General features: G+C 40.3%; 1 protein-coding gene across 1 annotated transcript; it reads right to left on the reverse strand.

Annotated features, from left to right (window-relative positions):
• Positions 1 to 33658: 33658 nt before the first annotated feature.
• Positions 33659 to 40105, reverse strand: ARF6 (ADP ribosylation factor 6). The gene is made up of 2 exons (XM_027570261.2): positions 37553 to 40105; positions 33659 to 37452 (listed from the first exon to the last, which is right to left on the reverse strand). Exon 2 carries the CDS (start codon positions 36964 to 36966, stop codon positions 36439 to 36441), a length of 528 nt encoding a protein of 175 aa, XP_027426062.1. The 5' UTR covers positions 36967 to 37452; positions 37553 to 40105; the 3' UTR covers positions 33659 to 36438.
• Between the last annotated feature and the right edge of the window lie 30850 nt (positions 40106 to 70955).

Consider the following 70955-nt stretch of genomic DNA (forward strand, 5'->3'; position numbering starts at 1 on the left):
CTACTTCCTAACTCGCAGTCTCACTCACGTCCAGCCTTCCAGCTGCAGGAATGCGGGCTTCCCCTCCAAGCCCGACCATCGTCGTCCTGATACTGTCCCCACCATCCTGAAACCTCAAGCCATCAACAGGCCCCATTCTCTCCGCTCCTCAGTTTCTCCCTTGCCACAAGTTCCCCCATTCCTCTCCTCCCAAAGGAGAGGATCACCACTCTCCATCCTGAAGAACCGCTCCGTTCCTTCCTCACCTTCTCACTGCCAGGCTCCTTGAAGACACTGGCCTCTCTCTCTTCGCCATTCACACCTCCCCTGAGTGCCCTTAACACCGGCCTTTTTTCCCTTTGGATGTTTACATCTATTCTCATGGTTTCCCATTTTACTTATAAACCGATTATTCCAAAGATCTATCTTTAGCCCTGAACTCTCTTCTGAATTCCAAACCGTGTCTAAGTGCATAATGGCTCTATCTGGCCGGGTGTACTGGAAGCACCTAAATAAACATGTCTAAATCCAAACTCATCAACTCAAACTTACATCCCCAGCCCCACCCCCAGCAAATGGCTGTATCTCATCAAGCTAAGAGTTATTTTCAATTATCAGAAATCTATAAACAAGAAAAGACTATAGTTATCATAAATAACCACAAAAATGCAGAGTAATATGGGGGGAATCTTTGACACCCATAAAACAAACAAGCAAACACAATCGAGAATAACCTAAAGGATTATTGAATAGAGAAACCCCAAAGGAGTAGAAAAATATATTAAAATAGTGAATTGAAGTGATATCTTGGAGACAACTGGTGAAGACCAGACATGTCTAACATTGAAGAAGTCATTAGCTGATCGTACTTGCTTGGATTTAATTTGCTTAGGCCTACCATTTGCATTTGAAGAGATCAAAAGACATCGTTACCTGAATGGTGGTATTACTGCTGGCAAAGTGGATTTGCCTGTTGGGTCTGCCCAACACAGCAGGAAAGTTTGCTTCTAGAGGAAGAGTACATATGATTTACAGCTTTCCATTCTCACTTCTGGTAAGAGCAGACATCACAATAAGCAAGGCCTTGAAGTACCGGGGGGAAAAGCCAGGAGAAGACACATGTCAAAAATCTGCATTGATTCCATGTGCTGAACAGTTACATATATCACGAATTACGCAGTCACTTGCCACAAGTGACTCTGAGATATAAGAGAACTGGATTCCAATCAATATTCATCAGTTCCCAGCTCTAATCTGTATATTATTCAGTGACCTTTGGCAAATGACTTACATTTTCTGAGATGATTTCCAGATCTAAAAAAAGAATGTCTCATGGTTAAAAATCACTTGACAAAAATCAAGCTCAAGCTCAAGAGTGATAGTTAAGTGCTCGAAATTCCCAGCCCTGCCAACTGACTTGTAGAATGTTCAAATAGAACTTTGCAGTTGCCAAAAAATGGAATAATGTTAGCTTATATTTCTAGGAAATGTCAGATGAGGCAATTTGGAAAATCCACCTGCTGTGCCTAAGCCTGAATCTAAAACAATAAACGGTCCATTTTTCTCTGGAAGTTGAGTCCTACTGAATTAATCTTGTTACAAGACGAACGCCTGAAAGTAAATATGATGAATCACTCCTCCTACCATGTTTTCCTCTCGTGGTTCTAACAGCGGTTCCCTGCTCTCTCTCCAACAGCACTCTAGTAAGGAGCCAAACGCCTGAAAGCAAAGTGTGATCAACAGATGCTCATTTCCATAATTGGCACTCTTCCAATAGCCAACCCCAAATTTAATTAGCCACTTATCTGAAGCAGAAAAGGCTTTCTAAAGCATTCTAGTAATCTGTGCTTGTTCTTGCCACTGGTGCGTGCCCTAGCCCCATGTGCCTCCTCACCCAGAAGTCTTCTAAGCATCCACTGCAAGCACAGGATGGGTGCTGATTCCTACTGGAAATAAACAATTCTCTAAAAGTGTGCATGAGATTTCTCTACTAGGGAGAAAGAATAATATTCTGTTGAACTGAAGACCACATATGGCACATGGGAAGGACACTGGAAATGAAGCTGTACAAGTAACTCAATATAGCAGGTCAGCATGTTAGCTGGGATAAGTCACAGCTCTTCCACTGTGACCTCCCCAGCATTAGACTCCATCCAACCTACAGCCAGATCCCAAATGTCCTGGTGGCTGCATTCATTTAATACTGCCTGAGAAATACCGTCACTCCACTCTTCACTCCGCTGACCTTGGACTCAATGAATTCTGTCATAGCGCCAAATCCCTTGGAACAAAGGAACTGTCTACATTCAGTCCTCTTGACAACTGACTGCTGTAAGATGGGGTTTCCAGGAACTCATGTGATCACATGACTCCACAATCACCTCAGGGGATCCTGTTGGCTCAGGGGGCTGGTGTCAAGCTGAAACAGAAGGTATGGATGCCCATGAGGCGATGGCAGATGGTGTGGGAGGTGAGGCCCGGCGCTACCCACTGTGGCTGGCTGTGTTCCTGTTGCCTACCCCGCATCATTTGCCCTGTCTGCTGGGAGCAAAACTCCTCTTGGTGGTGGTGAACCCATCCATGTGGTTCAGTCAGCTGACTTCCCCAGTGTACCCCAATTGCTCCGGGACCACAGCGCCTGGGAGAGAATTGGATCAGTGACCCACGTCAAGCCAGAGACCTCTTTGAAATCTGGGTTCTCAGAAAAGGCTTTCTCCTGAGTCACTGAGCTTAAATAATGTGAATCCTGCTCACCACTTGGAGAGAATCTGTCTACCAGGTAGCAGTAGGGGCCCTCCCATTCCACACCATTTGAGCCCTGGATCCAGCCCTGCCTGGAGCCAAGCAAGATTAGCCTGGATTTCACTTCCGTGAGCTAATCTAACCAACCCCTACTTTTGCTTAAGCTACACAGGATGTGGTTCTTTCCCTGAAAGCTTCCCTGCTAATGAACACCTAACTTCATCCCCTTCTGCCTAACTTATTTAGATGATTATCTTCCTTCTTTTTGTAGTCTTTGTCTAAAATTTTCCATATTCTCCCCTCCAGCCCAGTCAAAAACCTAACTCTTAAAGGGACCCTTCCTATATTAACCCATACCTTCCAAAGACCTAGAGTCTTCGATGTATGCACATGTGGATAACTTTCATCCCATAATCACATCCTACCTGCTATTCCATAAGACCTATTCTTGCTGTAACACTGCTCTTTAACCAAGAAGTTTTAATTATTGGAAAAGAAAAAAAAAAAGAGGATCCTCATTTTAAAAGTCCTACCTATTAAAAATGGGCTCCCCGGGGGAAATGCAGGGAGGCTCCAAGGTGTATGTATGTGTTCTTAAATAAATGCTAAAATTTGAAAACTTATTATATGCCAGGCAGTATGCTAAGCACCTTACATGCATTTTTCATTGATTCTTACAACAACCTTACATGCCTGGTACTTTTATCTCCCATTTTGAAGAAGTGGTATTAAGACTTCAAGAGGTTAAATCATCTGCTCAAGGGCACACAGCTGGTAAGCCGAAGCAGCTGCCTGGACTGAGTGCAAAGGCCCTTCTTACCATCTCTTTCCCTCACCCACACCCTCAGGACCAGGCATGTGCCCTCTTGGAAATGCCCCCAGTGAGGCTCCCTTTGCCGTTCCTCTGCACAAGTAACTCAGAACTAGCAGCTCAGAGTTTGTCCTGGGTTAGCTCACAGCTCTGCTACTCTGACCTACCCAGCCCTGGACTCCCTCCAACCCTACAGCCGGATCCTGGGTGGTCCCAGGGACTGCCTTCATTTAAGACTGCCTGGGCAGCCTTAAGTGTTCCATTGTATTAATAGTACTAATACCCATTTTTAGACTTAAATCAAATACCACTTGGTTCTTTTGCTTCCTGGTCCACAGCAATTCTAAAAGAATAAAAACTTAGAAGTGACTGTGAGGTGGAAGCTGATCCTAGGAAGTGGTGATCGATAACTGGTAGACTTAGAAGGAGTCCTCAGAGTAAGGAGCTCTCCTTCTGGGGACTCTGCAGGGTGGTATCTTCCCAGGAAGTAGGTCCTCCAGGGCACTGGAGGCAGCACAGGGACCCATAGAGTTGGCAAGTGTCAATCTACTAAAAAGTTTATATGGGGACTAAGTAGGTATACTTTTAATGAATATGCAGTCATCAAACTGTCTTTACAGACATCTAAATTCCTCTTGGCTCTTCCGTAGGTGGTGGCCTTGAGGCCAGGAATCACATCTAATAAATCTAACTTCATAATGTGTCACCTGAGTGCTTGACACTCAATTGTCATTATCACATAGATAATGAATTCTATTTCTTTCTGTGATGAACGAGTTGTACATCTTTATTTTAAGCATGAGTCCAAGTTGTGCATGTTTTGGGTTAAATATCATTCCACAGAAATCATTCCCTGAAATTTAAATGTTTTATTCAGAGAAGGGCACCTCAGTCCCTTCATCAGCACCCCATACTTTTATTTTTCTTTAAGATTTTATTTATTTATTTGAGAGAGAGACAATGAGAGAGAGAGAGAGTGCACATGAGAGGGGAGAGGGTCAGAGGAAGAAGCTCTCCAATGAGCAGGGAGCCCGATGTGGGACTCGATCCTGCGATCCTGTGACTCCAGGATCATGACCTGAGCCTAAGGCAGTTGCTTAACCAACTGAGCCACCCAGGCGCCCCAGCCTGCAAATCCCAGTAGACTAGAATGTGAATGAGAAGAGTAGAGAGAGCATCTTAGAAATAAGTACACAGAGTGGGGCAGGTGGTGAAAAAAGTGAAGAGAGAACATCTCTATCAAAAATAAGCATACCAGGGGCACCTGGGTGGCTCAGTCGTTAGGCGACTGCCTTCGGGGTCCTGGGATCGAGCCCCACATCGGGTTCTCTGCTCAGCAGGGAGCCTGCTTCTCCCTCTCCCACTCCCTCTGCTTGTGTTCCCTCTCTCACTGTGTCTCTCTCTGTCAAATAAATAAATAAAATATTTAAAAAAATTAAGCATACCAAAAAAATCAGCTAAAAACTACAAATTATTATCTCAGGGGCACCTGGATGGCTCTGTTGGTTGAGCATCTGACTCTTGTTTTTGGCTCAGGTCATGATCTTAGGGTCATGGGAATGAGCCCCAAATCAGGCTCTGAGCCCTGTGTGGAGTCAGCCTGGGTTTCTCTCCTTCTCCCTCTGCCCCTCCCCCTGCTTGCTTGCACTCTCTCTATCTCTCTAAAATAAGTAAAAATAAAAAAAAAAGTATTATCTCAGGAGAGAAAGAAATCTCCCCCCACCCAATGCCCCCTCCATCAGCCCCACCTCTACTCCACAGGTATGAGAGATTTGTAAACGCATGTATCAAACTTTGCAGAACTCTGGGAGCCAGTCTCCAAGGTGACCCTCGGATCACCTTGAATTCTGAATATTCTTGTCTGGTGTTGTCCCCTTCCACAGTGAATAGGTCTGACTTGTGTAATCAACAGACCATCGTGTGAAATGTGACTTCTGGGGCTAGATCATAAAAGACTTTGCATCTTCCACCCTGCTCAGTTCATCTGAGGGAGGCCAGTTGTCATGTGTGAAGATACGCAAGCAGCCCTATGGAGAAGTCCACATGGGGAGGAACTGAGCCTTCCTGCCAACATCCAGCACCAGCTCGCCAGCCATGAGAATGAGCCACTTTGGAAGTAGGTCCTCCAGCCCCAGACAAGCCTTCAGATGTCTGCAGCCATGGCCAACACCTTGACTACAACCTCGTGAAAGGCCCTGAGAGACCCCAGAACCACCAGAACTGAGCTTGTCCCAAATTCCTGGCCCACAGATAATGAGATAATAACAGTTTATCATTGTCTTAAGCCATTGAATTTTTAGGGTCATTTGTTACGCAGCAATAGATAACTGGCACAAAAGATGACTTAACTTTATACTATGTGCTCACATAACTTTGATTTTAAAAATCCTAATCTACTGTATGATAATATTTTCCGGAATCCTCGATCGACATCAAAATTTAAGATTATGGACAAAATGAGGGTTTCTAAGCTCAGCTTGTATACAGAAGAACCAAACTGCTTTAGACATGGCACATCAGTACTTAAATCTCAAGAGAACAATAAGGCAAGAACACTTTCATTCAGTCCTTAGTTCTATACTTAATGTTTGATTCAGCTTTAGCATAGCCAAGAATGCAGCTGTAAAAGGGGGTATATGTATTGGGGTGGGGACGTAGGGACATATCCATGAGCTTATGTCCATGACTGGGGGGGAAAAATCAGGGTTTAAAATTGTAAAAGTAATATATTTGCTAAATCAAAACTTACTTGAAGTCCAGGAGCTAATAGAACCACAGCTCATATTGTTTACTTCCTTCCCATCTCTTTGCCTATCCAGCTTTGCTGGTTTTGTACAGTACCAGGAGTTCTTGACAATGAGAAAGGATGAATCAGTGTTCAAGCCCAGCCTTAGCCATCCGTGGAAAATCTTTGCTTGACTATTTTTTTCTCATAAGATTCCTTCTCACAGGTACAGAAAGGAGTTATAAAAATGTATGTGTGCATAAATATGTATAAAGTGAACTTTGATAAAATACTTAAGCATTTTTCAGCACTTCCTGTGTACCCCACACCAGAGCAGCTGTTTCCGGGAACCCTGAAGAAGATAGTTTCCGCCCACAAGAGTCTAAATCTTACTTTATGCCACTACTCGGCTAACATCAAAATTCATTTGTTTCATTGTGAGCAAGTGGCCATATTGCTAATCATTTGTTATAATGGATAATTTTCTCAAAATGTAGAACTTCCATTATTCTATAATGCATAGAGATCGTGAATAGAATCTCTATGTATATTTAAAAAAACAAACAAACAAACATATTTCTAGTTTTCACCTCACTGCTGGATGCAGGAAATCCGAAGCTGGCTTAAATACAATCAGGTCAGATGCTTCTGTCTTCAGTTAATGAGGAAAGCTACCATTGGTTGAGGGCCTACTTTGTACCTATCATTTTACAGAGATTATCTTTCATCCTTACCATAGCCTCAGAGGATAATATTAACCCCATTTTACAGATGGGGAAAATGTGATTCAAAAGGGTTAAGTAACTTGAGGGGCACCTGGCTGGATCAGTCGGTAGAGCACACGATTCTTGATCTCAGGGTGGTGAGTTCAAGCTCCACATTGGGTGTAGAGCTTGCTTAAGAATACATAAATGAATAAAATCTTTTTTTTTTTTTTTAAGGGTTAAATAACTTGCCTGAAATCACCAGCTTGTAAATCCTGGAGCCTGGATTGGAAGCTCAGTCTGTAACTCCAAAACCTTTGTTCTTCTCACAGCATCACCCGACATATTAAACAGGGCTCTTATTTTCCATCTGATCCCCAGGCTTCCTATTACCTGCACCAACATAGCTTTGCAGGTCTTTGTCCTCCCACAAGAAAACTGAAGTATCTCCTGAGGAGCCATGAGGTGCGGTCTGTGGGAGGGGCTGGGGATATAGACGAGATGGATAGTCATGACCACCACACCTCAGCCTTCTCCGCACAGATGGAAGCAGAAGCCAAACACCTTGTTCGCAACTCTAATTGTTAAAAATTCATAAGTTCTTGAAACTAAAAGGGAAAGGTTTTACTCACAAGAGTTAAAATATTCACAGAACAGAGCAGATAGAGTAACTTAATCTTACTACTTAATCTCTTTCATCTTATCTGGTTGCTTATTTCCTGGGCTAGCAATTTTTCTATGCTTTCAGAGTCAGGAGTTGATTTCTTTCCATTAGAAACTATTCGTTCCTTGGTGTTCAGGACCTCACCCTTCTTTCTCTGGGGTTGGAATGAGGGCCTTAAACATTTCCACTCTGAAACAGGGTCATTAACTCCTCAGATTCCCCTGACAGCTATAAGGTACAGCTGTCATGGCACCCATATACCAGACATTGTTCTTGGAGATTTGAGGTGCTTTACCTCTTGAATGCAACTTCCTGTCTGGCAGATACTGAGCTGAGGGCTCAAGCTTGGTGTCTCTCCTTCACACACAACTCCTCCAGTCAGTGACTTGTTTCAACAGTGGTTTCTGAACACCTAGTAATCACTAGGCTAGTGATTGTCAGTGTAGTTAGTCAGTAGCCACTACTCTCCTGGTCCAGCTGTGGGTCCAGGGAGTAAATGAAGACAATAACTAATGCTTATCTCGATAGCTAGCATTCATACAGTGCTCAAGGTGGGCCAGGCACAGTTCAAAGCGCTTTACTTATGTTAACCCCTGTAATCCAACACCAACCTTCATTTTACAGGTGAAGAAACGGAGGCACAGAAAGGTTAAGAAACTTTCCCAAGTTCACACAGCTTTTAGAGCCAAGATCTGAACCCTGGCAGTGGGGCTCCAAGTCTACATCCTTAAACACTGTGCTACATTGGTTCTCATGTGATTGGGTTAATGGCAGGCCAGGAGTGTTGTTATTCAAAAAGCAAACTTTTTCCCCACCTGCCAACTCTGGTAAAAATCACTTGTGTAACTACATGATACCTCTCCTAGTCCGGAGCAGACAAATGGTTAAAATGAGCTACTTTGTGTTCTATAATTCTGAGCAGTTCTGTATGTCGAGTGCCTCCATTACTTAGCAGAATGTAACTGCTGACTCTGCCATTCAGAAGAATCACACGAAGCTGAAGTGGTAATAATTCAAAATTGACAAGTTTGGAGAGACTCGAAAAGTCAGGCCTGTTATTAGCATTTAATGGAATCAAGTATTTAGTAGACTTAGTAGAAACTATTACAAGAATAAATCTCAATAAATCAGATTCCAGGAATATTTTGGAGCTAAGAATCTTTAAAGTATTCTATATATAAGAAGTGAATGGCTATTCCTGGAAATGAATCCCTTAAGTTGACAGAACTGTTTTAGACTTCTTAAAATGTTTATTTTTAGAAAGGTTCAACTGGAGTAAAAATAACTTAAACCGTAAAAAAAAACTTTCAACACTATATAGTTCTAAAGATACAGTACTGACTTTTTACCCACTAAGAAAAATAAATATTAGCTTTCTAATTAGCTATCATATAATTAAGGAAGTGTAACACTGTTATATAAAAGTAAAAAATAATTACAATTGCATATCAGCTCAATATGATACTTATGAAATATTTTTAAGTCTTGACATAAGTAAATATTGTTAATTCTTATCTATGAGGCAACGGTAGAATTGGCATGCTAGACTGAGACTAAAAGGCTATTTTGATGAAATGAGTACTAAAAATAGTGTACATTCCTTTTTTGTTCAATTCAATGTGTCACTGACCCCTAAAGAATGAGGGCCACCCAAGGCATTTCCAGTTTGAAGACGTCACATAAAATTGGCATTTCTGTCATCGCTCAGAAACCACCCAACAAAAAACAAAGGAAAGGAATAAAAATCCCATCTTTAATAAAAAAATTTAGAACAGGTGAGGTTCTTAACCACAATATAGAAGGAATACCAAAAGCAGTGGAATTTGAGCAGAGGCATAGAAAGGAGCCGAGAGGGCACCCAAGGCTACATATCTCCTAAGATGCATATGCTGAGGTGAAAATCAATAGTTCCGTTTGTACAACAATGTGAGGTGGTATTATGAGAATTGTGTCCCCTCAAAAAATGTGTTGAAGTCTTAACCTCTAGTACTTCTGAGTGTGACCTTGTTTGGAAATGGAGTTTGCAGATGGAATCGAGATAAAATGCAGTCATCCTGGATCAGGGTGAGGCCTAATCAGATGACTATTGTCTTCCTAAGAAGACAGAAATCTGGACACGGGAGATAGAAGGCCACGTGAAGCTGGAGACAGAGATCGCAGGGGTGCATTTATTTACCAGACAAGGCACACCAGGGCTGTCAGCAGCCACCAGGAGCTAGGATGGAGGCATGGAACAGATTCTCCCTCAGAGCCTCTAGAAGGAACCAACCTTACCAACACCTGGCCTCCAGAATGGTTAGAGAATATATTTCTGTGTGAAGTCCCCCTGTCTGTGGTACTTTGTTATGGCGGCCCTAGCTGTCTAATACAGACGGGAGCCAGGCTAGCTGGATAGGCTGGTAGCATGAGTTTCCCTGGACCAGGTTTGGTTCTGAGCAGCAGAGGAGGTGGGACTAAAGTAGAATCCCACAAATAAGCCATATTCACAGCAAGTCCTAGGTTCATGAGGAGAGAAGAGAGACTACACTGAAAAGCTCTGGAGCGGCTTCTCTTCATTGGCTGGGGAGAAGAAAAGGCTAAGATGTCTCACATGCCAAATCCTGGGTCAAAAGAAAAGTTTTCACCGATGTAGAAGGTGTCCTTGGCCCCTTCACAAATGTCCTATAAATACAGTTAATCTAGGAAAAACTCTCCTCATTCAGAGATGAGGAATAACAAAGGAACCAACAAAGACATAAAGACAAAAATGAAAAACAAACAGAAAAACAAATGCAGATGAAGAGTCACCATGAAAATATTACCTCAGAGCAGATGAAAATATTGAACACACATTTTGTCTTACATGTTTAAAAAATGTAACAAAGCCATTGTTTCCAGAGAAAAGACACAAAACAAAGAAACAACAATTCAGAGAAGTGGGGGTTTGATGACTAAAGGAGAGGAAACATAAGCTGACAGAGAAAAGAAGGGAAAGAAAAAGAAAAAAGAAAACCATGGTAGAGATGTATGCAGAACTGGCCACAGGACAAGGGTAAAAAGATACAGTATGGGGGCGCCCAGCCGGCTCAGTCCATGGGACGCGTGACACTTGATCTCGGGGATGTGAGTTCAAGCCCCACATTGGGTGTAGAGATTACTTAAAAATAAAATCTTTACGAAAACAAAAAAGACACAGTATGGAACATAGGGCTCAGAAATGAGGAAAAGGTACAAAATGAAATGTAAATACAGACAAAAGTGTCCAGGGAGAAATTCATAAACACAAAAGCAAGAGTACCTGGAGAGAACAGCATGAATAATGGAAGAGAACAGACATTTAAAGATATACTTCAAAAAACTTTCCTGGAGTAAAAGGCAACTTGAACCTACAGGTTGAAATGGTATGGCACAAAAATTTCGATTCGCTATAGTCGTAGACGGTTTACTGGACTTTGAAGATAAAAGATTATTTTTATTTATTTATTTTTTAAGATTTTATTTACTTATTTGATAGAGAGAGAGAGCAGGGGGAGAGGCAGAGGGACTGGGAGAAGCAGACTCCCTGCTGAGCAGGGAGCCCGATGCGGGGCTCGATCCCAGGACCCTGAGATCATGACCTGAGCCGAAGGCAGATGCTTCACAACTGAGTCACCCAGGCGCCCCAAAAGATTACTTTAAAATAAAGATGCTTTGGGGGCGCCCGGGTGGCTCAGTTGGTTAGGTGACCGCCTGCGGCTCGGGTCATGATCCTGGAGTCCTGGTATCGAGTCCCGCATCGGGCTCTCTGCTCGGCAGGGAGTCTGCTTCTCCCTCTGACCCTCTTCCCTCTCGTGCTCTCTATCTCTCATTCTTTCTCTCTCAAATAAATAAATAAAATCTTTAAAAAAATAAATAAAGATGCTTTGGGCAGCCATAGTGGAAGGGTGGGGGGAGGGAGGCATCAAGTCATTTATAAAGGTGAAAAATCAGATTAGCCTCGGATTTCTCTTTTTTTTTTTTTTAAAGATTTTATTTCTTTATTTGACAGAGAGAGACACAGCGAAAGAGGGAACACAAGCAGGGGGAGTGGGAGAGGGAGAAGCAGGCTTCCCGCAGAGCAGAAAGCCCGATGCGGGGCTCGATCCCAGGACTCCAGTATCATGACCTGAGGCGAAGGCAGACGCTTAATGACTGAGCCCCCCAGGCAGCCCTAGCCTCAGATTTCTCCACGATGACATTCACTGTTAGAGAGTAGAAGCACTATCTCCCAGAAAGAAAACACATGCTCCAAACTGTCATTCACTTCTAAAGGCAATCAGCAACTTTGAACATGCAAACACTCAGGGAATATTGTTCCCATGAGCTCTTTCTGAAGAAACTATCAGAGGGCAAATTTCAGTCAACCAAGACAAATGGAAAACCTAACAGCAGGGAGCTGCCTATGAGCATTGAATCTATTTAATTGTTGGACTTGAGCTAAAACAAAAATGGGAATTACAGTTCCAGAACCAAGTGCAAATGCTGTGACCTCTGACAAAGTGAAAACAATTTGAATAAGAAAGTTGAGAGAGGAATGAAGAAAAGGTAGGAAGTTAAAGAATTCTGATTTCTCTATTTTTTATACCTGGGGCCAAAAGTTTTCTTTAAACTGAGAAATTAATTAATGAGAATATAAGCATAATTAAGTTACAAAAAAAAGACAACACAATTTTTTATAATGATATGATATGGACAATAGATAATATCACTAAAATTATGTGGTAAAAGAAAGGGAAGGGAGATAAAGAGGAAATAAAATAATCTCATCATTGTTCCTAGTAGAGAATTAATAAACATCAGCTAAAGAAATAGAGGATTCAGAATAATATCAACTATCCTTTTTAAAGTTTATTTAAGTAATCTCTATCCCTAAAACAGGACTCAAACTCGAGATCCCAGCAAGATCAAGAGTCGCACACTCTTCTGATTAAACCAACCAGGCACCCTGTATCAACCATCCTTAATAGACAACTCTTAGATCAAAAAATATCTGAACTATAACAGCAAGGAAACACTCCAAATCAGACCTTAGGGGTACAACTAAAACAGGGGTCCCAGAGAGGCTCATAGCCTTAGGTAACAGTTATGTCTACATAAAAAGGAAAGAAAAAATGAAAACTTCAAGCTCTGACAACTGAATATGTTAGGTTTATTTATCCTTGTTTGTTTCTTTTCTAAGGAAAACAAAATAAAGCAATAAAGATAAAAGAAATTAATCAATTTAAAAACAGAAGAAAAAATAGAAATAAATCCCCAGAGCTGGTGCTTTTTTTTTTCCACGCGATTACATTTTATCTTCCGAAAGGCATCTGTCATTCCAGTTTGTTGCACAGATTACATGATCAAGGGGTTTAAAAAAAATGTTGATCGTGAAATCCCACGTTCATCTGCAAAAAGTCAAGCTATGCTGTTAGAGACAGCCAAGATGGTAAGAATACGAGTGTCCTTACGTCTATTGGATCTTGAGAATTACTGAGCAACACCCACAAGAAAAAGGCAAAACTCTACCCTCCTGAAAAGGTGTATCACTTTTTAGGAAACCAGGAGAGCTTCCAAAAGCCTCAACATCTGTGATTGTGTTAATAACCCTGACAAATGTCTCCTCCACAAACTGTGCTAAGTCAGCTAGGAGTCAACAGACTGGTGTCGGCAGGTAAAACACACCCCCGTTGCTATTTACGAGGGCATCTGGAGGTCCCAAGCTGCAGCCCCAGAGGCTCTTCCCTTTGTGTTCATACAGTACACAGACACCGAGGAAGAGACCTTGCTACCAGTACTACTTAAAGCAGGCACACTTAATACTGCAAGTCATTTTTAACAAAGAATGTCCCAACATTCAGTCTTTAAATGTGTGCGACAAAGCCAAGACACCCCACCAATCCAAAAACAAAACAAAACAAAAGGGCAAATAAAATCTTATCTAACAAATCAAGGGGGGAAAAAAGAGAGAACTCTTAAACATACAAAATAAATGAAACATAAGGAAAAATAGTCACGATACAGAAGAAATTAAAACATTCACAAAAGTTGACTTTTCTCAATCTTCCAAAGAAATTTGAAAAATCTTAATGATACAAATCCTTATCTAAGGAAGAATAATTTAACTAAACTTCCCAAGAAGAGACAGAAAATTTAAGCAGATCAACTATAGAGAAGAAACAGAAAAAGTGGTCAAACAGCTCTCCCACTCAAAAAGCACACACCCCAGATGGTCTCACTGGGAGTTCTACTAAACCAATGGCTCTCGATGGTGGCTGCACATTATAATCACCTGGGAAGCTTTTGAAACATCTGGGATTCCAGGCTGTCCCCCAACCAATTAAATTAGCATCTCTGGGGAGCGCCTGGGTGGCTCAGTGGATTAAGTGTCTGCCTTGGGCTCAGGTCATGATCCCAGGGTCCGGCTTGCGACCTGCTCCGCGGGGAGCCTGCTTCTCCCTCTCCCCCTGCTTGTGGTCTCTCTTGCTACCTCTCTCTCTCTCAAATAAATAAATAAAATCTTTAAAAAAATTTGTTTTAGAAATTAGCATCTCTGGGAGGTATCTGTAACTTTTAAGCTCCCCAGGTGATTCCAGCATGCAGTCAAGGTTGAGAACTACAATATCAAATTGTCAAAGACATTTATGATGCTATTTAAACTGCTCCTTTGTGTAGAAAATGAAGGAAATTATTAATTGTTTATAATTTACAAAGTAGGGGCACCTGGGTGGCTCAGTTGGTTAGGCGACTGCCTTCGGCTCAGATCATGGTTCCAGGGTCCTGGGATCGAGCCCCGTATCGGGCTCCCTGCTCAGCGGGAAGCCTGCTTCTCCCTCTTCCACTCCCCATGCTTGTGTTCCCTCTCTCACTGTCTCTCTCTCTGTCAATTAAATAAATAAATAAAGTCTTTAAAAAATAACAATAATAATTTACAAAGTAAATTCTTTGTAATATTACTATTAACAGTATTGCCTTGTATGTTAATTGATGATTATAATTATCTATATTAAATATAATTAATAATTAACTTATAATAATATTAGTAGTAGTGTTATTTTGTAATAATACTAATGACTACAACACTGACACAAAAATATGATAAAGATAGCACCAAAAAAACCACTACAGACCAATAGCACTAATGATCATCAATGCCAGAAAGCCTATATTGACTGTCAGCAAACAGAATCCAACAGCACATTAAAATAATGATACACCATTAGGTTTCTTCTAGGAATGTCGGTTTGTCTTAATGTTAGAAAATCTCTTTATGTGGGGCACCTGGGTGCCATAGTCAGTTGGGCCCGACTCTTGATTTTGGCTCAGGTCATGATCTCAGGGTCATGAGAGTCTACTACTTCTCACCCTCTCCTACCCTGCCCCCCCCCACTCCTGCATGCTCGTGTGCACTCTCTCTCGCTTGCTCGCTCTCTCAAATAGATAAATCTTTATTTTCTTATTTTTAAAAGATTTTATTTATCCATTTGACACACAGAGAGCACACACGAGCGGGGGAAGGGGCAGAGTGAGAGGGAGAAGCAGGCTCTCCACTGAGCAGGGAGCCTGACACGGGGCTTGATCCCAGGACCCCGGGGTCATGACCTGAGGCAAAGGCAGAGGCTTAACCGACTGAGCCACCTAGGCGCCCCTCAAATAGATCAATCTTTTTTTAAAAAAGGAAAATCTATTAATGTAACTTCCATAATAGATCTAGGGGGGAAAATCATATATATAGTCAGATCTATAGATGCTATTAAAGGATTTGATAAAAATACAAGACCATCTTTTGATTAAAAACTCTCACTAAAATAGGAGTAGATGGATACTTCCTTAATGTAATAAAAATGACCTCTCACCCAATCCCAAAGCTGCATAATAGGGACACACTGGCTCTTCTCTCCACTCAGGATCTTTATTCCTGCTGTGTTCTCATTAAACACTTTGCTCCCAGATCTTCCCAAGACTGATTCCTCCTCCATGTTTGGGTCTCAGTTCCTCTGAAGGGCTTCCCATGACCATTCAATGGAAGTAGTTCACTTTTCCAAAATTTCCATTTGTTCATTTTCTTATTCACTGTCTTCCCTCATTAAATTATAAACTCTAGATAAGCAGGATTTGGCCTGCTCTAGCACTCAATAGAGGATAGTGACAGAGAGAGAAAAAGAGAAACTATCCTTCTGGGATACTAAACCCAGAGCATAGGCTATGGTGAGCAAAACAAAGGCCTCTTTACAAAAAATAAAATACCTGTGGTTTGTGAGGGTTTTTTTTTTTTTAATATTTAAAATCAGACAAGGCGGTATCTACAATTTAAAGGATTTCTTTATTATGTATTACCTCTCCATCACTCAAGGGTTCTTCTTTGGCTAAGTCCACCTGCTTTGAAGAATAGGATTTTCACCTGGAAGTAGACATAACAGGAGTTTAAGTTTGATTGACTTAATTTTTTTTTAAGATTTTATTTCTTTTTTAGAGAGAGAGAGTTCATGGGGAGAGGGGAAGAGTGAGAAAGGGGAAGAGGGGGAGGGAGAGGGAGAGAATCTCAAGCAGACTCCACACTCAGCATGGAGCCTGACCTGGGGCTCACTCTCATGACCCCAAGATCAAAACCTGAGCCAAAACCAAGAGTCCAACACTTACCCAACTGAGCCACCCAGACACAGCTTAAATTTGATTTAGGAAAGAGTCTGCCTGACTCACACCATCATCAGCCCAGTTCTTTTCTCCACCCTCCATACCCTCCCAGACCCAGTCAGGGGGCACCTCAGCCAGCCCAACTGACTGATCTTTCTTTCTTTGCTGACTTTGGTGGTTGGTATGTGCTCCGTCAAAACTAAACCTCAGAGAGGAAACAAACTGGAATGGTTCTGGCTTAACTTGGCCTTTTCTGGGACAAAGATGTCCCACAACCCACACTCTTGACCTATTAGGCTACTGAATTCCAAACTAGTGAAGTTAAAAGAGGGCAACTAGCTGGTGAAATGTGTATTGACACCATTGACACTTTCACTCTCTGGGAGCTGAGTGTAGTCAAGAGACCAATGGTGAGCATAGACAATAACAATCCTACAAAGTGTAGAATTTCAAAACGTGACAAAGGGACTATCAACTTGACAAGTGTCTAGGAAGGAACTTACCCCTGGGATTTTTAGAGTCAGGGATTTTCCCCTTGTATGCCTCCTCACCAAATTAAAATTAATTTGTACTTCAGTACAAAAACCTATAGGTTGAGTACCTTTAAGAAAATATGACAGTACTTGTAAGGGCTGTTCAGAAACTACAAATCAAAGTATCAGAGAAAAGTTTGGCTTTAGATATCTGGACTGGATGTAACTGGGAGACAAAGCTCACCCAAAACACATACATCACTAGCATACTTCCTTACACCCAGTACGGTATCCTCTAACACGCTAAGTGAATGATTCTTGCCTAATCTCATTGATTGATCCTGTTGTTTTTCTCCATCCTCTAATTATGAGTGCCCCCTTGGATCAGTTTTGCTCCCATCCCAGTCTTTCTTCTGGGGACAACTTATCCACATTCTGGCAGTGCATTGCACAAATATGGCTTGAGCACCAACTCTAAGCCAGGACAAGACACCAGGACCCTCCAATACCACATTGTCCATGAGCCAGAGGAAAACACTTGAGTAAGGACAGTACAATGTGATAAGCACTTAGTGCACATTACCATGGGAGAAAAAAGAAGGGTGTGACTGACATCTGAGGAGTCTTTGCAGAAGGAGATAGTAGTAAAAGACGACCAAAATGTTGAAAGATGGACATGACAACTTGGGGCCAAGGGAACAGTAAGTGCAAAGGCATGGAATTATGACACAGCACAGCACTTTTGGAACAGGACAAGAAGTCTGGCATGGAGGAACTTAGGGGGATTCAAGTGGGTGTAAGGAAGGGAAGCTGGAGCTAAAGGGAGTGTTGTGGAGGGTCCTGCTAAGCCCTGGTAATAAGTTCTGATTTTATTCATTGTGTATTGAAAACCAGTAAAAAGGGGTAAGCAAGAAAGAGACACAGTCATATTTGTATCTTAAAATGGTCCCAGTTTGGATGTTCTCCTGCAAAGACCTAAGCAAGTAAAGGCATTTGAATAATCCAGAAAAGAAGTCATGGCAGCCTGACTTCCATGGAGAGGAGATGGAGAGGAAGGATGGATTCAACAGGCGGAATTGATCAGGTCTATGAACAAAAGGATAGAGGGGGCAAAGAGAAGGACTGATTAAAGGCAGATTCAAAGTGTTTAGCATAGTCAGCAAGTTGGATGTTGGTATCACTAAATGAAACAAAAAATATGAGGCAAATGTGGAAGAGATGAAGCAAAGGGAAAGAAGAAAAATGATACCTATTTGGACATGAGAATGGGTCCATTGGGATATCTGAAGGCAGAGGTCCCGTGAGCAGTTGAATATAAGAGTGTGGAGCTTAGAAATAAATGTGGGGGTTAAAGCCTTTAGCAAGTGACAGCTTCAACCTTGAAAGGAAATGAAATCATCCAGGAAATACAGAATGGAAAGTACCTACTTTTATCTAGATACTCACATTTTTCTCTAATACTTTACTCTCAGAAAATCTGTGTCCTCCATCTTCGTTTACTTACCAGACCTCTCCATTTGGACATCCTACCATCACCTCAAACGTGAATGAATCTAATGATGTTATAGGTCAAAAGTGGTAGAATATTGGAATTACATGTGATTCAGTCTTAATAACTGGCATATCACAACGGCATCATCAAAGCAATTTCCTGGCTTCCTTACCTTCTAGTGCACCTTCTTATAATCCATATTGGCATATACTTCTCATCCCCTTCTTCATGTATTATTCCCCTGCTCAAAGCCCATCAGTGATGTCCTATTAATTATTACAGTCAATCTAAGCCCCACACTCAATTCTATCACTTCTCAACATTATTTTCCACCAAATAGGGCTAGGCTCCTCAATGAACTGTGAATCAACCCACAGTGTTCAATCAATTCTTGGTTCATGTTGTACCCCTAATTTTTGAGTTCCTCCTCTAAACTTATCCAAATCCTGTTGAACATTTAGGGCAGCATTTGTCAACTTTTTGACTATGATTACCTTCAGTAAAGCTAACTCAAAACCCATTCTCGACCCTTTTCATCCTTGTCCTCTTTTATGAGAGGCGTTGGAGAAGTTCAGTGCCCTTTTTCTGAGCCTCCTTTGGAACCAGGAGAGGCCACGTGGTGCTGCTCTCTTTTTCTCCCTACCTTAAAAATGGGTACAGGTGGGGCACCTGGGTGGCTCAGTCGGTAAAGTGTCTGCCTTCGGCTCAGGTCATGATCCCAGGGTCCTGGGATAGAGCCTCATGTTGAGCTCCCTGCTCAGCGGGGAGTCTGCTTCTCCCTCTGCCCCTCCCCCTGCTCATGCTCTTCCACACACTCTTCTCTCTCTCTCTCAAATAAATGAAGAAAATCTTTAAAAAAAAATAGGGCACAGGTATCTAGAGCTGCAGGAGCCATGATGGGTTGATCAGTCAACAAGTCAGCACACTAAGGATTACAGGTGGTGAAACACAGATTCCTGGGTCCTTGATTCTATCCCTAGGCTAGGCCAGGCCAGGACTGCCTACCTCTAGGCTTAAACTATGGGAGAAAATAAGCCCCGAATTGTTTAGGCTACAGTTGCCTGTCTTGTTTGTTTGTTGTTTGCTATTGCAGAAGATATTCCAAATTTATATACACAGCATGCTCACAGTATATATTTTCAAACAGTAGCATACTCTAATAGCCAATAAATTTGTGTGCGTCTTTATGCACAAAAATTAACATTCACCTGATAGTTCAAACTACTTTTTATTAGGTATCTAATAAAAAGCCCTCAAAGATATGTAACTTCTATTCCACCAATGATGGCTTTTTGTAGCAGCTACTGTCTCTGAAGGTCACAGAATCTAAGAGAGGCAACAATTTAACCCTTAATTTGTATTAAAGAGTTTCAGTTCTTCAATAGCAATACGTTTAGTTATTCTATAAGCATTTAGTTCCCTTTTATTGCAACTGCAAAGGGAGTTCTAAATTTTCAGATTTTTATATTTTAACCTTCTGCATTCCCTCTAAAAAGAGATGGGCAAACCCTCAGAACAGGGTACTGCTGAGTCCTCTGTCCTGATGTGGACAGACGGCCATTCCATGCCATGGGAGACTTCCTCCAAGATGGCCTCCTGTGTCCGCATCTCTCCATATTTCCAGGGTTTGATCTGCTCCCCTAAACATGGGCTAGATTAGTTGCCAGGTCATTTGATAACTTGATGTTTATCATTTTTAGGAACTGTCAAGCTGTTTTTCTAAAGTGGCTGCAGGGATGCCTGGGTGGCCCAGTTGGTTAAGCATCTGCCTTCAGCTCAGGTCATGATCCTAGGGTGCTGGGATCAAGTCCCATGTCGGGCTCCTTGCTCAGCAGGGAGCCTGCTTCCTCTGCCTGCCACTCCCCCTGCTTGTGTTCTTTCTCTATGACAAATAAATAAAATCTTTAAAAATAAAATAAAATAAAATAAAGTGGCTACAGAATTTTATAATCTTAAACTACTTTTAATCTGTGGAACACATGCAGATTATTTAACCTGAGTTTTCCATCACTGATGGAACAGGATAATTCCAAAATTAAAGACTAACATTTATTGAGCACTTACATGCACCAGCACTGTTCTAGGTAATTTCTAAGATTTCCTTAATTTAATCCTCTGTGATAAGGATGTCAGATAAAATAAAGGACACTCAGTTAAATTTGAATTTCAGATAAAAAAAGAATAATTATGTACTATGCAATCTTTGCCCAAGGTCTCACGTACCAGGATGGGAAACTAGGCCATTTGATTCTGGAACAACTGCTCTTAATTTTAAGTAAAGTCAAGCAGTTCTTATGAGACAAAATAAGTATGTAAAAGGATTTTGTACCCACAGTAGTAAATTTTCAATAAATGTTAGTTCTCTTCCAGGTATCTTCTTTCCCTGTCTTCCTTCTTCCCTCACTGCTCCTCAATTCTATTAGAATTAAATCAACCCTTTGGGTGCCCATAGCACTTCGGGTGCCCATACCTCCTTTGTAGTAATATTATGCAGGTCAGTGTCATTGTTGAATGATCATAATTCCTGAATTGAGACTTTAATGAAAAGTTATTTAAATATTAATTTACCATGCCAAGTTATGGTAAGGACATCCTTGGGGAAAGCTTTAAGAAATAAACAATTACTCTTTAAAGGCAGATCAGGGAAGTGAAAGTTCCTGTTCTCTCTAAATTTGACACTTGACTTCTAATTTTGTTCTTTAAAAATAAGTAATTAATGATCAAGAACACCAAGTTTGATTGAAACACTGAGTACATTAATTACATTCCTATATTATGAATGCCAATTGTTTAAATATATCAATGGCAATTCTTTTTTCCAGGAATGGTTTTCTCAAATGCATTAGTCTAGAATTCACCCCAACAAAATTTGCTGGGATTTTTTAAAAAGTAGATCTTCAGCTTTCTGCAGTTTTCAAGGCGCCTTTAATCAATCATTAAACACAAGAAAATCACACCTTTTTTCCTTCTACATCTCAATGCTGTGTACAACAGTTATATCCCTATGAGTAAGTAGTGCACACTTGTTTGCTCTCTGGAATTTATTCAATTATGTTTGTAACTCAGTATACATTCATTCTTAGAAAATTAATACAGTTCAGAGGAAGAAATGCTGGTACATCTCCATTATCATCCTAAGATAACAGAGAAAATGTTAATATATAAAGCTGGTTCCCATATCATAGTAGTCATTTTGGTTACTGCCTTTCTTGACCTAACTGCTCTCTTTCTCCAGCTGAAAATTATGTTGGCTGTGAGCCATGCCACAGCACCTCCTCCCTGAGGAGTGACTCAGATAATTAGACAAAAAGCATTTAAGCCTCTTCAGGATTTTTTCAGGCTTCCCTTTTGACATTCCTTCTTCTTAAACAACTATTCATTTTGTGTAGTTGAGAGGAAAAAACTACGACCATTCATAAATCAGTCATGTCTGTTCTCAATCATCATCTTCAAAAAGGTATAATCAACAAATAGATGGTTCTTCATCACCTTGAGAAAGTCTTTGTTCACTGAATATTTTTTTAATACACAGTGTAATTTTTAGAACTTTTTAAAAAAGATTTATTTATTTATTTTGGAGAGAGAGAGAGCGAGAGCAGGGAGAGGGGCAGAAGGAGAGGGAGAGAGAGAATCCTCAAGCAGACTCCCTGCTGAGCTTGGAGCCTGACACAGGACTCCATCTCAGAACCCTGAGACCATGACCTGAGCTGAAATCAAGAGTCGGTGGCTTAACCAACTGAGGCACCCAGCACTCCTAAAGTTTTTTTTTTTTTAGCTTTTTATTATGGATAATTTCAAACATACAAATGATGAATTCTCCATGTACCTATTCACTTGATTTGAACAATTGCAATTATATAGATTTTCATCTGTAATCCCACTCCCAGATTATTTAATACAAATCCTAGTCATATAATTTCATCTTTAAATGTTTCAATGATACTAGCATAAATCTTGAATTTTATTTCTGCTTTAGTTTTTTTTTAATTATTAAACTAGAGGGGAAAAGAGAATAGAACTAACTTTTATCGAGTGCTTAACATGCTAGAGACTTTCTCCTAAATTACTGCTTTTAATGATCAAACCCTGCAGGGCAGACATTACCATTCCCATCTTTAGAAAAGAAAAAAGATATAGAGGGGCGCCTGGGTGGCTCAGTCAGTTAAGCGTCTGCCTTCAGCTCAGGTCATGATCCCAGGGTCCTGCTCATTGGGCTCCCTGCTCAGCAGGGGGTCCGCTTCTCCTTCTTCCCTCCCCCCATTTGTACTCATGCTTTTGCTCAAATAAATAAATAAATAAATAAATAAATAAATAAATAAATAAGAAAATAGATAAAGAGATAAATTTTGCAATGTCATTCAGCTATTGAGTAGAGGGGCTGGGATCCAAACCTAAGTCTGTCTTACTGGAAACCCTATGCTCTTTCCCCAAATCAACCCTATCCGGCAGGGAACTAAAATGGGATGAAAAGATAAGAAGTGTCTTATATGATACTTTTAAGGAAAGGGGGATCTCTTCTACCTTCAGTCTTCCCTCTGACCTATGAATGGCATTCACAACATCATACATAGGATGTTTCCAGATCCTAATTTCTCTAATATTACTAATACCGGAATCCAGAATCCAAAAGTCACACAGTTTCTTAACTCACTGGATGCTCAGCAAAACAACATGGACTCTGAGGTGTACCAGTAGGCAACATACTTTAGGTTTTATTAGGACGGGACAGGCAGCAAGAAAAAGAAGAGAAAAGAAAGGAAAAGAAAAGGAAAGGAAAGAAAGGAAAGGAGAGAAAGCCTAGATATCACCAAAGGTATGAAAGGAGAAAAATTAACATGTCTAAGCATATGGAAACAATAGCCCTGACAACTTACTAATTAGGAAGATTAGTTACCCAGGATGTAATATAGAAATTTTGTTGTGCTAGTCTAAAATCTCCATTCAATGACACATCCCACAAATAATAAGAGTACCTATTCACATTTATTTCAATATTTTCTCCAAGATGCCACTAGCATATTATTACACAAAGTAGAAAAAAAAGAATAAAAATGTAGTGTTTTGTTCTAGATTTCAAGTTTGCCTTGATGAAAAAACAGGACTTAAGATTCCTAAAGTAGTTTTCTAAATACCAGGTTCTTATGTGAAATGCATTCACTACCTTAAATTAAGTATTATTCATGAATTGGAAAGAATAAAAAATGCAAACCAATCATATAAAAAGTTTAACTAACAAAGATAAACAACCACAAAAAGCTGAAAGTTTTCATATAATAGCACTAGTGTTTACTTCGAGATACCTATCTGTCTTCACTCTCAAACCTGATAATTACAGTTCAGATTTTTAAGGTTTCAAAAATAAGCCATAATGCAATGTGTTCATTTCAGTTATGGGCTCAAGGTTCTTAAGAAAAATTCGTGGCTTAGGAAAAAACTCAAGTGTATCAAATAGAAATATGATGTGTCAATAGCTACCCGCTTCCCAGGTTTGTCCTGTTAAATCCATAAGTGAGTCACCAGTTATTAACCTCAAAAATCTTGTTTTAAAAGCTGATTAAGAATCACGATTGGTTGGGGGCGCCTGGGTGGTTCAGTCAGTTAAGCGTCTGACTCTTGATTTCAGCTCAGGTCATAATCTCAGGGTCCTGGTATCAAGCCGTCTGTTGAGCCCCCAGCCCCGTGTGGAGCTCAGGCTCTTTGCTCAGTGGAGAGTGTGCCTGAGATTCTGGCTCCCCCTTTCCCTCTCCCCTTCCCTCTGCCCCTCCCCCGCCCTCATGAATAAATAAATCTTTTTAAAAAATCACTATTGGTTGCCTAGAGCCAAATATATAACTACTGCTCTTAATATCCCTGTATTTCTACTAAATATTTGCTGAAAGAATGAATGAATCCCAAATTCTCATTACCTTTAAATTTCTAAAAAAAAAAAAAATCTGTTTTCAATTTACTGATAGCAAGCAAGAAGATTTTTTAACAATTCAACATTAAGTTCTCAAAGTCAAAGCCTCAGAAAAAGGAAAGTTATGGTTCATAGCCACTGACTCATTTCCTTAGATGATTCAACCTCCTGGCTTTAACACCGCCTTGCTTTCCTCTCCCCCTTCAAATTTTAATTCCGTACTGGGGGGCAATACACCACGGACACTATAAAGCTAGGTTTCCTGTACTACCACATCATAATCTTTTAAATAAACTCTTTTTTCTATAAGCTTTTATACACTTTTGATATTGAAGTCCTACTACATAATTCAATTAACAGTGGATCAAACGTATACATGCTACGTGGATTTTTTCTAAATGTTATTGAAAACATTCAGGGATTTTTTTTTCCCACCTCTTAAAAATGAATAGTTAACTTGTCACTGGCACAAAGATGATTTCATTAAAATGTGTATTTTTCTGCTACCCTGCACAAACCTTTGAAAATAAGTCTGTGCTTCACTATGTTTTTCCATGTATTCTTTAAATATTTATATACCTCAAAGGTTGAGTTCTTTATGAATAAATTCATGAATTTACCTAATACAAAGTCCAGACCGACAAAGACAAATTAAGAGAATTAAACACAAATACACCAAAGGCATGTCTGCACATGTCCATAATTCCTGGCCAAATGCACAACAGAAACAGAGTACATCTGGCTCCTCCTCTCCAAGTAAAAGCAACACAAGATCTAGCCAGCTAGCAAGGTTCAGAAATCATAGTAAATTGGTAACCCTATATTTAGTTAAATAGGGGCTAAGCTAATCGGCATGATGCTTACATATTAGAAATTCTTTTAAATTTCACTCCATGACTATGTGAGTGATAAATACAGGGAAATTTTGAGTCTCAAGTTATATCACTAACTTCTATGATTTACTGGACAAGTCATAGCCACCCTGGCTTACCTTCTACATTTGTGAGATAAGGATGCCACCATCTACATCCATAATTGAAGTAGGACTAGAATTACTTGCCCATGGTCGTTGTAGGCATTTCCAGGAGCAGAACACTAGCTATGCAAAAAGAGCAGCTCTTAGGAATTAAGATCCACATTTTTCAAATGGATTCTTTTCCCAATTTTTCTTTACCTCTAGGAAATCGGTGGTAGGGAGCACATGTCCCTCATTTCCTACTCCACCCTCAACAATCAATACCTACCACACTTACCTGAACAATGTTTTGAAAATTAAATGACCCTCCTGTAGTAAAGTATCTTTATAAATGTCTGCATACATCTTCCTCTCCCAATCACATCCTTAACATCTATTATCATCCTTTCATCGCCAGCTTTTTGGAAGACTTCCATTCGCAACTTCTCTACTACCTCCTGTCTCTTTCATTGTGAACTAGTTTCTGGCCACTTCACTCAAACTTATCTAAGGAAAGTCCTGATGACTTTCTAATGTCAGCTCAAAAGAATTCATGAACTTCAACCTTCTTGATCTCCTTGTAGGATATGACATCATTGATATTCTCTCCCATTTCTTCTTGGTCTTCTTTGTTAATACCCTCTTCTTCTAGCCACCCCTCAAACATTAGTGTCCCACCGAGAGGTGTTGCGTCCTCTGCCCTTTATTCTTCTCACTCCCAGGAAATCTCACTACCATCTGTGGTTTCAAAAACCATTTACAAGCTCTCTCGTAAACCTCTATCTGTAGACTAGATGTCTCCTGACCTCTCTACTGTGTATCTCCATGTAGATTTCCCTGCCATCGACACCTAAAATTTGCTGACAAAACTGGGCCTCCTCCCTTTAAACTTGCTCTTTTCCCTCTAATTTATGTCTTTATAAATAACCCTCATTAGTAGTCACTCATGCAGACTCATTCAATTGGCCAAAACTTGCTGATTCTGCCTCTAAAATAGGGTTTCCTGAAACTATAGTCCTTGGCATCCTTGTTCCATAGGATAGTTTTTAAAAAATTATTAGGGTCCTGTGATCAAATGAGTTTGGGGAATGCTGGGCATTAAAGCAAGCCTTCTAAGAACCTTCAATATAATGCTAAGGTGACTTGTGACTCTCAAATGCAGATATAATATGAAGCATTTCCCAAATAGTCTGGAAGCCTTTTTCTGAGAGCGTATCTTTGGTGATCAGTGTTCTACAGAACATACTTTGCAAAATGCCATTCAAGTATTTTTCAGATGTGTTCTCCACTCTACCACCATGACCATTGCTCTCTTACCTAGTCTACAATAGCTTTCCTGCCTAGGACCTTTATTCATCCTTTACAGTAGTTGGTAAGCTCCCTAAAATGTAAGTCTCATGCAGTTTTGTTCTTAAAAGTCTCACAAGGTTTTGGGGCGCCTAGGTGGCACAGTCAGTTAAGCATCTGACTCTTGATTTCATGATCTCAGGGTGGTGAGATTGAGCCCCATGTTGGGGTCTCCGCTTGAGATTCTCTCTCCCTCTGCCCCTCCTGCTTGTGCTCTCCCTCTCTCTCTAAAATAATAAAATAGGTTTTAAAAAAATTCCGGGGCGCCTGGGTGGCTCAGATGGTTAAGCATCTGCCTTTGGCTCAGGTCATGATCCCAGGGTCCTGGGATCGAGTCCTGCATCGGGCTCCCTGCTCTTTGGGAGCCTGCTTCTCCCTCTGCTTCTCTATCTCTCTCTCTCCCTCTGTCTCTCATGAATAAATAAATAAAATTAAAAAAAAAATTCCGTAAGGTTTTCCCAGTACCTAAATTAAAAAATCCAAAGTTCCTTTAAAAAACAAAGGCACTTCATGATCCAGCCCCTGACCATCTTTCCATCTTCACCTCACATCAGTCCACATATGCTCCAGGCATAATAAGCTAGTTGTCAGTTCCTGATGGTGCTATGCTAACCCCTTCTGACTTGCTCGTAACTAACTGTTCTGTTGCCTAAAATATCATCCACCTCTTATCTGAATAGTTCTTATTCATCCTTTAAAATTCATCTTAGGGGCGCCTGGGTGGCTCAGTCAGTTGAGCAACAGACTCTTGATTTCAGCTCAGGTCATGATCTCAGGGCCCTAGGATCAAGCCTGGTGTCTGCTCAGCCAGGAATCTGCTTGAGGATTCTCTCCCTCTCCCTCCGCCCCTTCCCCTGCTCATGCACTCTCTCTAAAATAAATAAATAAATCTTAAAAAAAAATAAAAAAGATAAAAAAATTTCACCTCAGATGGACCTCTTCTTCTAAAGCCCTCCATTCCTCTGACTACCTCCCACTCCCCAGCCGGAGGAAGGTATCTCACTGGTGTGCACTCAAGGCACCATATGTTATAGGCCATCTTTGTAATTATCTGTGTATACATCTCTATTTTCAACTAGACTGTGACCTTCTTGAAGATTTAGGACATTTATTTATTCCTGTGTATGGGGCCTACTACAGTGCCTAGACCCTAGTATATAAATTCTCGGTGAATAAATGGATCAATACATACATTACCTTTTAACTATTTCGATACTATTTCTGAAAACTCATTTAAACATATAAAGTACGTGTTTCATCCCTGAAACTTTAGTTTGGAACCCAGAAATGTGTTGGCAAATTTCTATAAAGGGCCAGATCGTAAATGTTCTATGCTTTGTGGGCCATATGGTCTCTGTCATAACTACTCAACTCAGATGTTGCTGTGAAAAAGCAGCCATAGACAATATACAAATAAAAGACCATGGTATGTTCCAATAAAACTTTATTTACAAAAACTGGCAGTGGGCCAGATTTGGCTCGTAGACCATAGTTTGGGCACCCCTGGTCTAAAAGTTTCATCATATTGCAATGACTTAACTAGATCAAAACCCTCTAGTGCAGTTTTTTGAAATTGTAGGCATGGTATTAGAAATAACCATCTTCTAAGAATGAACTGTTCAATATGATAGCCACCAGCCATATATGGCTATTGAGCACTGGAATGTGGCTAGTCTGAATTGAGATGTGCTTTGAGTATAAAATGAACACTTGGATCTTGGAGATTTTGCATGAAATAAGGAATGTATCTTATTAATAATTATTTTATACTGGTGACATTGAGATACAATATACGATATATTGGGTTAATAAAACATTATTAAAATTGATTTTACCTGTTTCTTTTTACTTTTTAAAATGTGACTCCTAAAGCATTTAAAATTACATGGTGGTTTGCATTACATTTATATTGGACAAAAATGCTCTAAGAATAGTTATAAAATAGAGTATGCCTAACAGATTCAATCTCGATTTTCAAGATTACAAATGAGGCACTTTATCCAATTATCAAAGTGTCTCTATTCAAAACTGCTGTATATCCTGGTTTCTTTCTACCGATGATGTGATTAACTTTTACATAAGAATTAAGGATCAAAATCTTTAACTCTTTTTTTCTTAGAGGGGGGAGGGGCTGAGGGAGAGAGAGAGAATCCCAAGCAGGCTGCACCCCCAGTGTGAAGCCCAATGTGGGGCTCAATCTCACAACCCCGAGATCATGACCTGAGCTGAAATCAAGAGCTGGAAGCCCAACCGACTGAGCCACCCAGATACCCCTCAAAATCTTTTTCCTTCCACAAGTAATGTATGTCCACCAATTTATCTCACTTGTTTTTCATTTTCTCTATGCTATACTTTGTCTTTATTTTCTCACCTGAATTATTAATTCTCTTGAAAGGACTTCTAGCCTCTATCTATCCATGACCCTAATCCATGATGCTATAGAAAACTACCAGATTAATATTTCTAAACTTTGTGACTCTCTCCTGCTATATGAATATTTAAAAAATTCAGTGGTTCCCATCACACACAAATATCCAAACTACTTGGTCTAGCTCCCGAGGCCTTCTAAAAACCTCATTTTCAACTTTTATTTTGAACCGTATCTCCCCAACCAAACACTCAAGTCAAACATAGGATTGTAGATAAGATACAGGCTACTCAATTCAATTCCAATTTCAGACAAACAATAATTTTTTAAAGATTTTATTTATTTTGACAGAGAGAGAGCACAAGCAGGGGGAGCAGGAGAGGAAGAAGCAGACTCCCTGCTGAGCAGGGAGCCTGACAGGGGCCTAGATCCCAGGACCCTAGGATCACTACCTGAGCTGAAAGCAGACACCTAACTGAGTGACCCAGGCACCCCAACAATTTTTTATATATAATTTTAGGATATTGCATGAGATATACTTGTACTAACAATTGTGAAATTGAAATTTCACTGGGTACCATGTATTTTTTTTATTGAATGTTATATTAGTTTTAGGTGTACAATATAGTGATTTGACAACTTCATATGTTATACTATGCTCACCACAAGTGTAGCTACCATCTGTCACCATACAACACTATTATAATATCATTAACTATATTCCCTACACTGTGCTTTTCATCCCCATGATTTAGTCATTCCATAACTAGAAGCCTGTACATCTCACTCTCCTTCACCCATGGCACCCTATATTTTTATTTGCTAAATCTGGCAACCCTACTCAGACAAGTCTTTTTTCTACCTCCCAAATACTATATGTAGATTACTACCCATGCAACTTTGCTCACATTTTAAGCAAGATAATGCAAGTAATGCACTTAGAACAGTGCCTAGCACACAATGAGCATGCAATAAATACCGTAATTCCCCTGAATTTGTGGGTCCAACTCAATTCCTACTGGCCTTCTCTAGCCCACTCCAGCCCACAATGTAATACTTCTTTGCACTGTCTAGTATTTGATGGAACCCTTGATTATTCACTTTGAACATTTCATGTGTATGTCTTACCTAGCCTATATTTCTACTTCATTTAGAAATTACTGACAAAAACAGGACTTTTAAATAAGGCATTTTGCATTTTACCAAAATTATCAACTTTTACTCTTACATCCTGACTTAAACACCAAAGTACATGATTAAAGCACTCTACCTGACCTTAGACTCCAGGTTCTTGCTGACAGGAGGATATAGTGTTAAGTAAACCTCACTCACAAAAACTGAGCTATAATAGGATCTAAAAAGCAAGAAATTCACATATTAAACAATACCTGAAATGTCTACTTAGGAATTTATCAGGTAGAAACACAACATAAATTGTACACTCTAAATTTTCTAAAACTTTTTTCTTATAAATAAGCATGCAAATAATCAGTTTGGTGAAAACTTTAACTTCTCCTATTTGTTCATGATGATCTGTAAAATTCACAAGTAGTCACATGTGATTTTTACAGAAAAAACTAATTCTCAAACAGAGTCCAATACCATGTTCTGCATTATACAGAAGGCTCAAATTATACAGGGTCTCAAAATTGGGGGATGATCAAATGAGAAAATTATTAGATATTACTCAAACTGACCTTTTTGTAAGTAATACAAACACAAAATATTAAGTACATGGTTAACCACTAGTTCACCTTACCCATACTCATAATATAGTACAGACTACCCGAGTCCAAAGTCTGGCTCTGCTACTTATTAACATATACTTCTCTAAGCCTCAGTTTTCTCAACTATAAAATGGGGGCCTTTTCTCTCAAGTTTTTGTGAGGATGGAGAGAATTAATATGCATGAAATGCTGAGAACAATGCCTGGCACATGGTAAACATTCAAAATATGCTCTTATATTCTCTTAGTCTTAGAATGTTTCCCAATTTGGTATCTGGGGACATAGCTCCAACCTAGGACTTACTCACAAAACTGTCTTAGAAACAGATATGGAGAGAAAGCACTTTGGTTTGCCAAATTAGAATAAATGTCAAAGATCTAAACTCCTGCTGCTCTAGCTCCCTTAAATTTGTTTTTTGTTTGTTTTTTTCCTCTCTCACAATGCTATGACCTTCTCAGGCCAGTCTATTCAGCTATAATGGGAAACAGTTTTTATGGTCATGAATATCCAGTTTCACATAGATCTTTCTATGAACTACAAGTGCTTTTATTTTTTAAAGCCCATTAGTAAATGACCTCCATAAAACTTACTTCCATAATTCCTGTTAAATTATTATTTACTCTTTGGGGATATTTACAGATTCTCACATTCTACCATACAAATAGCATAGAACAACTCTCTATGCAAGAAATAATTCAGTGTGAATTTCCTCATTTATATTGCTTGGAGGAGTAACAGTACAAGAAACCAAATATCATGCAACATATTAGTTTCCAAGTCAACAAAACACTTCTTCTTATAGTTTCATAATATAAAATGCTTGACTCAGGACTTGATTACAGTAATAACAGAATAAAAGTCAGTTCAATGATGTTATCTGAACCTATTCCAAACTAATCTAGGTTATCTGGAGGAAAGGGCACTTCAAGAGAGAAACACACTTAACTTATATCCAAAAACCAGTAAAACTACCATAAAAATAAGGGAAATAAGTTTAGTGAAATGATTCATAAGATCTTAAAGAATGTTAAAATTGAACTTGAAAAACTACTGAAACGTATTTAGGGGAAAAAAATCCAGGTTAAACTACTCAATAACAAGTCTCAAGGATCACTAAATGTTCAAATGTGGTAAATTGTATGAGCCACTGTTTCCTAAAGTTTTGATAAGACTCATTCATTAACCATGGTCTTTTACTTTGGATTGTTGGATTTCCTATATATTTTGGTAATATTTTAAAATCTGGGCCTTACATCTGAGGTCAACAAGTTTTTCATAAAGGGCCAGATAGTAAATATTTTAGGATTTCCAGGCTAAATACTCTGTCACATAGTCACGTTTGTATTTTCATAGTCTTTTAAAATGTAAAAACCATTCTTAGCTCATTCCCTATAAAAACAGGTCATAGCCAGATTTGCCCTAGGCCAGTTTCCCCACCCCTGCTTTACACTGTACATATTATCTTATTATGTCAATTCCACTGATATTTATTTGTTCAAATGTCACTTTCTCAATAAGTCCTCTGAAGACATTCCTGTCCGCCAATATATAGAACATAATATGTAATACATAGTACAGCACCTAACATATCTTTATTATCTGATCTTTGTCGTTCCCTGCACCCCCATCCCCACCAGCATAAATTCCATGAAGGCAGACCTTTTTTTTTTTTTTTTCACTGATGGATCGCCTGTACCTAGAATAGTACCAGGTGTATCTTTAGGCTCTCAATAAATAAATCTACTCTTGCAGTTATAAAACAAATACCATGGAGCAGATATATATCCAAATGAAATAATGTAACAAGTGGAAAAGTATCTAAGGACAAGACTGACAAATACTTCCCTTTTAAAATTGTTTCAAGTAGTCATAAAACATTTTAAAGAGAAAAAAAAGTTCAAAATTACAGCATTTTCTTACTGTCCCACAGAGTGGTTTTTCTTACAGACTTTACCATTACTTTAGCTTACTTAATAACAAATTCATTTGCCATTCCTAAACCTCTCTACAGACTTGTTCTGCCTCTTTGATCTCACTTGTATGTATTCCCTGCCCATTAAACTCACTCATCTAGTTTGGCAACTTTAAAGTTTAGCAAATCAGGGAAAAGTTACTTTACCTCTTCTTCTGTGGCTCCATGTCCCACCATTCCCTTTTTTATAAACTTCCTAGTATTGTAATCTTTCCTACTTTGTCTTTACCATTGAATATAAACAAAACAAGAAGCTAGATTCTATCGAATGTTCTACTCCAAATACATTCTGCTCAGTGATTAGTCAGACTTAAAAGTTCTTTTTAATTGCTATATGTGGTTTCACAATTTTTACCTATAAGAGACAAGATTTGCCTTACTGCACCCTGATATATACTTGGCAAGGGACTGGGGATATAACTGGAAATTTAGGAAGCTCCACCACCATTCAGCTTATGGCTACTATATTTCTTAAACATATGAAAAATATAAATACCCACTAAAGAGTAAAGTATCTTCTGCTGCTATCACTGATAAATTGATACCTAATAGCCATTAGTAAATCACAGTACTAAGTATATTAACATTAATGTGGGGGTTAAATCATACTAGAGAACACACTAAGACATTCTAAAATTAAGTTACAAAAATTGCTAATTCAAGGGAGAATGCTTACAAAAAATGAAATGTGTTTAAAAAAACCTTTTATCCAACAAGTTATTCATCTACTATTTTACTTTCTAAATGGCTACAATTCTGCCATTCTTATGAGACAAGCAACTGGCTTTTGGAAGACAAACTTTAAAATCTAAAAGTCAATTGTCAAAGGTTAAGACAACTCTGTAGGCCAATTCCTTAGAGACACAATTCTCTACTCCTGAAAACGGTAAGGTTGTGATTTTGGAAAAATGGTAGAATACAAACTGCTTAGAACCTTAATTCTTAAAAATTATTTTCAACTGCTTTTGTCTCCTAAGTTATCATAAAATCAGATTACGTTTGGTGGAGCTAAATCAGTACAAAACCTTGTACACCCAGCATTATAAGAACCAAACTGATTCTTTTTTGTTCTTATAAAAGCTGGTGACTCCCAAATCGAGTCACTTTATACCATCTATCCCTGGAGAATAACGGCCCAACACACATGTCCCACTTAATCTAGTCCAAACGAGTAACATAACGTGAGAAACTGCACTGTGTAATTCCTTTATTTTCTGCATATTAGTGCTTTACCAACACTACAACCATAAAGAACACAATTCCAAGTACTGTACTTTTTAGTTTGGGGAGATCACAGTCTACAGACTCATTTACTTATATTAGACAAGATTAACCTCATTCAAAACTTACTGCAGTTTATAAATTCACATAAATACAGAAATTGATGCAATTAAACATAAACTTCAGGATCTTATTTTTTAAATTCCTAGATAATAACTTTTTCTGCAGGCTCCAATTACCTGCCCCATGATCACCAATAGTTATGGTTCAATTTAACTACATCAATTATCAACCTTTTGTATCCTTAAAGAAAATGTAAATGAAAATTACAATTTCTTACCAAAAAGTTTAGGGTTTTCCAAATTTCAAATATTTGCTCCCCCCTCCCCCCTTCAATTAGACATTTCAAATAAACTAAAAGTAACCACATCTCACCTGCAACATTCAATAGCAATCACTTGATGTATAAAATTTTAACTATGCTCCCAGTTATTTTAAAACACAAAAAAATGGCTGCCTATCAATCTGTCTGTCACAAGTTAGAAATACTACATTTAGGAATTAAGATGAGGGTTTCAAGTTTCCTCCAGTTTAGGCATTTACACCTTTGTGCTTGTCTAAAGATGTTACTATAGCATCGATATTTGTATAACCCATGTTTATGTACCTTAAAATGCAATCATTTAAAACACTAAGAATTAAATTTATGGTGGAGCTTCGGGAATTTTTTAAAAGCAACTAAAATGTTCTCGGATGTGTCTGTCAGCTTCATTTCTAGAGATCCTTCTAAAGCAAAACAGAACTTTATACCTTAGTTGCATTTTGAATTCAAAAATCCCTCTGCACCATCAGGAGCCTACAACATAGCACCTTTTCTCATCTGCTTTAAGTAAAATGTGTCAAGAGTTTTACTTTCAATAGTTAACTTTTTATAGCCTTATGCTTCTCATACATCTTTGGTAAAAGCTCCATTACACAATATGGCCAAAGCACGAAGGACCAATACTGTCCAACTATGTACCATGATATCCCGCTCCATTTTAGTTTTCAGACACCCTCATGAATAAAACCCACTCCACCTTTTCCTGTATACTGCCTTTGCAGTCTACGTTTCTTAAATTCCCTACGTTTAATTCCTTGAGGATCTCTAAAATTAATCCTTAAGGCTATATGAGAACCAGATGCTGCTCACAATTCTGTATCAAGCATTAACATTTGGTTCAAAGTATCATCATAGTGGTCTCAATAATCTAGTTACCAGTCCCAACAAGCTAAGCAAGTAATCTTGCTAGGATCTGGATATCACCAGTGAGCACACTGCTTACCCTTGAAGAAAAATAAGTTTACATTCATTGTCATCTGTAGGTTCTTTTTCTTCATCCTACTTCCCCTTTAATTGTCATTTCTCAAGTCTACACATCATTCATTCATCACATTTCCTTCCTTTAAGGAGATAGTGTATTAATGAACCAACAGAATATCTATTTGTGAGTTAATCCTACAATCAAACAGAATTAAATATCTTTTTTATAAAACATCTTTTCCAGTGTTCTAATTAATGGAGATGTGGATCACTCATCTACAAAAAAGACTTCCATCTTCAGCTTAATCAGTTGCTCTAATGTGAAAACAGGAATGTGTGTTTTTCCAACTAGGTAGGTGTATATAATTTGAATTGTTAAATGCTTTATTAATGAACAAAGTAAACATTCTAGTAATTTTTAAATTATTGGTTTTAGACATTTGAAATGTGGTAAAAGTATATATTCCAGTTTTGCCCCAAAGTCACTTAAAATATCTACAGATATCTCATCTGTGTGTGGCATACACCATTATTGCTCCATTTTCTGGAAAGAGTCTACTTTTTAAAGTTAAAAAAGAGGGAAAGCACAGCAAAGTTGCTAACTTTGCAGTGAAAAAAATCCGTGTTGATGGGTTACACTTTCATCTTTTTATGCAGTGTAAGTTAGCTATGTAATAAGGAACTTGAGTTTTATCCCTACTCATGCATGATGTATGTTTCAGAACTTAATAGCTGACATTTCAAAGAACTTCTTACATTACCTGTTTAACATAGTGATGTGCAACTGGAACATATTACAATGATATTACTCATTATTTGCCACTGTAGGCTAAGTTTACTATACTGGTCTTAGATATAAAAGGTCACATTTGAACTTACTAAGTTAAAGGTAAAACTCATAAGGGAGGGGTAAGGGCCTTAAATATAAAAGACAAACGGCAGTTTGATTAAGCAATAATTTTCAGTTTACTAGATGAAACAGACTTGCAACATAGTCTGCATGAATGCAAAATAAGCCATCTACAGCAAGTGATAAGGAAACCGGGCAAAAAGGAAAAAAAGCATACATTGCAAAAAAGATTCTCTCGAAATAAAAAAATCAAACCATTATTATAAAGGACTTTACCAAAAACTGCTATATTTCCCCCATCCGATTTGCTGGAAGTCAATAAGAGCATCTAGCACTGTGTTCATGTCAACTGTCAGATCAGAGCATCCTAACGCAAAGCAGAAAGAAAAAGAGGGGAAAAAAAAGAAAAAACAAAGAAAGAGAAACAAAAAAAGGAAACCCCTAACCCCCCCCCTCCCCAACCGTAGAACAGTAACTCCAGAGTTCAAATTCAAAAGAAGAGAAAGTGGCAATTGAAAGAGGTGATGGTGGCGATAATCCTATGAATGGGTTTTTGATTTCTCTCCTTCCGGGGGGACAGGTGGAGAATATGCTCATTAAGATTTGTAGTTAGAGGTTAACCATGTGAGCCCCTCATAGAGTCCATCCCCTGAGGTGGCACAGGAGGGCTGCACATACCAGTTCCTGTCCCGAATCCGGGTCAGGCCCAGTTTCTCCTGGATCTCGTGGGGTTTCATGGCATCAGGCAGGTCCTGTTTGTTGGCGAAGATGAGGATTATGGCGTCCCTCATCTCCCGGTCATTGATAATGCGATGCAGCTCCTGGCGGGCCTCGTCGATGCGGTCGCGGTCGGCGCAGTCCACTACGAAGATCAGACCCTGGGTCCCGGTGTAGTAATGCCGCCAGAGCGGCCGGATCTTGTCCTGCCCGCCCACATCCCATACGTTGAACTTGACGTTTTTGTAAGTCACCGTCTCCACGTTGAAACCCACTGTGGGAATGGTGGTCACCGACTGGCCCAGCTTCAACTTGTACAGGATTGTTGTTTTGCCGGCCGCGTCCAGGCCCAACATGAGGATCCGCATTTCCTTGTTCCCGAAGATCTTGGATAGCACCTTCCCCATCGCGTCGGAGGAGCCGGGGCCGGGGGCATTCAGGTGTCCCGGGTCCCCTCAGCCAACTACGCCGCAGCCGCCGCGAAACCGAAACGAAGCCTCCCAGCCGCGAGGGCGCCCGTGCGGCCTGCGTGGGAGTTGCCTCCTCGGGGCAGAGGCCCGGGCTCGCCACTCACTCGGGCATCACCGACCGCACAACTTGAATCCTCCAGTCGCCGCTGCCGCCGGGGCCCTGCGTCTGCGCCGGGAGAGCCGCCGCCCTGCTGAGGCGCGGCCCGGCCCGGAACTGCCCTTCCCCCCGCAAGCGCCGCGCGAGCGCCGCCGCGGTTCCCGCTCCTCCGCCTTCTCCTCACTCCGCCGCGGGAGACCGAGGCCCTCCGGCCCGCCCGCCGGTCCACGAGCACCGGGTTCACCACCGACCCAGGCCACCCGAGAGTCAGCGCGGCTCCGGCGCCTCGTCAGGTCATTGATCCTCGCGGGAACTCGGAGCGCCGCCTGCAGAGACACAGAGAGGAAGAAGGGAGTTACTGGCGGAGTACCAGAGGAGAGCGGAGGCCGAAGTGGCCCGCCTTTCCAGCTCAGTCCAGGAGGTTACCTCCAGCCGCCGCCCTGAGCGCGGGCTCCCTCTGGCCTCCACCTCCTCCTCCCAGCACTGCCGCTGCCGCCGCCGCCACCGCCGGAAAAGGCGCCGAAGAAACCGCCTCACTTCCCCTCCCGATCACGCAGGCGCAGCAAGGCCGACCGTTCGACGAGAGCGACCTCTGTAAGGAGCGCGGCCCGCGCGCCTAGCGTCATGGGCGCCACGCGCGAGGGGCGGGGCTACGGCGGCTCGGAGGCCTCGCGGCTGCGGCCAGGCCCTAGACTCGCAAAACTCGGACTTTGACCCGCGCCCACCTGTCCCTACACTAGCGGCTCGCGTACTTTCTGCATTTCTTTTCCGCGCGCTCACCTCCTCCACCCCCACTGGAACCGGAGGAGCAAATCCGCTGGGGAGCTCCACAGGGTGGGGCCCGCGGGAAGCGCGCTCCCACGATGAAAGCCTCCCCCATGCTGCTTCCAGACTTGTTCTCAGCCGTCGGTGCCCGCCAGGTGCTCCGCGAGTTCCCTTCATCCCGCCCCAGCCCTCGCGCGTCCTCAGTCACCCGGGAAAGCCCAACATGCTGTTCCTACCTCTCCCAGCCCCTCCTTGGCCTCCCTAATCCCTCGTGTTCTGTGCATTTCCTGAAAGACACGTGGGAGGCCCGTGTTTTGTGTGGCATCTGCAGGCAGTGCGGCGTTTTACTGGGCTCGGGTTTGCTATGAAACCCTTCTTTTGAATGAGCCCTATCTTTATACATCTCTTCAGGACCAGTCCACGTTACTTAAAAATGACAGTGTTAACCAGAGTTCCCGTGCCTTGCCGCCTTTTCAACTGTGTAAGGTGATAACTTTTCATATTTAAGTATTACTTCCCTTGAGTGTGATGACCAGGAACTTCTCACCTACCCTTTCTTAACTTTAAGAAGCCTAGACGATAATAATCTTAGCATACGGTTTAGAATCGGACTAACTACTTTTGTGGCCTGGATCTAGGCATTTAACCTTGCTAGGTTTGTTATCTCATGTGTAAACCAAGTGTAATGCCGACCTTGCTCTCTGTACTCTGTTTCAGGGTAAATAACAAAATGTTTGTGGAAGACTTTAGGAAACCTTCTTGTAGCAAATGGTTAGAGATCAAGTTAGACTTAAAGTAAGGCGAAGCTTAAAATAAATGAACCAAGGGGAGGAAAAGCAGGAAATAGCGCTTGTTATTTTTTAATGAAGATGCTCATTAACAGCATATGATAACATACTTATTTCATAATATAAGAATATTTGATAATGGTACATAGGTTAAGTGATAACCTTATAAGCTTCAGCTGAAATAAACTTGCTAGAGTTAGTAATATTCTGACAATGATCCAATTTACTTTCCGTCTGCCTTAATGCGCACTGTCATAAAACTGAAAGAAGGATTTTGGAGAAGATTAGGGTTCAGAGTGTTGCCTGTTTTATAGCTGTGAATCCTTAGGCCTCAACTTTCCTAAACTTCATTTTCCTTATCTATAAAATCAGACGAAGAATAATATCGCTAATAAAAAATAGTCACCATTTATTGTTTGTTATGGCAGACACTGTACTAAATACTTTAAATATATTTTTAATCCTCACAGCAATCATATGAAATAATTTTAAGTATTAATATTTTACGTATGAGGAAACTCAGAAAGAGTTTAAGTTGTTTTTTGAGGGTCACAGAACTGAGATTAAATCATAAGTCTGCAACTCATCCTCTTACCCCCTAATTATGCTATCTCCCTGGCTACCTCACACAATTGTTTGGAATCTCAGTTACAGTACCATAGTACTTATATTCTTTGAGGGAGGAATTTTTTTATATGTGGCAAATAGAGGTATTTTGTTGCATTCCAACATAATAGTTTTCTCAGAGCAGATTCCAGTTTTTCCAAGTAGATGGGAGCTTGATCTGCTGGGCTTGGATTTCTTTTTCAGTGGAAGGAGTAATATAATGAAAAACAGAAGTAGCTGGAAGTACTAGCCTCTACCTGGCAGTGGCACTGTGTTAGGGCTAAAAAGTTTATTTTTGAAAGCCCCTTCTGTTTATATGCCACCAGAATGCAAGCTTCATAAAGGCAGAGACTGGGGGTATAGCTCAGTGGTAGAGCATTTGACTGCATAAAGGCAGAGACTTGTTTTGTCAACGTAATGTCACTAGTGACATCATGTAGTATCAGAAGTTACATCATTATTTGAATGAATGAATGCCATTTATACCACAAATAAGACCAAACGAAAAAGGAAAGGGACATACTATTTTTATCTGGGGTTAGAGTATTGGATATGTAGAGTGGCTCATCATTTTAAGTAATAATCATAAAACAATAATGGCCAGAAAATAAATACAGACAGTGAAAATTTTTACTTTGTATATAATCATGGCAGTTGAGAAAATAAGTGAATTTCAGTAAAACCAAAATATCTGTAAAAAGTAACAATTTAGGGGGCACCTGGGTGGCTCAATCATTAGGCTTCTGCTTTCAGCTCAGCTCATGATCCCAGGGTCCTGGGATCCAGCCCCGCATTGGGGCTCCCTGCTCAGTGGGGAGCCTGCTTCTCCCTCTCCCACTCCCCCTGCTTGTATTCCTTCTCTAGCCTTGTCTCTCTGTGTCAAATAATAAATAAAACCTTTAAAAAAAAGTAACAATTTAGGCAACTACTGAATCATACCACTGATGAAACATTTTCTTGATTTCTTCTTCAAACAGTTAACAATTCAAAAATAGTGAATTTAAAAAATATTTCTGTTCTGTGAAATATTTTACAGATAAACTAAAACTTGTATTTATGAAACAAAATATTAAATTTCTCAGTGTGTACCCTGTTTTTCTGTTTTAAGTTTCAAACACAAAACAAAACTATAGAAAAATTAGTCTCTGCTTTTTAATTTAAAGCCTATAAATGAGGGGCGCCTGGGTGGCTCAGTCGTTAAGCATCTGCCTTTGGCTCAGGTCATGGTCCCAGGGTCCTGGGATCGAGCCCTGCATAGGGCTCCCTGCTCGGCGGGAAGCCTGCTTCTCCCTCTCCCACTCCCCCTGCTTGTGTTCCCTCTCTCGCTGTGTCTCTTTCTGTCAAATAAATAAATAAATCTTAAAAAAAAAAAGCCTATAAATGAAAAGGTTTCTTCAGCTTACTTAGAAACCAGGCTCCCCTTCTAGAAAACACCGTAATTTCTAATCTGCTGAACAACCACATATATTATCTTGTGATATTCCTGACTAGAATACCATGTTATAAGAAAAATATTTACTTAAAAAAATGGCTTAACTTTTTGCCTTTAAAATGAAATGAACAAGTCTTTAAAATAGCACCCCTTTCTGTTTACCCCTATTTCTGAGTTCCTAAAGCTCTTAATAATTTATTCTGTATGACTGTGTCATATATTTCTTTTTATCCCATGTAGTGCTAAGGAGAATTCTGACCACACAGCAAGGGTGTTCAGACTACATACCTGTTTAAGGAAGATACCATCCCTGTTTATGGCTTCATTTTTGAGCCCTTAATCCACTTACCCAGCAATGGGTTCTATCTAGTTTAAAGAAGCCTAGAGCCCCAGAAAACCTAGTAGCAGTAGAAATAAAGAGCATACAAGAAGCTACTATAAAGTATATCTTTAGAAAAATTTCTAATCTTTTCCAACCAAAACATTGAGGCACGAGAATTAGCCCTCCCTTCATATTATACCTATCAGTTTATAAGCTGTCTAAGAAAGCTTTCATGTCCTTTTCATTTTTGAATCCTTAGTCCCTAGCATTGATATGACAGTCCCTATCATTCCCTACTAAAAGTGGGAATGATAAAACTAAAAACGAATTATACTTGATATTTTAGCAAATTGTTTAATAGGGCTTCGGACCATAAAAATAAACACTGAGGCAACATGGTCTAGTGGCACAAGTGAATAGAAAAAGCTAAATGACATCTTTAAATTACTCCCAACACTTCGTAATTAGCTTTGGGTAAGTTATTCATCCTCACTGATCATCACTTTTTTCTATTCCTGAAATGGAGAAATCTCTCTTAATTGATTAGGGCGGTATATAGTATTTCCCTTTACAATTGAAAGAGCTGAGCCACTGAGAGGATAAGCTACTTAAGATCAATAAAATGGTACAAAAGAGGTTCAAATTTGGATTTTTTTTGATCCAAGTCTGGTGTTCTTTTCTCTGTTGTACCAAATAATTGTGTGAACTCAATAAGCTGGACTAGAACAATGGTTTTTAGCCCTGGCCGTACATTTAAATCACCTGGGGCATTTTAAAACCACATAAATGCTTGGGCCCCACCCCAGATCAATGAAGTCAAAATATCTAGGGTAGAAGTTCTACCCACCAGTATTTTTTTAAGGCCTCCCTGAGTGATTCTAACATGTAGCTAAAATTGAGAACCACTGAACTCATTGCTAACTTCCCTTCACGTTAAAAATGAATTTCGGGGGGTGCCTGGGTGGCTCAGTCGGTTAAGCGGCTGCCTTCGGCTCGGGTCGTGATCCCAGGGTGATGGGATCGAGCCCCGTGTCAGGCTCCTTGCTCAGCGGAGAGCCTGCTTCTCCCTCTCCCTCTGCCTGCCTCTCTGCCTACTTGTGCTCTCTTTCTCTCTGTCAAATAAATAAAATCTTAAAAAAAAATGAATTTTGGGCGCTGTAGTGGCTTAGTCGGTTAAGCAACTGCCTTCAGCTTAGGTCATGATCCCAGGATCCTTGGATCGAGTCCCTCATGGGGCTCCCTGCTCAGCAGAAAGCCTGCTTCTCCCTCTGCCCCCTATCCCCCTACTTGTGCTCTCTCTGTCTCTCTGACAAATAAATCTTTTTTTAAAAAGTCTATGAATTCTGAACTCTACTTATTTTATTATTCCTCTTCCCCAAATACATACCTCCACACACAATTTTTTGCATAGTATAGTTCAATAATACCTTAATCACTGGTATAACTTACCAAGACATTAGACCTGTCAGACAAAGGCGTAAATATTTCTGAGATTCTTGTAAAAAAGTATTTTAAAAACATAACTATAGCTAAATTTACTGAATTATTAATAGAACCACTATCAACTAGTCAGCGCCATTCAATGAAAAGAAAATAAGATGGAATACTTGGCAACCATAGGATGATCAAACTCATTAAGCCCTAGATTAAAACTTGTCTATGGATACTTGCCATTTGGCTGCCCAGTATGCAAATACCTCTCCTATTTGACTTAATCCCAAAATAGGTAGAAAGAAAGATGAAGGTGGGCAAATAGATATATTCCTTTTCTTATATTGCTGGTAGCTAGGATTTGGGTAAGTGAACTGGGCTCAACCAATCAATTAATGTCCTACTACAGGCTTTGAATTTTGGTAGATTCAAGATCAGAGTTGCTGGGACAAGTGCCCAGAGTGACTGAGTCCAACAGGATGGTGGCAACAAACATTATAATAAAAGCACCAGCAAACTGTTCTGTGGCATAGGCCCAACAGTACCTTTTCTCCCATCTCAACAGCCTTCCTGACAATTCTGTGGGTCTTCTAATATACTTCCAATGAAATTGTCTTCAGTTCAAGTTAACCATGGTCAGTTTGATTATAAATAAGGATCCTGAATGGTACACATTTTAATTTAAAGAATGCAAAATAAAATCTTTAACCAATATTGTGCAAACTGAAGATCTGATTATGTTAGTAATTTTCCCATTAGGAGGTCATTCAGAAATGGGGTCAAAGAGAATTCTAGAATCATTTCCAACCTGCTAAAATTATGTTCCTTCTCAGAAGTACATGAATGTATCGTTTTTATATCAACCATTTGAATCACTACAATTGTTGAAGTGGGAAACATTTCATGTCTTGGAGATAACCATAACATTTGCTGTTAAAAAGTATATAATGTCAGAAATTGGTTTTTAATATCAGAAAAGTGTTTTTAGACTAAAATAAGATTATTACTTCTGTCTAAACTGACAGACTAAAATACTGATTTTCTGAAGAAGAGTTTAGTTTTTTAAGAACAGAGAAGCTAAATCATTCAGACTGCTTAATTAACTGAATCCTGCAAGCTTTGTAATTAAGTAATAAAACAACCGTTTGTGTGTAGTGTTTACAGTAAGAGTCGTCGGGCTCTGTGCTATCAGTTACTCAGATGTGTTGTTATTATACAATAACATACTCTATAGCTGTGTGTTGGTGCCGATAGTTTACTCTTCAGGAAGATACTAAAGGGATACCAAACAGCTGAGGGCTAAAATTAACCTTGTTCTGTCTTTATTGTGGTTCCAGCTTAAATTTCTTTTTTTTTTTAAGAGATTTTATTTATTTATTTGACAGAGAGAGACACAGCAAGTGAGGGAACACAAGCAAGGGAAGTGGGAGAGGGAGAAGCAGGCTTCCTGCCAAGCAGGGAGCCCGATGCGGGGCTCAATCCCAGGACTCTGGGATCATGACCCGAGCTGAAGGCAGACACTTAACGACTGAGCCACCCAGGCACCCCACCAGCTTAAATTTCTTAATTTACAGGTTCTGTTGTTTTGCTTTATCTTGTTTTGTTTCTGTTTTGTTTGTTTCCTCCTATGGTTAGAGATATATGAAGGAAATGGTATGTAAGCAAAATACTGACCTCTGATTGATGAATGAGTCACAATTGTACTAAACAAATAGATTACTCGTTTAAAACATTATGCAGTATTAGCTCTTTACATTACATTATTTATTATTATTATTATTATTATTATTATTATTATTATTATTATTATGCCTCTAGCATAGTATTCTGCATTTGATCTGCCTTACTTCCTGACTTGCTGGTAGGGGATTCAGCTTCTCAAGGAGATCCTTCTAATGGCCAAGTTGGTGGTAAAAGCAAGGTAGGAGAACTTTCTATGTTACAGAACCCAGAGAAGAGAATTAATCTTCCAAATCTCAAGAAAAGGTGGTAAGACAGTGAATTTAAAACTGTTTATGGATTAGAAACCAAATAAATAAAATGATTTTAAATGCCACACAGTGCAGCTCCAAAGACAGAGAATAAATGAATAGATTTAAAAACAAGTGGGAAAGAAGAAGCAAGATGGGAAGGAAGAAAAAAGGAAGGAGTGAAGGAGAAAAGGAAATAATTGTATTCAAAAATAGAGTGTGGCAGTCTTGTAAACTGTAATCTTGTAACCTAATCCAAAACCTAGCTTGGGGTTGGAAAGGAAAGATTCCTTAGAAAAGTATAACCAGGTAGATTTATGTGGGATTTCCTCCTCCATAACCTTTTTTTATTTTGCTTTATTCACACGTAGCATGTATACCAAGAACAAACAAGGGAACAGTTTTTGCTGTTGAATACCTTTGGACTATCAGTATACAACTCTCTGGAGTAGGTCCTACTCCAACATACAGTTTTGAGCACAGTGTCCAAGACTTATAAGTGTGGCAATAGTTGTAAAATCCTAGGTAAATGTTACACTATAACCAACTTAACAATGGCTTAGTTGGGCAAAATTTATGGGTTTGTTTCCATTTCAAGTAAGAAAGATATATGTTCCAATTGGCTTAGAAAGACACCTCCTAGATTATATGTCCACAGTAATAGATAACATAAACCTGCTGAGCCAAAATCTGGCTTCAGGGATAATATTACAATTTCACAAACTGGAGTCTATGGTGCTATGACTCTCTCTGGTGAACTAGGGCAACAGTTCCTGTGCTCTCTTCACTTTGGAAGAAAGGTCAGCTACCTGTGTGCTGACTTCCCAAACTATGATTGCTGGAAAAGGAATGTTCTAGAGTCTTTAAAGTAGTTTCTGACATTGGACTTCGTTTTTAAATGTAAACATGGATCTTTCTGCTTCTTATTATATCTTTTTGACATTATAACTCATGAATTCAATGTGCTTACCCAGTAGCAACCTTGGTTATATAAGAAGGTTAACCTGGGACTTTATAACATTTTGATATGGACACATCCTGAACAGTATATCAAAGATTTTAGGGCACCTGGGTGGCTCAGTCAGTTGAGTGCCTGCCTTTGGCTCAGGTCATGATCTCAGGGTCCTGGGATGGAGTCCTGCCTAGGGCTCTCTGCTCAGCAGGGAACCTGCTTCTCCCTCTGCCTGCCACTCCCCCCGCTTGTGCTCTCTCTCTGTGTCAAATAAATAAAATCTTAAAAAAAATTTTTTTAGCAGTAGAACAAGCCACCCAATGTATTTGACACTTTTAGGATGTCTTTGGAAAGAGCTACCCCCCATCCATAGGAATATGGGAGTAGATTCCTGGTATCCATGTGACTCAATATATACATCTCTGGTCATACCAATTGGACCATGGGTACACTCATTATTCTGATCAGCTAATCAGATTCTCATTCCTGAGAATTTAAAATCAGATCTGAAGGAAGACCGTGTTAGTCTGTCTTTTCCCAGTGGATCTATATCCTACTAACCAGTGACTATGTCACAGCCGTACTCTGCTTTGAGTACTGGGTGGCAGACAGAAGTTAGTCTTCAGGGAGAAAGGAAAAAAACAGATGTACAGAAAGGAGCAGAGACAAACAGATTATTTCCTAGGCTCCATTGCACAGTTCCAGGCCCTACTTGGGGTCTGTCTGCATACCAGCCTTTGAGTTTCATGAGACATCGTGTATCTTTATATAAAATTACCTTTCTGGGGTGCCCGGGTGGCTCAGTTGGTTAAGCGACTGCCTTTGGCTCAGGTCATGATCCTGGAGTCCCAGGATTGAGTCCCACATCGGGCTCCCTGCTCACTGGGGAGTCTGCTTCTTCCTCTGACCCTCCCCCTCCCATGTGCTCTCTCTCATTCTCTCTCTCTCAAATAAATAAATAAAATCTTAAAAATAAAATTGCCTTTCTTTTTGCTAAATCAATCTCCAATGAGCTGCTGTTACTTACAAATAAAAGTGCTACCTACCTTTACAAAATACGACAATGTAAAGTAGTGTGCAAGCAAAACAAAATTTTAACAGTCAAATAAAGTAAATGTATCAAAGTCACAAACTTTAGTGCTTTATGAAGAATTACATATGATATACAAATACCTAATACGTAATAATTATATACTTCCATCACTGTTACAAAATAAAACCACCATTAAAATTAGAGTGGGAAGGACTGAGTTATTGAGAAATCTAAATCATTATATAAAAAGCTCTATACAGGTCTGACCTATCCCTGAATTGCTTCATAGAGCTCTTAGAATAATTTAATGCATTCCCTTATATTATAGCAATAGTTATCTTAATGTGGGAGGAGAAAGAAACATCACAGAATCACTGGAGGAGTTTTTTAATTAGCATCATTTGCCCTAAACAGAAAGTAATTATAAAAATTAATACAATACACTCCTGTTTCTGGGAAGGTTGGATAACATGCTTTTTCTAATTCCACTCTCTAAATGCAACTAAAAACCCTGGATGTTACATATTAAACAAAAATAAGAAAACTTTAACAGATAGAGAGAAGAAAGCAGACTGGCTGCACAAGACAAAGGAGTGACATGGTAGTGAGTTCCCTGGGTTTTCTTTTTGCCTCATATATCCCAGACTTGAAGCTTAAGAAGTCAGAAATGCCAAAAAAAAAAACCCAAAGAGCAAAAAAAAAAAAACCCCACACAACAACAACAAAACAAACAAATCCTCTAACAAAAGAATGTTCTCTTTAGCCCAAAGGATTAGGAAAAGGACAACCTAGCAAGACAGAAAACCTTTAGAAAATAACCACTGTACTCCAGCCAAACAACAAAAAAAGTTGTGGCCCCACATTCACCTATGGTGGCAAAGGCTGAATGGGTAGCTTAGATTTCCACACTTGTGGGACTCTTTTTTTTAAAGATTTATTTGTTTATTTTAGAGAGAGAGCATGCGCAAGTCGGGGGAGAGGCAGACAGAGAGGGAGAGAGAGAGAATCCTTAAGCAAACTCCCTGCTGAGTGTGGAGCCTGATGCAGGGCTTGATCCTAGGACCCTGAGATCATGACCTGAGCTGAAATCAAGAGCCAGCTGCTTAACTGACTGAGCCACCTGGGTGCTCCTTCACTCTTACTGGACTCTTAATGGTGTTCTCTCTCACTAGGTGGAGTAGGAAATAGGGACTTTCATCCCTACCAGGTGGTAATGAGCCGTACCCAAACACTTGGTGTCAGTGGAGACCACAGGAGAGCCTAGACTTTCAGCTCCGTTGACAGGAGGTACCCCTTTCCCTCTCTGCTGGGGTATTATCAGAAGAGGCCTAGTGGAGAGTCAATATTTTCACTGTAAGTAGAGGCCCACCCCTTCTTCCACCATGACCTCCCTCATCCCTAACAATCTTCACCCCTTGTGGTGTGGTGTTAGTGAAAACCATGTGGGGAGCAGTAATAAATATTCCTACCCTTTCCAACTGGAGGCCTAGTAGGGATCCAGTACTCCCGCCCCCACCCAGCAGTAACAAGGAGCCTCCCCTTAGGGTGTCAACAAAGGCTGAGTAAGGAACCTTGGGCTTCTGCTCCTACCTGGTAGTAATTAGATGGTGCTCCACTTTTCCTGTTGAAGAGGTGTTGGAGGAAACAACCTAACACAGAAAGCTAAATAAGATCCAGAGTCCTATAATGACCAAAATATTCAGGTCTCAACCAAAATTCACTCATCATACCGAGATCTCAGACCGAATGAGAAAAGACAATTAATAAATGCTAACACCACTATGACAAAGATGTTAGAATTGTCTGGCAAAGATTTTATAGCAGCCATCATAACATTGCTTCAGTGAGCAACTGTGAACACACTTGAAGCAACTGAGAAAATAGTCTCAGCAAAGAAATAGGAAGTCTCAGCAAATATAGAGAAGATATAAAGAAAAACAAAACGGAAATTCTAGAACTGAAAATATAATAAAAAGCTTAGGGGTTGGGCTCAACAGCAGAATGCCGGGATGGAGGAAAAAGTTAGTGAACTGGAAGATACAGCAATTGAAATTACCCAATCTGAACAACAGAGAGAAGATACAATAAAAAAACAGAAGAGCCTCAGAGACCTGTGGGACTGTAACAAAACTTCTAACGTTCATATCATTGGAGTCCCAGGAGAAGAGAGAGAGGGTAGGGCTGAAAAAGTCCCCTAAGATGTAATGGCTAACCACTTCCCAAATTTGGCAAAAAACACAAACCTACATATTTAAAAAGCTGAATGAACTTCCAAATAGGATAAATCTGATCTGAGGAGACTCACATCGAAACACATTATAATCAAACTTCTAAAAACTGAAGACAAAAAAAAAAAAAAAATCTTGAAAACAACCAGAGAAAAACAGCACCTTACCTACAAAGGGAAAAAACAATTTAAACAATAGTGGATTTCTGGGGTGCCTGGGTGGCTCAGTCAGTTAAGCGTCTGCCTTCAGCTCAGGTCATGATCTCAGGGTCCTGGCATCAAGCCCTGTGTCAGGCTCCCTGCTTAGCAGGAAGTCTACTTCTCCCTCTCCTACTGTCCCTCACCCCTACTTGTGCTCTCTCTCTCTCTCTCTCTCTCTCTACTCTCTGTCTCTCAAATAAATAAATAAATAAAATCTTTAAAAAAAAATAGTAGATTTCTTACCAGAAAACAAAGAGGCCAAGAGAAAATAACATTTTTTAAGTGCTGAAAGAAAAAAACTGTCAACCCAGAATCCTATATCCAGTAAAATATCCTTTGGGAAATCAAGACATTCTCAGATGAAGGAAAGCTAAGAGAATCTCACCTCAGACCTAGCCTAAAAAATGTCCAACAGAAGTTGGAAGGTCTCTAAACAGAAAGGAAAGGATTTTTTTTTTAAAGGAATCTTGAAACATGAGGAGAGAAGAAAGAACATAGTTAAGCAAAAATATAAATAAGTGCAATAGATTTTCCTTCTTCAGTTTTCTAAATTACATTTGATGATTGAATCAAAAATTTATAATACTGTCTGATGTGGTTCTAAATGTATATAGAAGGAATGTATTAAAGACAATTATAATATAAACTGAATAACCAAGGAACATAAATATGTGAAGCAAAAACTGATAGAAATGAAAGGGGAAATATCTAAACCTACAATTATAGTTGGAGATTTCAATACCTCTGTTTTAACAATTTATAGAACAAACTAGACAGAAAATCAGCAAGAACATAGAAAAACTCAACAGTGGCATCAACCAACATTTATAGAATATTTCACCTAACAATACAGAATACACATATCTTACCAAGTCCCCACGGAGCATACACTAAAATAGATCATATCCTGGACCATAAAACAAATGCAGCAAAAGTTTTAAAGTTTTTTTAAAATTTATTTTAGTAATCTCTACACCCCATGTGGGACTCGAACTCATGGCCCTGAGATCAAGAGTCACATGCTCTTCCAACTCAGCCAGCCAGGCATCCCAAATCTCAGCAGCTTTTAAAGAAGGAAATCACACTCAGTATGTTCTCCAACTACAATGGAATCAAACTGGAAATTTATAACAAAAAGGTAACAGGAAAATCTCTACACGCTTGGAAACTAAATAACACACTACCAAGTAATCTATGGTCAAAGAGTAAGTCTCAAGGGAAAGAAAAATACATTGAAATGAATGAAAATGAAAATGCAATGTATCAGAATTTGGGGGACCAGCTAATGCAGTGCTGAGGAAATTTATAACACTAAAATGCACACCTTAGAATAAGAGGGAAAGTCATAAATCAATAATCCAAGTTACCATCTCAAAAAGCTCAAAAAAGAACAAAATAATCCAAAGCAACAAAAGGAGGAAATTTTAAAGAGCAGAAATTAATAAAACTGAGGACAGAAAAACAACAGAGAAGATCAATGAAACAAGGAAGCTGGTTCGTTGGAAAGATCAATTAAAGTGACAACCTTGGGGCACCTGGGTAGCTCAGTTGGTTAAGTATCTGACTCTTGATCTCAGCTCAGGTTTTGGTCTCAGGGTCATGAGTTCAAGCCCAGTGTGGAGCCTGCTTTAAAAAAAAAAAAGTGACAACCTCTAGCAAAAGTAACAAAAAAAGAAGACACAAATTACCAATATCAGAAATTTGAAACATGAGATATTACTATAGACCCTGCAGGTAACAAAATGATAATAATGGGATGCTACAAACAACTTTACACATATACATTTGACAACTTAAGTGAAAGACCAATTCTTAAAAACACAAACTACCTCAACTCATTCAATATGAAATAGATAATTTTAGTAGCCTTATAATTATTAAGGAAATTGAATGTGTAATTTTGAAACTACAAAAGAAATCCAGTGGCTCAGATTGATTTCACTAGAGAATGCTACCAAACATTTAAAGAATTTTAGTAAATAGAAGAGGAAGGAACACTTCCCAATTTATTTCATAAAAGTAGAATCACCCTGATATGAAAACCAAATAATACAGTACAAATAGTGACAAAGAAGGCTGCAGACTAATAGTCCTCATTTATAAAGATGCAAAAATTTTTTAAAAATGGTACATAAAATTCAACTATGTATATATATATATTTTTTAATCATTCACCAATCATGCACCACACACCATGACCAGGTGGAGTTTATTTCAGAGATGCAAGGCCGTCTTAATATTTGAAAAATTAGTGTAATCCACCATATTAGCAGCCTAAAGAAGAAAGCACACAATCATATTTATCACTGCAGAAAGGGAGTTGACAAAATTCAGCACCTATTTATGGTTAATGCTCTAAAAAAACAGGAATCAACTTCCTCAAGTCGCTGTCTCTATGTTTTTGCTTTTTCTAGATATTTCATATAGGAGGAGTCATACAATATTTGTCCTTTTGTGTCTGGTTCATTTCACTTAGCAAAATGGGTTTTTCTGTTCTTTTTAAAGATTTTATTTATTTATTTATTTATTGTTTTATTTAAGAGAGAGAGTGTGCGCACACAAGCAGGGGGAGGGGCTGAGGGAAAAGGAGAAGCAGACTCACCCCTGAGCAGGGAGCCTGATGTGGGGCTTGATCCCAGGACTCAGAGATCATGACCTGAACCAAAGGCAGATGCTTAACCAACTGAGCCACCCAGGTGCCCCTAGCATAATGTTTTTAAGGCTCATTTGTGGTGTAGCCTGTATCAGATGTTCATTCCTTTTTATGGCTCAATAATATTCCATAACGTATTTTCTCCACCCATTCTAATGTTGATGGACACCTGGGTTGTTTCCACCTTGTGTCTATTGTGAATAATGCTGTGACAAACATTGGTATATAAGTAACAGAGTCCCAGTTTTTTATTCTTTTGTGCATTTGCCTAGGAGTGGAATTGTTGGACCATATAGTAGTTATATGTTTAACTTTTTGAGGAATTGCCAACCTGTTTTTTACAGCAGCCGGACCATTTTATATTCCCACCACCAAGGTACAACAGTTCCAATTTCCCCCACATTCTTGCCAACACTTGTTTTTGTTTGGTTGGGGTTTTTTTATAGCAATTCCTAGTAGGTATGAACTGGTATCTCATTGTGGTTTTGATTTCATTTCCTTAATGCTGTAGAATTATTGGGTAGAGTTCATGAATGAATGAATGAATGCACAAAGGGACTTACTATTTTATTTTATTTTTTAAATATTAAAGATTTTATTTATCTGAGAGAGAGAGAGAGAACAAGAGAGAGAGCACAAGCAGGGGGAGGGGCAGAGGGAGAGGGAGAAGCAGACTCCCCGCTGAGCAGGGAGCCCTATTTTTATTTTTTTATTAAACATTTTATTTATTTGAGAGAGAGAGAGGAGAGAGGGGGAGCAAGCACTAGTGGCGGGAGGGGGAAGAAGTAGAATCCACACTGAGCAGGGAGCTCAATGCAGGCCTCGATCCCAAGACCCTGGGTTCATTACCTGAGCGGAAGGCAGACACAACCAACTGAGCCACCCAGGGGGTCCCTGGGACTTACTATTTTAATAGAATTTATCATAAGAGGGTAAATCACTCTTCTAGTATATATTTGATTATGTTAATGCATAGGAGCATTAATATTAGTTTTGATAATGATAAATCATACCTCAGTGTTTGTATGTATTTGCCTTGATTATACAAAATACCCTTTTAGTAATCTGCAATATAGTTTATCCATACATCATGGTGACTATAGATTGTTTCCATTAAGAGAATATTGCAACTAATGTGTAATAGTTTTGTCTTTTTTTTATTTCTTGCCACATGCCAGGCCAGGCCCTTTTTGGGAAATGACCTATGCCATAAAATGAATTACAGCTCGGTCATTGTACAGTGACAGGGTTCATTTGAACAGGCACAGGCCGCCTGTGCCTTCAGTATTCTCTGTAAAAACAGAGTTACTTTCAGTCTACATTAGCCCTAAAAGCAGCCCCAGAGGAAACCATGAACCACTTTGATTGTAAATCATCATATACAGAAACCAGAGTGTAACACAATATATTTTTAAGTATCAGTGATGTGAACTGTGATAACAATGTATTTATTAAGTATTCCTTAGCAGACACGCCTGGTGCTATATATTCAACCATTACATCATAAAATCTCAGTAAGTCATATTAAAAAGTTGTCTAAACCACACAGAGAAAAGCTTAAAATCTCCCCCTCCAAAATAAAAGTGAAAGTAGTTTGCCATTTGAACCTTAGAAGGCCTCAATGTTCTTCCACCCATTCATGATAAGGGGAGAAGGTCTAGGGGAAGATATAACCCTCCTCACCACCTCCACATAGGAAAACCATAGAACTTTTATATTAGTCATACTTGGGGCCAGCAGTCATGCGAGATTAGACACTTTTCCAGTCCTTCCTCTCAGAAATTATGCCCTTTCCTCAGGGTCCAAGGTGAATAAACACAAACACATCTATTAGACTATTGTTTCATGTCAAGCAGATTCATTGTTTCCCTGTTTACACTTTTATTCTCAAAACTAACCTTTATCCACAATATTAACTAATGGTTAACACTTCAGGACACCTAGCACATAGCAGGTGCTCAATAACTATTTGCTGGAAGAGAGTGATTTAAGCAAAGAATGTTATCTTGATCCTCTCTCACCTTAGTCAGGGAAAGCTGTATGCAATTTAAAGTATTTGTTTTGCTACCAAAAGCCAGGCTGTTTCAATATATTAACCTGGGCAAATAATTAGCCTTGAGAATAGAAAGTTACAAAAAAGTAAATCAATTTGCAAACTATTCTGGTCTGAGGTGACATTAGCTTAAGTCTACAGGGTCCCCAAAGGAAGCACTCTTCTAAACATTATCTGAAGAAAGTGAAACATTCCTAATAATACTTTCAAGAGGAATAAGTTTTAAATACAGCAAAAAGCTTTTGCCACACTGGTGTAAAGAGACAGAATCAATATTTGCGATAAAGTGTTAAATATCAGGATTTTGATGTATGAAGTTTTGGTTTGGGGATGTGTTTTATTCCACGTCAGATCAGAATCAAGGTAATAAATAGCCATGCTCTGTTGGAGTTCTACTAAGTTTTAAAACGTTAAAAATATTCCCGCAGAACTGTCGGATGAAAGTCAAACCGTATTCAAATTAAAGAAAATAGCCCCCCAAATTTAATTTCTATTTATAGGCCCAGCTGTGTGACACTGGGTAAGTAATTCTGATATTTTTGTAAAACCTGCCACAAGAAATGAGTTTCTGGATGGGTGAGATATTGTGTATTAACCATATTAAAGGCTCTTCCTCCATGTAGGGTGTGGCCAAGAAGTAAACGTTTACTATGTCAGTGTGCTAATTCTCGTTAATGAATTGTTCGATTATCAAATGTAATAGAATCAGGGTCAGCCCACGGAGGCATGTCTCTGAAATGCAAATAACGTAGCGTGATGAAAATCCTGCTGGCAGCAACAAGTGATCCCCCTGCGGTGAGCGGCGGCGAACGGGCTGTATGTGTGTCAAAGCGCGGGGACAGGGGGGCCTTCGTGGGAGGATGCAGCCCAGTACTGGACGGCGAAATCCGGGACCGAGGTCATGGTGAGTACTTTGTCTGCCTCGCCCCCTAGCGGCCCTCCTCCTTTCCCCTTGCGGGCCCTGCCTCTCGGTCTTCTAGAGGCCCTGAGTGACCCGTCATTCCGAGAGTGACCCCGCCTCTCGCCTCCTTCTCCGCCCCTCGGCGTCCTCAGGTGCCTCGCCTCAGGTGCCTCGCCCTGAGGCGCACCTTTCCTCCCCTGCCCGTCTAGCCCCTCTCTCCCGACTGGAGGCCCCGCCTTTCCGGGCGTGGCCCCGCCTCTCCCTCCCCTGGTGGCCCACCTTCACTCTCCGAGGTCCCGCCTCTCCCCGCCCAGGTTCCTCTTCCGTTCCCCGGCCGCGGAATGGATTGGCGGTCCTGGCAGGCAGCAGTCCCCAGCAGACACTAGAGCCTCCTCCTCGGGTGTTCTCTCTGGGGCTAGCAGTTGGGGCCTCTGCGCCCCGGTCAGCCTCAGGCTTGTCCGGTGCTCTTGCCTGATGGCTGCTGAGGACGTAAGCTAGAACCCAGTTTGCCCTAAAGACTTTTCTCTCCGACCTGGGCAGAAAGCCTCTTCGTCTGACCCCATGCTCTCCTTCGTTTAACGTTCCAGAAGGACTAATGTATAAAGGTCTTGAGCTCCATGGAATGGATTTTTTCAGACAGATTTGAAACATAACCATTTAGGATGAGTGCATTATCTATTCTAATGTTTGAGCGCCTCAAAATTAACTGCCATTCAGGTTACGTTTTGAAGAAGCAAAACCTCATGTAGCCAGACGTGACCTAGTTTATTGAACTATTAAAAACTAAACAATCTAAGGGAGCCTGACTGGCTCAGTTGGAAAATCATAGACTGGATCTCAGAGTGGTGAACTGGAGCCCCATTTTGGGTATAGGGATTACTTAAATAAAGAAAAATAAACTTTTTAAAAAATGCACTCTTAGGTTAAAAAAAACACCTAGATAATTAATGATGGCCATAATGTGGAGAAAAGGGAACCCATGTGCACTGTTGGTGAGAATGTAAACTGGCTCAGCCATTATGGAAAACAGTATGGAGGTTGCTCAAGAAATTCAAAATAGAACTACCATGTGATCCAGCAATCCCACTTCTGGGTGTATATCCAAAGGAAACGAGACCATTATCTGGAAGAGATACTTGTACTTCCATGTTCATTGCAGCATTATTTGCAATAGTGAAGGTATGGAAACAACCTAAGTATCTATCAACAGTTGAATAAAGAAAAAAATATATATATGGATGGATGGGTAGAATATGATGGAATATTATTCAGCCTTTAAAAAGAAGGAAATCTTTGTGACATAGATGAAACTGGAGGGCATATGCTAAGTGAATTAAGCTAGACAAAAAAATACTTCATGGTATCACTTATATGTTGGATCTTTTTAAAAAAATTGTCAAACTCATAAAAACAGTAGAAAAGTGGTTGGCAGGGGCTGGGGGCATGGAGGAAATAGGGAGAGGTTGGTAAAAGGATACAAACTTTCAGTTATAAGATGAAAAATGTCTGAGGATCTAATGTATAATATGATGGCTATAGTTGATAAACACTGTATTGTACAATTGAAATTTACTAAAAGAGTAGAACTTCAGTGTTCCTACCGAGGAGGGAAAAAAGTAAATATGTGAGATGATGGATGGAAGGAATCCTTTTACAATGTATACGTATATCAAATCACCATGCTGTACACTTTAAATAGCTTACAATTTTATTTGTAAATTATACCTCAATAAAGCTGGAAGGAAAAGTCACAGAACCTAAAAAAAAAAAAAAAAGCAAACACTGATTCAAGCTTGTTAACTGACTTAGCACTGGATATTGTGCATATCACTGATTCATAAGACAATGCAGGTAAAATGTGTAGAATGATGAAGAGCTGGTTAGTGTAATTGACAGTAGTTGACTTTAAATCATCCTAAGTTATGCATCAAATCGAGAGGCTTATACTACCACTAAAAGTATAGTGACAAATGAGAAAAACAGAACATAAAAGTTTTATTTACAACGTAATTATGATAAAAATGGATATGAATATGGAGATTGAAGGGGGACACAGGACTCAAACTAGAAAATCAGACTTCTTACAGGAGGTTGAATCTGATTCATCCAATTGGGGTGATGCCTGTAGCTCGTTTGGTTCCTGCCCTTTCTGAGATCTGGTTAGTCAGGGTTTTCCTCTGTGAGCTTTCCTGTGTAGATTAGAGTACTGAGTATGCTACAATAAAAAAGACTCCCCCCCCCTCCAGCCAAGTACAGTAATTTAAATGAGATAGAAGCTTATTTCTCTTGTAACAGTCCAGAGGTAGGAGTGGCCCAGGCTGGCAGGGTGGCTCAGCTCCATTAAGTCAATAATAGACTCTGGTTTCTTTCCTTTTGATGCTCTGCTATAGCCTAGGATATTTTCTTCATTTGCATAGTTAGAGCTGGGGCACTGCTGTGGGTTTGCCTTGGCGCCATCTAGCTCTGGGGAAGGGCAAAAGAGCAGAAGTAGAGGACAAAGGATTTATTTTTAAGCAAGTGATGCAGAGGTTGCACCTATCACTTTCACTCATATTCCGTTGGTGAGAACTTGGACACACTTGGTTGTAAGAGAAACTGGGAAATGTGGTCTCTGACTTGGAGAACAAGGCAAAAGGAAATGTAGATAAAATTAAATTTCCTTACAACTTACAGCCCATTGACAAATACTTCAGACAGGCAGAGTATGACATTCCTCCAGGAACTCCCAAGCATCTTCATGTTAATGCTTTGCTAGTGGCAAAAAGCAACCTTAGCTTGACAAGAGTTAGGCCTCCAGGATCCTGTAAGTCTTCTTTAACATATGAAAATCCTTTTGGAAACTTCCTTTTGTCTCTACCCCACCCCCTCAACTTAAAATTATATAACCAATCACGCCTTACAATCCCAGTGCAACCCTTTCTGCCCATGGGTCCTGTCCCTCGTGCTTTAATAAAACCACCATTTTTGCACCGAAAATGTTTCAAAAATTCTTACCATTTGCTCTTGGACCCCACATCAAATCACATCTGTCTCTAAGTGGGGCTTCATCTGCCCAACTAAAAATTTATTACTGTAGGAAAAGGTGAGAACAGACAGGGACAAGTACTGTTCTGCCACATTTGTCCCAATGCCTTCCAATGAGTTCTTGCTTAAGAGGAGTTCCTTTACTTCAGTTACACATAGCCCTATTGCTGGCAATTGAAGTACCCTAAGTAATGTCTCATTCTTCAGGCCCCAGTTCAAATGACACCTTCTCAAGGAGGTTTACCTGACTACTTTCTCTTAAGTATGTCCCTTCCCCATTCCTGTCATCGTTTTTTTCTCAGCACTTTGTTTCCTGCAATGGCACTTAACAGAGCATATATATACTGCTGTGTTTTTGTCTCCCCCAAATGTCTCTTTTCATTGCCACCACATTTTTATCATCTAGCACAGAGTCTGTCATTGGATAAGCAAGAAAAAAATATCTGGTGGTAAATGAATGAAGCAGTGGTCAAGGATGACAGAGTTCTCAAATGACCAATTAAATAATTATATTTGTAAAGAGTGAGAATATAGGAAATTGGGTGGGCAAGTTTAGAGATAGGGATCAGCAGATGGTTAGGTTTGTTTGCACAAGTTGAATTTGAAGTTCTGAATGATTTCAGGATGATATCCAATAGGTTGCTAAAAATATGGATCTGGAGCTCTGGAAAGAGCATCAGATTGGAGCTATAGATTTGAGAGCCTTGAGACTTGATGCAATCATGCATGAAAAGTATGGCAAGAAAATAAAGGTTTAGAGGGGAACTACAAGGAACAGCATCGTGTATAGAGTTGGCAGAGGAGAGACTGGCAAAGCTTGGGAGGACCTATCAGAGGCTATCAACAAGAACCAGGGAAAAGAAAACTTCAGGGAGGAGGTAGTGGTCACAAATGATACAGATGGGGGTGTGTGTGTGATAAACTATGTCACATAAGTCTTAAAGGGTTCCTAGATCTGTCAGTTAGGAGCATAGGCATGGGAGCCTTAGTAGAATAGTTTCAGTGGGTCAGTGGGCTGTGGGCTGAAGACAGAATGTCAGGAACTGAATGTAGTTATCGTAGAACAAGCTTTCAAAAAGTGCAGCCATGAAAACAATACACATTTCATTTGGAAAAAGAGGCAAAGTCAAAGGAGGATTCTTAAGATGAAAGAAAACTCAGCATCTCTTTAAACAAGTGAAAGAGAGAGATAGGATGGGTATGGAAATGACTGAGAAATTTTTACCTACTGGATTTGAGATAGGAAGCCACAACAGAGTTGCCCTTTCTTCAAAATGTAAACACAAATTTAGAGGAGGGAGTAACCAGGCCTTGATAGAGTTTTTCTGATGGCCTAGGTTTATCTATGAGGGAGGTATTGAAGTTCTGTGACGCAACAGAGGAGGTGGAGGGGAAGTTGGGACTATCTTCTAGGAGAAAAGAGGAATGGGAAAGATTGTGACGGGACAGATGAAAGGTCTGGTGGTTGCAGATCCACTATGGTTGGAAATCCTTTTTTCCTTCTTCCTCCTACCCCTTCCTAACCCAAACTTCTTCCAAAAACGACTCCAGGCTGACAAATCCTAATCCTTGCGCCCATTTACCCATATAGTAGATTTTTTTTCCCCCTACAATAACCGTTAAAGAACATGCGGGGGCTACGAAAGCAGACCACTCCCTCAAACTTCCTTCATTTCAATAGGGAAAACTGAGTTGGCCTCAGATATTTTTGCAGACCCCCAACCCGCTTGCTACAAGTTACACTTCTTCGTACAGCTGTACAGCAAAGGCACCTGCTTGCTGTGGACAATGAGACTTTTAGGGACAGATGGTTCCCTCGTAAGTAACTTCCCCCAAAAGTTGCAGTATGTACTAAAGCCTGGTTTAAGTACAAGAACACAGTGTTCGGGGCAAAACACCCAGAGCCGAGGCCCGAACAGTGAAAGCGACTTCACCGGCTCAGAGCCCAGTAAAGCAGGACAGCAACCCATCCCCGATGACGTCACACGGTCTCAGCCTCCGGACCACCTCCCACGGGGCGTTCCCATTCTCGCGACAAGCACAGCCCCGCCTTTGCTCCGCCTCCAGGTAACGTCATCACACCACAGCCTCTAGTATCTGCTTTGCAGACGTTCTGAACGCCGGGCGCGGTGGCGCGCGCCTGTAGTCCCAGCTACTCGGGAGGCTGAGGCAGGAGGATCGCTTGAGCCCAGGAGTTCTGGGCTGTAGTGCGCTATGCCGATCGGGTGTCCGCACTAAGTTCGGCATCAATATGGTGACCTCCCGGGAGCGGGGGACCACCAGGTTGCCTAAGGAGGGGTGAACCGGCCCAGGTCGGAAACGGAGCAGGTCAAAACTCCCGTGCTGATCAGTAGTGGGATCGCGCCTGTGAATAGCCACTGCACTCCAGCCTGGGCAACATAGCGAGACCCCGTCTCTTTTGCCTCTCGCGGATTTAGAAGAGAATCCCGTCTCCTAAATAAACGGTAGAAGTTGGCCCCCTGTTTTTATGTATTCGGGAGTCTACTAATATGCACATTAAAAATAAATGAAATATAACTGGTCTCTATTACTGGCTCCTTCGCCTCACTATTTTACGTTTGTCTCCTATTTTGCGTCTCCTTTAGGGTCCAAGCTGATGGGGGTAACAGGATATTCGATGTTTCGGAGCCGACTCATCGCTGACCCCTACCGGACCGTCGCCAAAACTTCACTGCGAAGAGCTGTTATCACCCTCGCAGCCAACAGGGGCTGCTCGTTTACTCACCGCCTGTTGGAGAAGATGGCCGTAGGACACGAACAGGAAAAATGCTCCAGCATGCCCAAGTTCGCCCGGCGGCGGTGCAGCTCGCTGCTGTTACCACTGTTTCCCCGGACCTTTCCTCCCCACCTCCAGCCACGGAATGTTACTTTCTTTCACCGCTGTTAGCTCAAGGTTTTTGCTTTCAAATGTTGCAGACGAAAGATCTGGCAAATCAACAGTTTTTCACCCGAATCCTTACAGTCTACCTGTTTACCGGTAGGCCTTAGCTTCCCACGGGGTATCCTGCTACTCCCTCCTTGGAAGGGGGAAAAAAAACACAAAACTTAAGAGGCGCCCGCACGCCTTTGTGAGAGCATATGTGAGGGGCCAGCGTGGCAGAATGCCGTCAGCCGGTCTTCCCCTTGATTCTTGGATTGCCAACAGCCAACGTCAGGGATGGAATGAAGCGCAGGGAACTTAGACCACCCGCTGCGCGGCTGAGTCTTGAAACCAGTGTTGCAGGGAGCAAAACCTCAGCGCCCTGCACCGAGCCGCACCGAGCAAGTCTTGTGTCCCTATCTAATTTTTAAAAGGAAATAAATGAACACAGTATGAAAGAATAGAATGTTTCAAATTGTCAGAAGTTCTTGGTTGTCTGTGATCGTAATTTCACCTTTACGAAAGAACTATCTTAGAGGATTCCCTTTTAAATTCAGACATTTTAGGGGCAGCGGAAGTTGATCAAATGTTCACATCAATCTTAATATTAATCTGATCATCTATTGGGAATTTCAAGACTCTAAGCACTAAACACAGACTTCACCACTTGTAAAATGGCCAGGAAAAGGGACAATGTAGTAAGCTTTTCATAAAGCTAATTGTATTCAATTTCTTTGAGGTGATTCATTCTGTTTGAAGAAAGATAGCTGTCAGCAAAGGCCCTCCTTGAATCGAACGGATATCTTCCTCTGATGCTCTGGGTCTGCCCTCTACAACTACATGGAATAAATCCTATTCCAATGCTTCAGGACATCATTTCAAGAATTTATAAGTCACCTCCAAATCAATACATTTCCACAAAATGGAAATATACAGAAATGCTTTTTTACTTTTTTAAACTTCGCCCCGCTCCTCCCAGAAAACAGAAAAATACTTCAGGCATGTCTCTCTCTCTCTCTTTTTTTTTTTCCCACTACACGGACCCCTGAATTTGGCCCAGAATGACTTAGCTGTGACTATAAGGACTGCATTTCAGATGCCACCTCTGCTAGCTTTGGGCTTTATGATTTCTTTTACCCTTCAGTCTTTTCTATCACTTCTAGAAGAACTTAGCTTTCTGGAACTAGGATGGGGTAAGCAGAATAATGACCCCTCCCCAAAGATGTGCACAACCTAATATGTGGAACTTATGATTTGTACTTTACATGGTAAAGGAATTTTACAGATATGAGTAAATTAAGGATCTTCAGATGGGGAGAATATCCCAGTGGTTCCAATGTAATTACAAGGATCCTTATAACAGGGAGGGAGGCAGGAGGGTCAGAGTCAGGGAAGGATATATAGCCTGAAAGCAGAGATTGGAGTCATGCAAAGCCACCAAGCAAGAAATGTGGGCAGCCTCTGGAAGCTGGAAAAAGCAAGGAAACCAATTCTCCCCTAGAGCCTCCAGAAGGAATGCAGCCCCTGCTGACCCATGTGGGACTTCTGACCTTCAGAATTGTACGATAATAAATGTGTATTGCTTAAGCCACTGAATTTGTGGTAATTTGTTACAGTAGCAATAGAAAACAAGGTTAGTCTGTACCTGAAAAAAGCTCTTGAGGTCAGAAAGGAATTATATAGTAGATAAGCAGAAACAATATAGACTAGTTGTTGCCTTTGTAGAGCTTCTTATCTAGTTGAGGGTGAGGAAGAAACCATCTTTTAAAAATGAGCCATGTAAGTTGTGTTTTACTGTTCTCATGATGCTCTTCCAACCATATTCAATTCATTAGCCTGCCTGTATGCCTGAAATCTCCAATACCAAAAACTCTCTCCTGGGTTAAGACATGGTTCTCAGTTACAAATGCACTTTGGCATTTACTCAACACCATTAGAGAACTTCTATTTCAACCACCCACCTGATACTTGGTTATACTTTACAATTTCCTACAATATCCATGAAAAAAGTTCAGTATATCATGAACTTGACCATACTTTTTAAAAGACTTTTTGTGAATGTAATATTCTTGACATACAATGACTTTAAAATTTTATGTATTCAAAACTGTTAGTCTTATCCTTTATGGTTTCTTTTTTTTTTTTTAAGATTATTTATTTATTTATTTATTTATTTGAGAGAGCGCAAGAGAACACACAAGCAGGGGGAGGGGGAGAGGGGGAGGGAGGAACAGACTCCCCAGTAAGCAGGGAGCTCAATTCAGGGCCTGATCCCAGGACCCCAAGATCTTGACCTGAGCCAAAGACAGACATTCAACTGACTGAGCCACCTAGGCTTCCTCCTTTATGGTTTCTGCTTTTAGTGTTTACTTTGAAGGGTCTCACCCATCGCAAGAGCATGTACACAGTCATATTAATGTTATAATTTAAAAAAGTCATATGTACACATGTGACTGATTTTAAAATGACAGTGTTGGGGCTCCTGGGTGGCTCAGTCAGTTAAGTGTCTGCCTTGGCTCAGGTCATGATCCCAGGGTCCTGGATTTGAGCCCCACGTCATCTGGCTCACTGCTCAGTGGGGAGTCTACTTCTCCCTCTCTCTGCCCCTCCCTCCTTCTCATGCTCTCTTTCTCAAATAAATAAGTTTTTAAAAATCTTTTAAAAAAATGAAAATAAAATAACACTGTCCCTCCAAAACAATGTTTTTTTTATTCTTAACTCTACTTTGTTGTTGTTGTTGTTATTCACATTCCTGGTGCAAGGTGCTTGGCAGCAGCAGAAGCAGCACAGACATAATTCTCAAAAAATTGTAGTTGTGTGTTTTTGACCTGTCTGGCAGCTCCCTAAGGGATCAGTTTAAGAGTTTGCCTTTGTTTTGACTACATAGGGGCTTTTCCAGGGCTGGGAAGCCTTCATGGACCATATTTGTTCAAAGCATTTAAAGGCAAATGTATTAGCTCCTGCAGCTGGGGCAAGAGATAATAGGGCAAGAAATAAATTAAAAAGACTTGGAAGAAAGAAGCTGAGGAAGGAGATACTTGGAGGAATATAGACTGTGAAAGTTCTGGTATATTATAGGAAATCTAGAAGGTCACACACATGCCTAGAGCAAGAATGCATGCTTAGAAGAGACCTCTCTCACCTCTCTTTGACCTTCAGGCTCAGAACAAGAAGGAAATGAAGGCTAAGGCAGAGTCATAAACTGCCATGGTAAATGTTGAAGTGCCCTAACATAGCACACTCTGCAAAATCAGAGAGAATTCTTTGTTTGGTTGTTTGGTCGGTCGGTAGGTTCAAGCATTTAAGGAAATCTGTCAACCCATTAATGACACATTATTCTAATGGAATAGGGACTTCAGGGGACACAAACAAAGAATAAAGACTTTACAAAATTAGTTCAGAAAGAGAATTCTGGAAAGATGGTAGAGTAGGAAGCACCAGGAATCTGTCTCTCCACCTGGACAGTAATTGCAGAATTGCAGACAACAACTGGCAGAACCTGTCTGGGGTACCTGTTTTGGAACTCTGAGTCTACTGAATGTCTGCAACTTCCAGAAAAAGTCTTGCATGGTAAATTACGGTTAGCTTTTATCAATTTCCGCTCTGAGCCCCACAGCAAACAGTTGTGTACATGCTCCTGGAGCAGCTTGTACCTAGCTTTTGGCAGCCAGGACAGGCAGAAGGACACTGTTTTCCAAATATTGAGCGTCTATGCTCTGATTGATGATTGCAGCTTCTGGTCATAGAGGTGCAGACAGAGAGGCAGGTGAACATTGTTGTTGCCCTTCCCATCATTGTTGGAGGCCACTGCTAACTTCCAGAGGATTAAAAGGGCCAGCACCCTTTTTTTCCTGTCAGTCTCTCTCTCTCTTTTTTTTCCCTTTTTCCCCTTTTGGGGGCCAGATATCAAAGACTAGGACATTCAAAAGCAACTGCATATATGGGGAAAATTAGAAGTTTCTGCTTCAAAGGACTTGAATAGACATTTATCCAAAGAAGGTATTGGGGCGCCTGGGTGGCTCAGTTGGTTGGGCGACTGCCTTCAGCTCAGGTCATGATCCTGGAGTCCCTGGATCGAGTCCCTGGATCGAGTCCCTGGATTGAGTCCCACATCGGGCTCCCTGCTCAGCAGGGAGTCTGCTTCTTCCTCTGACTCTCCCCCCTCTCATGTGCACTCTCTCTCATTCTCTCTGTCTCAAATAAATAAATAAAATATTTTTTAAAAAAAAGAATGTATTCGAATGGCCACTAAGCACATATAATCTGCTCAACATCATTGATCATTAGGGATATGGAAACTAATACTACAATAAGATATCACTTCACACCCATTGGAATGGGCAAATATATATTGGAAAAAAAATCCAGGAAATAAGAAGCTTTAGTGAGAATGTAGAGAAGTTGGACTACTCGTGCACTGTTGGTGGGAATGTAAGATGGTATCGCCATTGTTGAAAACAGTATGGTGGTTCTTCAAAAAATTAAAAATAGAACTACCATATGATCCAGCAACTCTACTTCTGGGTCTTGAAGAGATATTTGTACACCCATGTTTGTAGCAATATTATTCACAGCAGCTAAAATGTTGTAGCAACTCAAGTGTCCATTGATGGATGAATGGATAAGCAAAATGTGGTCTATATATACAGAGGAATATTATCCAGCCTTAAAAAGGAAGGAAATTCTAACATGCTACAGCACAGAATAAACTTGAGAACACTATGCTAAGTGAAATAAACCCATCACAAAAAAGACAATTACTGTATGATTTCAGTTATATAAGGTACTTAAATTAGTCAAAATTGAAGAGATGGTAGATTGCAGGTTTCTAGGGGCTGGGGACAGTGGAAATTGTGAGTTATTGTTTAATGGGTATAGAGTTTCAGATTTACAAGACAAAAAGAGCTATAGCGTTGAATGGTGGTGATGGTTTACAACATTATGTACTTAATACAAAATATATTTTAATACCACTGAACAGTACTCTTAAAAATAATCAAGATGGGGTGCCTGGATGGCTCAGTCAGTTAAGTGTCTGCCTTCGGCTTAGGTCATGGTCCCAGGGTCCTGGGATCAAGCCCTGCGTCGGGCTCCCTGCTCAGCGGGAAGCCTGCTTCTCCCTCTCCCACTCCCCCTGCTTATGTTCCCTCTCTTGCTGTGTCTCTCTGTGTCAAATAAATAAATAAAATCTTAAAAAAAATAATTAAGATGGTAGACTTTCTATAGAGCATATTTTACAACAATCAAAAAGTGGGAAAAAATTAGTTCAGAAAAAAACTGGAGTGTTTAGTTCACTATACAAACAAACAACGACTACAAAATACAAATGTTTGACCAAATATCTAGGCACAGTGGCCCAGCTAGGTTGACACATAAAATTAACCATCACAAGTCCACCCATGGTCAACTAGATACTCATATATATATTCTTAAACTATACTTAACTTCTAAATAAAGGCAATAACTATCCTGTGTGCAACCAAAAATGCACTAAGTCTTTCCCCAAAAAAGAATGCTGAGTCATTGGGTGATGTTTGTTCTTCTGCTTGATATCACATAATTTGAATACTATAATGTAAAATTAACAACACTCAACTACTATGATATAAAGTCATTACATCTTATGTTACATGATAAAGGGATAAGAAAGGGAAGAAAACAAAGATATTTCCTTCATATATACATATCAAAATACACACACAAATACACACACAAAATACGGAAGAAAAATTCATGACAATTACAGTTCTTGTCTCTGTAACTGGGTATGTGGTCATAGCTGGTATTTATAACTCTTCCTTCACCTCAGCTGGTGGTCACGGTCCTTTAACTGGTGGAGTTACACAAACCTTCTTTCCTGAGGGGTCTAAGCCATTAGTAGTCTTGTCTGGATCAAGTTGTTGTAGTTCTCTATTGACTTTAATCTCAGAGCATGGTAATGCTAAGAGATTCCCTAAGGGATCTACTATATTCTAGACATACTCTTCCTTACCTCCATTGTGGAGTAGCAAATTTCTCCTTGGTAGTCAGGACCAATCACCCTTGTAAGCACAATAACTCCTTTCTGGCCCATTGATTCAGAGCTACGACGAACCCAAAGTGACTCAGCAGCTGTCTAAACTTCCAGTTCAATGGAACCATTATTGTATCTCAAAACTAGCAGCTTTTTGAGTCCCTTGGTAAATGAACCTGAGTACCATACACAAATGAGGGATATGCTGTCTCTAAAATCCACAAAGAGTCCACTAGGCATTGTGGGCTCTTCTTTGTTGTAAGGGGGACATATGCAACAACTTATCTTTCACATTAAAAGGGGTATCTGGCATATCCCACATCACTGGTTCCCCTGGAAATTTCACTGAAGTAGGTCTCTGACTTTTAGTCAGATTTACTTCCTCTCTCTGACACAAATGTCTTACCAATGAATCTACAGTTGTTTCTACTTCTAGTTCACTAGACTCAGTCAGCATAATGTCATCAGTGTAATGAACCTATGATATCTTGTGGAAGGGAAAGGCGATCAAAATCCCTGTGAACTAAATTGTGATACAGGGCTAGAGAGTTGATATCCCTGAAATAGGACAGTGAAAGTGTATTGCTGCACTTTCCAGCTGAATGCAAACTGCTCTGGGGGGTCTTTATTAACAAAGATGGAGAAAAAGACATTGCTAGATCAATAGCTGCATATCAGGTACAAGGGGGTGTGTTGATTTGTTCAAGCAATAAACCTACGTCTGGTATAGCAGCTCCAATTGAAGTCACCATTTGGTTGAGTTTACAGTAATCCACTGTCATTCTCCAAGGTCCATCTGTCTTCTGTAGAGACCAAATAGGCAAGTTCAATGAAACATGGTGGGAATTACTACCACTGCATCTTTCGAGTCCTTGATGGTGGCGCTAAATTTTTTTAAAGATTTATTTATTTATTTTAGAGAGAGAGCAGGGCAGATGGAAGGACAGAGGAAGAGAATGTTCAAGCAGGCCCCGCCCTCAGTGCAAAACCCAATGCAGGGCTTGATCTCACAACCCCTGAGACCATGACCTGAGTGGAAACCAAGAGTTGGTTGCCCAACCGAGCCACCCAAGTGCCCCATGGTGACACTAATCTTTGCAACCCTTCCAGAAATGTGGTATTATGTTTCATTTTAGGTAGAAACAGTTTTAGTGGCTTGACATTTCCCACCATGATAGCCTCACTCCACAGGCCAGAGAATCTGTGTGGGGATTCTGAAACTGCTGAGTATGTCTATTCCAATCATACATTCCAGTATTGGGGAAATAACCACAAGATGCATTTGGAGGGGCGGCTGGGTGGTTCAGTCAGTTAAGCTTCCAACTCTTGGTTTCAGCTTGGGTCATGGTCTCTCCAGTCGTAGGGCTCCATACTCGGCACAGAGTCTGCTTGTCCCTCTCCTTCCCCCTCTACTCCTCCTCCTCCTCTTTCTCTCACTCTCTAAAATAAATAAATAAAATCTTTTAAAAAAAAGTAAAAAGTAAAAAGATGGGTTTAGAGATCCCCTGGGACCACTGTGAGGCAGATCTGAGCTAAAACTTCATTTATCACCTGACCTCCCAAGCCCCTACTTTGATGGTGGACCAAAGTGACATTTTGAGTTTCTTAGAATTACTGTCAGTGAAGTTGGTGTCCAGCAATCCCCAAAAGGGATTTTTAAAAAAAATTTTATGATTGGGCACCTGGCTGGCTCAGGTCATGATCCTGGAGTCCAGGGATCGAGTCCCACGTTGGGGTCTCTGCTTGGCGGGGAGTCTGCTTCTCCCTCTGACCCTCTTCCCTCTCGTGCTCTCTGTCTCTCATTCTCTCTTTCTCAAATAAATAAATAAAATCTTTAAAAAAAATAAAAATAAAAAATTTTATGATTTACTGACCATTTCCTTTTTCCCCAAAGCACAGTTGCCTTGGTAAAAGGCCATCAGTCCCTATGGGGAAGACTGAGAGAAAGATTAACAGTATAAATTTTGGGAAGTATACTAGGTTTCTTCCTCAAGGGGGGGACCTGGTCTTCCTTTCATTCAAGGGGCTCTGGGTCTGTAAACTGGCTCAAATCTGGAAATTGATTGAATATGACTCTGTTTTTATGATTTAAGTTAGCTTTTTGTTCACTTGAGCTAGAACTCTTATACTCATACAGATCAAGTGAAAATTTAGTAGGCTTCCCATATATTTTTCTTCTAAGAACACCATGATCAAAAGCCAACATCACAGGTCTCTAGGAGTCAGACTATTTGATTGCTGTTTTGACTCTGCTGCCCACTATGGTAATGATACCCAATTTGCCTTTGGCGATGGAGTGCTGCCATTTGGACCCTGCCACTTCACCATCCAATTATTTTCATTGCATTTAGGTTTCTCAATTCAGTGGCAGCAGTTCTGACTGTAAGTTCTGGCCTACAGAGAAATGTGACTGTAGAACACTTCAAGGATGCTGAGGCTTCCCTCACAAATTTATTTCTCACTGTTGCAGTGAAAGGTGTGTCCACTGCAAACTTCCAAGGTGGGTGAGTAGGTCTTAAATGACAAATGCATCCTGGGCACCTGGGTGGCTCAGTCGTTAAGCCTCTGCCTTCAGCTGAGGCCATGATCCCAGGGTCCTGGGATCAGACCCCGCATCAGGCTCCCTACTCAGCGGGAAGCCTGCTTCTCCCTCTGCCACTCCCCCTGCTTGTGTTCCCTCTCTCACTGTGTCTCTCTCTGTCAAAAAATGCATCCCAATTTTATGGAACTAGACAGTGGAGATGGTTTCACAACATTGTAAATATTTTAAGAGTTACTGAAGTGTATATTTTAAAATGGTTAAGATGGTGAATTTTATGTTATGTGAATTTACCTCAATTTTTAAAAAATCTTGAAGACTGTATAAAAAATATGTCCATGAGTTGAGTAGAAAGTAAGATTAATTATATCTTATTTTATGTGAAACTACATTAGTTCCTAGTGATCACCACTTCATCTTCTAGAGATCAGTCAACTTTCAAGTATGGGCCAGAAGCCCCTTTCATCTTGGTAGTTAAAAATCCAGATATGTTGAGCCAAATAACTCTGGGTGTGGTGCCCAGGAATTTGCTTTAATTATGTCGGCAGTAATTGCTGAATGTACACTAAAGTTTGAGAATCATAATTCTAGATGCCCATAAGTCATCCATTAATAATTTTCTCTAAATTTTTCGTTGCGCCACATGTTAATAGCACCTGTCTGTGGTTTCAAATAGTCACTTTTATCTTCTTTTTGAAAATCAGAAGATGATTTGCTCACCCTGTTGCTTCTTATTTTTTCCACAAGTCCTCAAGTAACCCTGTCTCAGAATTTTCTCAAAGCAGAGAAATTACTTCAAAAACTAGAAATGATAGAAATCTGTAGTAAATGATGCAGTTCTCTGGTAATTTTTACACTTATCTTGATCTACCTCTTCCCTTAGGGATTTTCTTTCATTTTCTTTCTGATCCCCACTTTCTTTGACAAAGCAGAAGCAACATATGAGTTAGTTGATAGGCAGACGGACCCTGTATAACTTAAATCAGTGTTCCTGCTCCTATCTTATTGGTCCAGTGCCCTAAGGTGGGAGTTTTGTTATGAGTACTTCAGTTTTTGTTTTTAAAGAAACACCTGAGTGTTGTCCCTTTCAATGTGGAGTTTTACTCGGCTGCTTTGATGCCAGATATTTAGGCAATCTTTTGGGAATGCCTTCAGAGCGAACATAGTAACCTTAGTATTGTTTATGTACCCCAGGACCTCTCATTTTTGCAGTTTGGACCATCAGACTACTTGGCTCCCACTCTTTCCTGACTCTCCAAATGGTTTATTTTACATTTTGAGCTATTCTGCATGGTTTACTGTGTCCTAAGATGCAGTAATGAATGTTGTGTGCCCTATGTCCTATAGCAGTCCTCCTTAGCATCTACAGTTCCCGCTTTCTTCTGAAGTGGCAAGCGCATCCTTTCAACTTAGAGTCGCCTTCTGCTGGTGGGAATTGTGACGACTGGCTGCCGGCAGACTGGAGAATCCTCCCAAGCTCAGGATCCTCGCCGGGCGCGGTGGCGCGCGCCTGTAGTCCCAGCTACTCGGGAGGCTGAGGCAGGAGGATCGCTTGAGCCCAGGAGTTCTGGGCTGTAGTGCGCTATGCCGATCGGGTGTCCGCACTAAGTTCGGCATCAATATGGTGACCTCCCGGGAGCGGGGGACCACCAGGTTGCCTAAGGAGGGGTGAACCGGCCCAGGTCGGAAACGGAGCAGGTCAAAACTCCCGTGCTGATCAGTAGTGGGATCGCGCCTGTGAATAGCCACTGCACTCCAGCCTGGGCAACATAGCGAGACCCCGTCTCTTTTGAGTTCTCACCTTAAAGTATCCTTTCTTCTAATGTATCTATCGAACACAACGAAAAGTGGCCTACTTACATTCTTGCCCGACAGTTTTCCTACTACCCTGTGCATTTCCCCATGGTGAGGCAATCTTCTCTTATTCTGTCTTACTTTTGATTATCTAGCGAAACACCTGAATATTCAGGTTGCCTAGCGTTTATGGAGTTCCTATTGTATACCAGGTACTACGCTGAGGCAAGGGGATGCCAAGACA

The sequence above is a fragment of the Zalophus californianus genome, chromosome 6 (genome assembly GCF_009762305.2).
Source record: "Zalophus californianus isolate mZalCal1 chromosome 6, mZalCal1.pri.v2, whole genome shotgun sequence".
In the NCBI taxonomy this organism is placed as follows: domain Eukaryota; kingdom Metazoa; phylum Chordata; class Mammalia; order Carnivora; family Otariidae; genus Zalophus; species Zalophus californianus.

Coding starts and splice junctions, on each gene's coding strand:
- ARF6 (XM_027570261.2), bottom strand. CDS start 36,966: ATGGGGAAGGTGCTATCCAAGATCTTCGGGAACAAGGAAATGCGGATC.